At 39.7% G+C, this 72,089-nt stretch overlaps 1 protein-coding gene and 1 pseudogene across 1 annotated transcript; both read left to right on the top strand.

The window, feature by feature from the left end:
• Nucleotides 1-36,232: 36,232 nt before the first annotated feature.
• On the top strand, nucleotides 36,233-42,843 carry LOC147609316 (cytochrome P450 704B1-like). Its single transcript, XM_086787773.1, has 6 exons — nucleotides 36,233-36,802; nucleotides 37,672-37,887; nucleotides 38,730-39,029; nucleotides 40,399-40,773; nucleotides 41,784-41,987; nucleotides 42,155-42,843. Exons 1-6 carry the CDS (start codon nucleotides 36,386-36,388, stop codon nucleotides 42,329-42,331), a joined length of 1,689 nt encoding a protein of 562 aa, XP_086643899.1. The 5' UTR covers nucleotides 36,233-36,385; the 3' UTR covers nucleotides 42,332-42,843.
• A 22,997-nt stretch (nucleotides 42,844-65,840) lies between these two features.
• LOC147609315 (large ribosomal subunit protein uL15x pseudogene) lies at nucleotides 65,841-66,545 on the top strand (annotated as a pseudogene).
• Nucleotides 66,546-72,089: the final 5,544 nt, after the last annotated feature.

Genomic DNA, 72,089 nt, shown 5'->3' with positions numbered 1-72,089 from the left:
ACTACTAAAGTCATCTCCCCTCATTATATATGCAAAATTATCACCGTGATTATTTTAAGAATCATGCCCGTGATTCTTATCTTTGCATAATCACGCTGACTTGGCTATCTCAAATTCCATCAGAACCATCTCAAACATGTATTTCCCCATGTTCTTAATGCATATCAATCATCACAACCGTGATTTCTAATACTTGTAGAATCACGGAGGCTGATGTCCACTCAAATGTGCAACCACATAAGCATATGTCTTTCTTCATCATCCTAACAATCCTATAAGTCATTTTGCTTCAATGTCATGAAAATTTCACCACCGTGATTCTCAAAATCACACTTATGATTTATTCCTAAAGAAGAATACTCTTGAACTAGCCAATCATCTTTGTCTATTACAATCAAAGGAAGCATCTACTCAGCGAGTAAAATTTTACTCACCCACTAGTCAAAACCTTATATCATTGACACCTTTTAGGTACATCAATGGATGGGGGACTATGGTGGGTGTATGCCTGAGCCATGTGGTATGACCCATCACCTGGAATTCCTTTATCTACTATAATCAAAGGAAGCAGCTACTTAGTAAACTTTTATTCACCCACTGAACCTCATCATTGACACCTTCTAGGTACATCAATGGATGGGGGGAATATGGTGGATGTATGCTTGACCCATGGTATGACCCATCGCCTAGAATTCCTTAAATTTTAGCCTTGCCAAATAGCAAAGCCAATGATCTTGACCCTTTACAACAAATGGCACCATAACCTCACAAGTCGACAAAATTCTTTCAATCTTCTTCAAATGTTTTGACTTTGCAACAACTACAACACAAGTTTAAGGACTCACCCGTTTTTTCTTCATTATGTATCAGCTTTGACCATAGTCAAAGATCATCTAATTTTTCTTAATAGATAAAAAATAACATGGGAAGTAAAGCAAGTTAGGTCACTATAGAATCCTATCATAGTCTACTTGCTTGTGCTTGCTTGTCAATGAGCCTTCGGACATCCACCTCACTTCTTCCATTGCTAATATCCATAGAATCCCCATTAATCTCAATAAATATTGTAACCTTCAATGGGATTGCCAAAACAAATAAAATAATACAAAAACATTGAGCATAATCACACATAATAGCCCCTATCCCAATTATGATCCCATTTGGTATTAATATTTTCATTTACTAAGTAACTTCTTCATCCCTCTAGAGGATCATTTACTTATTAACACCAAGCATTCATCTACCCCTTGACAAAGTCTTTAATCCGATTAGGATGTTAACCCATTTTATGGTTAACAAAGTTGCCACACCCAATTATATGCCAGAGCATGAGTAATCTACACCAAATTTCAAGGATAGACACATCAGACTTATGTATAAACAAGCCATGAAGAAAACAAGTCCAAATCTCAAACTTCAACGAGCATACCCACCATAAAGGTTCAATGGATTATTCATGGCATTTCCTACTCCAAGAGCGTGTGTGGTAGTGAGCTAGGATGTGCTCCCTAGTATTGTAATGTATCAATGTATTTTGAGATGAAGTAATGTATAAGAAATGGGCCAAATAGAAGCTTTGAGTGCTTATGCTCGACCACAATTTAAGTGTGTGTGAGCTCTTATAGCCATGTGTATAAGGAAATTTCTCTCATAATGCAAAGACACTCTCCCATTATAATTTTGAGATTTTTCTCTTTCTAAACCTCTCTCTAATGTATTCTATTATTGAGTGTGTATGAATGATTTGAGGTGAGAGGAGGGAGTAGTGCCCGTAGAGTGCAATGCCAGACAATGTGACAATGCTTGTGGAAGAAGGCAAATGGTAAGCTATCCATGGTGGTGTTGAGCTTGGAGACCTCCAGGGTTATGGGCTCGGCCACCATCAAAATATCCCCAACACGTTGAGTTGAGTAGAGGAGAGTAGTACTCATAGTGCAACATAAGATGGTGTGACAACGCTAGCAAAAGAAGGCAACATGGCAGTGTTGAGCTTGGAGACCTCAAGGGTTATGAGCTTGGCCATCAAAAATATCCCCACGACATGTTGAGGTGAGTAAAGGAGAGTGGTTCCCTCAAAGCTATCTCTTAGCCTTAACAACACACACTCACACACACACTCTCTCTTAGTGCATGCACACACACACACACACACACACACACACACACACACACACACACACACACACACACACACGTGTGTGTGTATGTAGGCACACACATAAACATGCACATACACATGTACACACACACATGCACATGTGTGCATGCAAGAACACATGCATGTATGCACACACAGATGTGAACATGAGCATAGGCATGTATGCACACACACACGCACACACGCACACACAAACATGTACATGTACATGCACACACAAACACGTACATGTACTTGCACATGCACATGCACACACAAACATGTATATGCACACAAAAACATGTACATGTACATACACATGCACACACAAACATGTACATGCATGTGCACCCTCACACCCACACATACATGGACATGCACACACATCAACACGTGCGAGCGCACGCGCACACACACACACACACAAACAAACAAACACAGACACAAACACACACATGCACATTGATCTACCCATTGAACAAGGTACAAGAAAGAGAAAAAACACTATCGAGAAACTTATCCTAACCATTAAAATAGCTTTTATATCAATTTGGAAATCGAGAGGCAAGGAGGATAAAAGAATATAGACAATTACATTATTTAAAACATAGGGAAAAATCACTAATAAAAGATTAAAAATGAATCGTCATTGTTGATGACTACATTGCAAGTACATGGATCATTCTATTGTTGCAAATCACTCACAAATATGAGGCTCCAATACATCATCACCCTACAAGGGCATTTCCATGGATCATCTCCAAGTGACACCTAGTGTGCAACATACATACCACGTGCCCATGACATCATGAACACTGCATTATTTTGCTTAGATTAAGAATCGCTCATCTATTTTAACATATCATCACCATATTTACATTCACAACAATCTCACCACAAATAACCTTTGAATCAAGACCCTTCAGCCTTCACATACATGTATTTAAATTAAAGGACTATGCTTCCCTTAATCATAAAATGTGCATCACCACAAAGAAGCCTTACTCTTGGAATTTATTTCTCAATACAATGAGAAACAATTTTCAAGTTTACTATATCATGAGTAATATATGGATAATGCTACTCAACCTCTTTTTGCAAAAAATAAGATCTCGTGTAGTTAAATGATATAAAGGTCATTTGAATTATATTATTACTACTAAACATCAAACTTTGCATTGGGTGCATTTTGGAGCTGCATTGCCTTTGTCGTCCTTGCATGTAATTATCAATTTTGTGGAATACCATGGGTTCTATACAAGTAACAACATATGAAAACAAGAAATCAAGGCATCCCTTAGAGAATAATCCAAATTTGTGATCTTTTAATAACTATTGCTATAGGATAATATATGAAGTAAAAGATGTAAATGACTATGGGGGTTTAGAACAATGGACAAGGTGTATCTTTTCAAAGATATTATGCCATGTACATGTGGCAGTGTATATGATCTAGATATAATTATTTGGAGTATAGGTAGCATTAGGGGTGCTAAGTTTCTTAATTATTTCGGGTATAGGCAAAATTAGGTTTTTTATGAAATAATAAGCACACCATGTAAGTGTTTAATGATTTAGATAAATTATTTGGAGTATAGGTGGCAGCATTAGAAGTGCTAAGTGTTTAATGATTTAGATAAATTATTTGGAGTATAGGTAGCATTAGGAGTGCTAAGTTTTTAATGAAATTATAAGCATAACATGTAAGTGTTTAATCAACATTAGCATATGCTCTAAATATATGTTTTAAATAGTGTGTAAAAGTGTCTCCATATTTAAAATAATTCAATAAAGTGTCTTGCAAAATTCATCTTAAATGGAAGATATAGCATTAGTAGATAGGCTAACTTATACATCACATGTGACCAAAGGTCTCATTATGGAGAAACTTGTGTGATAATTGGCATAGCTATGGAGTTTGCATGTTTCAAAAATTAAAATTACACTTGATTGAAACATTCCCTCATAAGTTAAAAAAATGGCATAGGCACTATGGAGTTTTCATGTTTTAAAAATTAACATTACACTTGATTGAAACATTCCCTCATAAGTTTAAAAAAATGGATTACAATATTCTTATTTTATCATATTATTTATTTTTGACATTCAATTTGTGCTAGTAATTTACCACTTCATAAGGGGACATACAATGATTATTTGTTCATGCTTATCCCTTTATTTATGCCTTTCTAAGTCTCCTATGTGATTTGTGAAAAGTCCTTTTTTTAATCATGAGACATAAGGCCAAAGGTCTCATGTCTCCATGAAAAATTTGTATGGCTTTAATCCATAGTAAAAGTTTCCCTAAAGGTTATTTATGATTAGTTTTCACAACCTAAATAAAGATACTAAAGAAGTTAATGGTCTCTTTTCCTAGGTATATTTGTGATCAAAAGAGAAAAGGTGATATCCTTCATATAAAACTATGGGCCCAAAGCACTTGATACATTATGTAAAAAGTAGACACTTCAAATATATGTGTTCTTAGAACTCTTTATTCAATATAATACAAGTCAGTTGGTGACAATGAATGATCCCCTTAATCATTACATTCTTGTCATGTTCACTTTTTGTTTTTCCAAATACTATGAAAATATAGAAGTTTTTAGCTCTAAAAATCTTGTGTAAAATTTCCCTTTGTTCCAACACTTGCTACCTTATAAAGTCACATTTCTAAGGATTTCATTCCATTCAAGACCTATTTAGAATGATTGAACGAACTTTGCAAATATAAACCATGCCTATGTATATTTTGAAAAGTTTAATATACAAACAATCATGAATACAATTGCTTTAAAATGTTTTAAATCATGTGTATTTCTAGAGTATTATCATAGTACCAAGCATAAATTTATAATAAATTTTAAATATTTCTCATAACAACTTATGCCAAAAGGAATGTCTTTAATGATATTTTTAACCACATTGCAAGGTTGTGATAGCTTATGATTGTTATATAAATTAAAAAAAACCACATTTTCAGACCTTAGTCTTTATCTTACCCATTAAATAGTGTTTCTCTCATGAATTTAGCTATTTTACTAAGTTCAAGAAGCATGGAAGTTTTCCTTGATTAGATCCACAATCACTTTGTAAAGATATATAAAATCATGGATGCTTGATTACATACGTTAATTACACACGTTGCACAACTATCAATGGCTACTATGAGTTTTGTATACTTTTTTGAATGATTTTCATAAAAAATAATAAAGAGTACTTAATAATCATAATTCATGGGCAATACGTATCTTTTGAGAAAGGTATAATAATTAAAAAAGACAAATGTAAAATACAAATTTGGTAACAATGAGTAAGAGAATACTTCATAAATCTTTTAAAATATTGGACCTTCTACACCACTACCTACTAACCTAGATCTAAACTTATCCTAGCAACTCTAACCAAGATTTGATACCAAGTTGAAAATCTAGCTACTAGTGTAGATCTAAATCTATCCTAGCCACTAACCAAGATTTGATACCAAGTTTGAAATCTAGCTAGTAACCTACATCTAGATCTATCCTAACCACTAACCAAGATTTGATACCAAGTTGGAAATCTACCTTCTACGATTTGATACCAAGTTGGAAATCTACCTACTAACCTAGATCTAAATCTATCTAGCCACTAACCAAGATTTGATACCAAGTTGGAAATTTAGATATCTAGAAAGGATCAACAAATATGAACAAATGTATTATTTCAAAAGTTGGCAATAATTGAAGCTTATACATGAATAATGATTAAAACTTGAAACATAGGGCTCATTCCATTACAAATAGTTGAAAAACATGTGGCTCCAATATATTTCAAGTGAGCATCTCTATGCACTATCTCGAAGCATTATCTCTAAGTGCTAAAGTACCACCTAGCTTGCCACTTGCACACTCATCATGTGGCCACCCAAAGTGACACACCATGTGCCCATGACATTATTGACATTATATTATTTTTATTACATCAAGAATGTATCAAATTTTTCATCTTTATTGACCCAACTTACATTTATCAATCTCACTTTAAATAACCTTTATCTCAATTCCCTTTGAACTTTCACATACATGGATCCAAATTCAAGGACTGTGCTTTCCATAATAACACAATGTTTATCACCACAAATCTCAATATGTAAGAATTACTCTTGGATTGGTTTTTCAATGTAATAAGAAATGTTTTTAAGTTTTAAACAAAGATTCTATAAAAAAGGCCCATTTTTACCTTTTTTTGAAAAGTGGTCTCTACGCTCATGCCTACATCACTGCCCAAAAATGATAATATTTAAGGCACTTTGCATTTTTAACCCAAAAAATGAGATGGAAAAAATTGGTTTTGCTTACTTTTTGAGACTAACCAACTGAAAATATAACAATAAGTTTTAAAAATTATACCAAAATATAGACTCCATTTATCATTGTCATCTTCAATCCATAAAGGAAATTGATACAACTCCAAAAAGGAGCTATTTATTAGATATAACTCCAAAAAGGAAATTGATACAACTCCAAAAAGGAGCTATTTATTAGATATAACTCCAAAAAGGAGCTATTTATTAGAAATTGATACAACTCCAAAAAGGATCTATTTATTAGATATACAACTTATGAAATAGTGATGGTTCCTCATCACATCATTGCTACCTATCTTCCCTTGAGGAGGTAGATGAGGCCGCATCCTCTTCATCACAATCCACAAAGATATTTTTTCTTCTATGTGTACACTTGAAGCCAAGACTCTTTGGGTTTGCTACCATATTAGCACACCTGAGGATATGCTACCATATTAGCACACCTGAGGATATGCTACCAAGCTTAGAGTTGTTGAAGCAAGGGATCTTGTAAAATAATTGATTATAAACTCCACCTAATGTCTTAAAAAAATATATAAATTCAAAATCTTGCAAAATATTCTTGGAAGCTCACAATTTTTTTCCCCTTACAACTAGTATGAACCACATGGTGATGCTATGAAATTAGTCCACATTCAAAATTTGCACAAAGAGATGGATAATGTATACTTCAAAAGCTGGATCCAATGCAAAGATTGATGTTAGTTGTATAATTTTTAAACCTTCTTATAGATTAAACATTGTTGTGGGCAAAAGAGGTAACTGACGAGGTTTACCTAAAATGCTTCCCTCCCAAAATGTGTGAAAGCTCAAAATAGCTTTAAAACATACTTTTTGGAAACACATCTAGAATTCTATGTGTACATTAAAAATATATATATGAATTTTGACACTTTTTTTAAGATTGACAACACATGTGACCTCCATAGATTTATAAACTATTATTCTATAACATAAAAACAATTGGACTTTCAAATGACATAATAGGAGTCCACACAGCTTAAAGAAATATCAATAAAAATATATTTTATAAATATTATGAGTGAAAGATACTTTTTTAATAGACTTTCTTGGAACAAATTTTACCACTATACACAAATATGCACATTATTTGACACGTGATTAAAATTTTACCACTATACACAAATATGCACATTATTTGACAAGTGATTAAATTTTTTTTACCACTATACACAATTATGCACATTATTTGACAAGTGATTAAAAAAGACTAGAATACATAACATCATAAGATTAATTTAACATTTAAAAAATTAGAATAGATAACATCATAAGGTCCATAATTTATGAAAAAACCATACAAACATTCTTGAGTCTATTTCGAGACCCAAATAGCAAAGCCGATACATATAATATGAAATGAAAGTTCTTCTTAGAAAGATGACATAAAACTTCTTGAAGGTTTCCAGAGTAGTAAACTAAAGTATGTAAAGTAGTAGACTCATAATAAAGTAGATTTCCTAGTTACTACACGAAAAGAAAACACATTGGTGCATCTTGACTCATTGACATGTGATTTGACATGTCTTTGCTTAATGTCATCCTAATAGCCAACATGAGCATTTTAAAGGAACTTTTGAAACAAAAACTAGTAACATAATCTATCTTTGTTTTGACCCTACATCAAGTTTACTAGAAGATAAATCTAAAGTGTTCAAATAATAATGAAAAGAAGCTAAAAACATAAGGTCTTAAAATCATACCAAACAAGAGACTCCATACCATGTTTTTCTTTTCTGAGAGGTACATTTACTGATATAGCCTAGCTAGTGCTATGAAAGATCAAAAATCTCCACATATTCAATGTAGTTACCGCTTTAAACTTTTGTGACATCTTTTGAATTTCTTGATAGGTATATTCTCTCTCATCAGTTAAAGAACCACTCACATTAAAACCATATGGGATGTTGGAAGTAACAAGATTATAGCCTTTCTTTGGAATGATATTCGGAAGGTTATATACATCCCCATAAATCATTTTATAGAATGTTGATTTACTTTCCTTTCAGGAAGAAAAAATTCTTCCAGTTCATCTCCTTTGGTTGAAGCATTATTTCTTAGAAGGCTTCATGCTTTCTCTTGTCAACCCCCTTCAAGGTGCACAAGAAAGTTTTGTGGACACTTTGATTCCTCTTGACAGAGTGACCGTTTTTCTTTTCTAGTTAGAGGTTTTTGTTGTTAGAAAGTTAATATACAAGAATATAATATTAAGTGGTTGGTTTCCTAAAACATAACACCAATACTAACATACCATCACATTTATATCTTTAATACAAAAATAAAATAATCTTAAGCAATCTTTGAAGGACAAGAAAAAATCTTTCAAAATTCCCAGAGAGCTAGACTAGGGATACTGTGTATGTACACCCCATCCCAAGTGGTGTAGTTTAAATTTTTTTATCATAACCTCTTGTATCTTCATATAAATGTTATGGTTGTAAGCCACATGTAAAGACAATATAAATACTTCATTTACATCGAGAAGATAAAAATGTACAACTAAAAACTTTACTTACTTCTGTAGCTCCAAAGAAATTTCATCAACTAATAGCTTCTTTGAAATGACACACGATAAGACATAAACTAGTAATGTCTGATCCTTTACTCATTGTAAAACTACTGGCCATGGATTAAGCTTCGTGTCTTTTGCAAGGTCTTCAATTGAAGTATCCACCTTCTTACCCCATGACTTTTAGCCAAGCCACAAGAGTCATTTAACATTTTAGAGGTCTTCTACCCTTTCAAATCATTATTCTCCCACTTTAAAAAGATTCTATTCTAAAGATCCCAAATCTATGCAATACAAAAGGCAAGTTGAAATAGAGGATCATACTTTCTTATTCCATATGAGAGATCCTCTTTCTCCACAAGAATTCTAACCTCCAAAAAACATTACCATCTTAATATGGCATCAATATTTTGGTGTCGTGCCACATATTCCTCAAATTCATGGTAAAAAACTTGATTTTCTTAACCTAAGACATCTTTACCATTATCATGATCCCATGTAAGAAGTTATACCTCTTTAACGATGAGACGAGCATAGATTTTACACTCTATAGTACTATAGTAAGGAGTGTTTGGATTTTTCTTTAATAAATAAATCCCTCCTCCCAACAGAGTGTGAATCCCAAATGACATAGTAGTTACAATACTAACATTCTGCCATTTTGGAGCTGTTTTTATTGGGAGAATCTTGGGGGTCTACCAAAACAATAAATGGAACAATTGTGGCATGGGGATTCACCTTCATTTTCTTCTTAAGATTATTGACATATATTATGTGGGGTTCTCTAATCTCCATTGATCTTTTACTAGATGGTGTATCAACATGTGGTCGATGTATCTTTTCCATTGGCAAGTTTAAAATACTATACACAAGTTTTTGCTGTTTCATTATCTTCCTTATTTCATTTTACAGAGTTGAGAGTGCATCTATTCCAAGTTTACCACCAGGAGTGATGATAGTAGCAGGAATCTAAATCCTCATCTCTTAACAAATTGGTATTTTTATGAGATGTCCTCTCACCTTGAGAGCTTGTAGACATATAAGTCCTTTTAACTTCTCTCTATTTCCCTCTTTCCCCTGAGAGTTGTAAGTTGGAGCCTCTTGGGGGTGACCTCTAAGCTAGCAAAATTAGAGGATGCACTATTTGGTCAAGAAAGATTATAAGCTCACTAGCAAATTGCTATATTTTTCCAAGGTAAAAGCAAGCTGCACATGACCACAAAGACCCACTAGAATATTATTTTAGCTCACTAGAGACTCTCTAATCCAGACACAGTGTTTCCTATGCAAGTTCAGCCTCACAGGAACCATAAACCGTTAGCTATACCTAGTATCATTCGGGAAGAAAGTGAGGATAGGACATCAGGAAGTGGGCAAACACCCTTTTTGCTTGAAAGAATGTTTAGTGAGGGAATGCCTGACCCCATCGAAGAGGAAGTGATTCCATCTTCACCAGTCCCTAGTCAAGGGGCGATGTCTCGAAAAGCACCGTTGAATGTGTCTAAGCTAATGGATTTCATGTCCTCTGAAATCAGAACCACGATCATATCCAAATTATACGGAGATCCTGAGCTATTCTTAGCTCTTCGGGCATTTCTCAATGGAGAACTAAAGGCGGGGCTACCACAATTTGCAAATATGGATAGACCCGACATGCTTCAAGAGGAAGGGGAACATTGGGATCTACAACCCAACCTAGATGAAGACTCGGTGGTTGAAATACCTGTGAACAAGTTGGGACAGTACTTTGAAGGTGACGAATCTAATGCCACCCTCCCCATTACTACCAAGGGATTAACTCTAAAGGGAATTATTAATGGTGGTGCTGGAATGAGCATTGTGACTAAAAACTGTTGGGAATCCATGGGAAGACCTCACCTCGAAGTCACAAACATAGTGGTTAAGATGGCAAACGGAACTATTGCTAAACCTATTGGAATGTTAAGGGACCTTAAGATCAAGGTTCTGGGATACAAGGTAAAACATACCTTCATTGTAATGGATTTCTCCAAGCATCCTATGTCATATCAAATGATCTTAGGACGTCCTTTCATGAGGGAAGCGCAAATGGTGCATGACTGGTCGAAAAACCATGTCTACCTACAATTCCAGGACTCTGTCATTCGAGTTGATCTTGAGAATGGTCGTGCATATCCTTTAGGAAGCAAGGTTATCATTGATAATCGATCGGATACCACTATTCACTCCCCCCCATTAAGGTATTGCTATACATGCAAAAAAGAGACTGATGATGGGAAAGATTCTCCTTATATGGATGTCCTACTGGGTATGACTGAGTCGGATAATGTGGATTGGGTACACCTACCATAGACACATGGGGAATAGAGGCACAAGTTGGGTAACACCTGAGGGGCAAGATATGCCACCGTTAGTGCCAATAAACATGATAGGTGTTATGCACTTGACTCCTGATGGCGAGAAAGTGGCAAACTCCACTGACACTGAAAGCAGCGAAGACTCTGACGAATGCAACTCTGAGTATGAATCTCAAGAAGAAACTGACCCTGAGCCTGATGGGGGGGATGAATCAAAAATTCACCCAAATGTGGAAGCAAGGTGCTCAAGACCTAGGACAGTGACCTCCTACAGTTCATCCGAAAGTGAGGGGGACACAAGTGAAGATCGACCAAGTGAGTTCGCATCTGACAAAAATAAAAATTAAAAACTTGGTAAGAAGAAAATGAGACATAAGCGACAACGCTATCGAGCTAATGTACGAACTGCAATAAACAAGGAGAGATCCACTACAGAATGGCTTAGTTATGGAGCTATTGATGCTCATCGGAAGCTAGCGGATAATTGGTGACAATACCTCCAAAGTGTCATGTGGTGTATTCCGCAACCTCATGACGTCGCCCAATTAGAGATCGAAGAGAAGCCGAAACTAAGTCGTGCTGCAAGAAGGTGGCAAAACCAAGAGTTGGCTCAGCAACAAAAGGAGGCGGAATTGAAAGAAAAAATCCTGGCACAACAAGAACCAGTAGACTTACACCCCGCACCCGAGCATTTCAAATCATTCACCACAGGGGAACGTAAAGTGGTCTACACAAAAGCCCAATGAACGCCCACCAATGGGAGTAGCGATGTCTACGATGGCCCTGCGGTAGTTAAGGAGATAGACTTAGCAGATCCGGGTGAGGAGTCTAAACCAGTTTTTATTGCTCAAGACCTCACCCAGTCAGAGGAAGCTGCACTTAAGAAGCTTCTTAAAGAATTCAAGGACATATTTGCTTGGACATATCATGATATGAAGGGTGTTCCACCCTCGGTGGTGCAACACACGATTCCAATGATTAGCACTGCTAAACCAGTCCACCAATGAATCCTAAAAGTACGTAAAGATTGTACAAGAGGAAATTGAAAAGCTTGTAAAATGTGGATTCATATACCCTATTGAGCACTCAGAATGGGTTTCTCCGATAGTCATCGTACCAAAGAAGAATGGGAAACTCAGAGTGTGCGTTGATCTCAAAAAGGTTAATGCAGCCACCAGAAGGGATCATTACCCCTTGCCATATTCTAAACATGTGCTTGAAAGAGTGGCAGGAGGAGGCATATAGCTTTTTAGATAGGTACTCGGGTTACAATCAGATCACAATTGTAGTCGAGGACCAAGCTAAAACAGCATTTATCACGGAGTTTGGAGTGTTTGCCTTTCGCGTCATGGCTTTTGGCTTGACCAATGCACCTGCAACATTCTAACGATTGATAAACACGGCCTTTAAGGAATATCTAAGGGACTTCTGTGAAGCTTTCTTAGATGATCTTTGTGTTCATTCCGAGCACTTGATGCGTTTACGAAAAATATTTGAAAGGTGTAGATTATATCGCATCTCATTGAATCCTTTCAAATGCCAATTCTGGGTTAAACACGGAGTTATCTTAGGGCATATAGTGTCCAAAAATGGGATTTCCACTAACGAGAGTAAAATCAAGGTCATTCTGGAATTACCCCCACCACCAACTATAAGGGAGTCCAATGCTTTATGGGCCACGTTGGTTATTATCGAAGATTTATTCTATTCTTCGCCGAGATAGCTCGACCATTGTATAAGCTTCTCATCGAGTTTATTTGGACCGAAGAATGTGACCGTGCCTATGAGCTATTAAAGAAGGCCTTGGCGAGTGCTCCAATCTTGAGAATGCCTAACTGGGATTTACTCTTCCATGTGCATATTGATGCATCAAACTTTGCTACTGGGTGTGTGTTAACTCAACCTGGAGAACACAAGCTAGACTACCCCATTAGCTTTGCCAGTCTCGCCAGTTGAATGATGCTGAGATGAACTACACCACTACGGAGCGAGAAGGGTTGGCAATGATATATGCAGTAAGGAAATTTCATTATTACCTCCTTGCCACCAAGTTTGTTTTCTATGTGGATCATCAAGCATTGTTGTATCTGGTAAATAAACCATGCTCCACAGGAAGAATCACACGATGGCTATTGATTCTTCTTGAGTTTGATTTCATTGTTGTTGTGAGACCTAGCAAAAAACATGTTATGGCTGATCGTTTGTCTCGCATACCTAATGGTGAGGCTCCTACAGGGGTTGATGATGACTTACCTGACACTCCCCTGTTTCATGGTGGAGACAATGCCTGAATGGAGTGAGAAGATTGTTAACTTTTTGGTTAATGGCTTTCCACCCAAGGAGCTTCGTAAAGATCTAGCTCAAAAGCTGATCAAAGAATGCGAACCCTATTGCCTGATAGCCGGGACTCTTTATAAAAGAGGAAAGGATGACGTTCTTAGGTGTTGTGCCCGAGAGGATGAGTATCTATACATTTTGCAAGAGGCACATATGGGTGTAGCCGGTGGTCACTTCTCAGGAGACTTAACTGCGCGAAAGATCTTACAATCGGGGTATTGGTGGCCCACTATGTTCCAAGATGCATCACTCTTTGTGAAGGGTTGCGATGAATGCCAACGATACAAGAAACCCCAGAGGAAAGATCAGATGCCCCTACATCCAATCAAAGTAAACCAACCATTTGAAAAGTGGGGTTTAGACTTTGTAGGTCCAATTAGTCCAGCGGCCCAAAATACACAATCTCGCTATATTATTGTGGCCACTGACTATATGACTAAATGGCTGAAGCGAAAGCGACACGTAAGGCAGATGCAAGGACAACAGCCAAGTTCCTCTTTGAAAATATAATCACACGCTTTGGTTGTCCTTTTGAACTTGTGAGCGACAATGGTACGCATTTTATAAATGAAGTGATTAAGGAGCTCACAACAAATTTCATGATATCCCATCATAAATCTACCCCTTACTATCCGCAAGCGAATGGCCAAGCCGAGAGTACCAACAAGACCTTAATCTCTATTTTGACAAAGACAGTTGAAGCTCATCGCACGGATTGGGATCTAAAGCTTACAATAGCTTTATGGGCCTATCGTACTGCGTACAAAGTGGCTATTAATTTCACACCATTCAAAATGGTATATGGCCAAGAAGCAGTCATGCCATGGGAATTTGTCATTTCTAGTCTTCGTGTTGCTACTCAAGAGGGTTGGGATGGTAATCCTTTAGTAGAGCATCTATATATCCTTGAGCGGCTAAACGAAGAAAGACAATTGGCTGTATACAATGCCCTTGTGGAGAAGGATAGAAGGAAAAAATGGTTTGATCGCCACCTGAAGGACAAGGACATTAAGGTTGGGGATAAAGTCCTGATGTATGGAGTGCGTAACGAAAAGAAGAAGTTCAAATATGCTGATAAGGGACCGTATAGAGTATGTGAAATTACCCCGCAAGAAGGTACCATCCGAGTGGAGACTCTCGACGGAGTTAAAACCATTGGATTCCTTAATGGGAGTAAATTCAAAAGGTACTATGACCCCCTGAGCCAAGAGGAATTACATGCAATCCATCAAAAGAAGACAGCTAAAGAACAAGCTGAGCTTAAGAAGATACAAGCGAGAGTTGAAGCTAAAGAACATCAACAGCGTGCTAGGCGCCAACGAGAAGCCAACTTGGGAATTACGCAAGTATTTTTCAAGGAGGCAGATGAGGATTCACTGGAATCTGACCCGCCTCTAAGATACCCAATTGAGTTACAGAGTCCTTACGGCGGCGGGGAGGTGCTGTATAATGCATTATTTGATACAGGAGCTCAACATAATTTGTTATCATATGGCGTGTGGTGTCAACTTGGAAAACCACCTTTATCCAAGAGTGCTATCCAAGTTCAAGGAATCAACAAGAAGAAAACCCCTGTCTCAGGAATTCTGCACACTCCGGTTGCCTATGACAAGGGGACCGTAATTCAAAGCTTTTTGGTTATGCTTGCTGGTACCATGGAAGGCACTGTAAACTTAGGGCGCAAATGGATGATGGCCACCAAGTGCAATATCGATTGGGAAACCAGATGAGTCACAACGCAAGAACCAACACTAGGTCTGACCGCTCAAAATCCCGCTCCTAAGCCATCAACTCTGGACAAAATGCTAGATAATGAAAAATCACAAAGTCGAGTGAGCAAAACCATCTTTGATTGTTTGCCACCCCTCTAACGCTTCAATGCCAAGAGTGGAAACATGCAGGGTGGTCTCTAAAGCTCTGCTTACTATGCCAAAGAGTACATACAAATGGGTCCCAAAAGCTTCGTTAACAGCTACTTCCCCTGCTCAATCTCGTTCAGACACAAACCCTCGTAGGAGGAAAGAAGCTACGCACCCGAAAAAGGGCAATGTGACATCACGATGGATCCCTAAAAAATTATTTGTAGCCCAAGGGTATTACGAAGGGAATGACCAGATTTGGGTCCTTAAACATAAGCTGAATCCCTCTACATTACCTGTAAAACCTTGCAAACCAAATGTTGCCACCCCAACGACAATTCAAGACCGTGGTAAGGGAAAGGTAACAGAGTGCTCCGCACCACTTCTTCCAGAGTTAGTTTGGATTCCCAAACGATATCGATCATTACCACCTAGCTCAGGAAGGGGGGAGCCACATGAAGCTTCTAGCTCCTCATGCCAGGCACACGCTGATATAGAAGTTTCTACATGCTCTACACCTACTCTTGTCAACACCCAACAAGAGACCAATGAGTCTATGTCTCCCTTTGTAAAAGTATCGTCGAAAACCATTTCCTCCATTCGTCAATGGGAGCGTACACTAATATCTCTGCAATTGGATGTGGCCACAAGGGTCATAAAAAGCTATCTGCCCACATCACAACCTATGACCCGCTGGACAAATTGGTTCCAAGAGGCTGCAACATCATTGCAGAAAATATGATCTACCCAAGGAAAGGGGGAGCATGTACTCACGCTCAACATTCTATTGCTTCCTCCCTAACCTTCTCCCCTGACCATGTAATTGCCAAATTCAAGGGGATGTATATATATAGCTTCATACATAGAAAAGAAAAGAGAAAAACAAAAAATAGTAAAAAGAGCAAGAGCACAAAAAGAGGAGAAATATCTGTATACAATCAGGAACTAGATTGACCTGTCATAAACCTACTGATGCTATATCTGTGTTTGCAGATATGGCAAATGCAAGAGCATCGCACACTTCATCCACCTTTGGTGAGAGGTATCATCTGTACCTTTCTCAGATATTCCACATGTGCTATCCTGTAATTGAAACTGAATGGGATCATATAGATGTACTAGCCAGAGAGGAAAATGTTGAGGAATTAGAATGGCTAATCCGCCTATTGACCATGACTGACCCCTACTCCGTAGAGGACATATCCCCATTAGCCCAATGCTTTCCTTTTCCACAAGAAGATGACTATCCTCGCATGGTTACATTCTTGATGAGTTTATGTAGATGGGAAAATGAAAAGGAAATATCTGACAATGATGAATGGACGGATGAAACTCATGGCACTATTGAGGTTGACTTTATTTATTTGGATGATGCGGATAGAGGCTTAGCCTTAGGGCTAGAGCCAGGACTCTACAACATCCTCTTACTGTATCCTCAGTAGTAGTGTGGTGACTGCTAGGTAGGTTAGTGTTTTCAAGTTTTTTCTAGTTTGGATTCCTTAAACGAGTCTTTAATTTTTCACACTGATGTGCCTCTCGAGGTATAGTGCTTGTTAGTTGGTTGTACAGGTGGAAAAGTTTGAGGTGGGTTCGCTTTCAAGTCCTGAGATAGCCGCAATGCTCATACATAAATATCTCATCAAATTGTAGGCATTTTTCTCATCGAATCAAGGAGATCTCCAAAATACAGGTGTAATTCTTCCATACCCACTCTCTTTCATTTTTACTGTTCAATTAATTGCATGAACTATAATGCATGACCACATGGAAATTGTCAATGTACTACTTAGTTTTTGAAGTTGCCTGACGTGCTAGTGTAAATCATTAATGAGTTTAACCTTATTGGATATATTCTTGAGAATGCATGCAGTCTTTAGTTAACCTTGGAATACGATTGTCTTAGGTCTAGGGTCAAACCATCTTAATGTTTGACACCTGGCCATGTGTGTGTTGACCTCTAGGATATAGCTTTTACCCCTTTGTCGAAAGGATGCAAGACAAATTATAGTTCAGGAGCGAAGATCAAAAGAAATAAATTAAAAAAAAAAAGCCTACAATAAATGGCAATACAAGTCTATGATGTGCTTTAATGTTAGCCTATCGCCTTATTGATACTTGGCAGGCGAGGAGTATTCTACTCCCGACCGATGCCTTGGTTGGTAGGGGGTAGCCTTGCCTAAGGTGAACTAATAGATTCCTAGATAATGCCTTGTGTTAAACATGGTACCAGGATCGATGTTAGTTTTGCCTTAGGAAGGTCGCCATTGTGTGTAAAAATTATCACGTGCATAAAAAAATAAAGGCAAAAGGCTCCTGTAACTCTGATGTTTCTTGTGTCCCTAGGCTCGTAGTATTAACTTGTTCTTAGAGTAGATACAGTGTGGTCATCTGTTTATTTATTAAGCTTGGTTATTTTCCTTTGACACCTTGCTAAATCTTGATTTACTTTCAATAATTTTAAACTCCTGTTAATTTGCTACACTAGCTCATTCATGTGACCCCTTAAACTAAGTCTCATAGCAACATCCATTGTGGTCTAACATGCTTGAATTTATACACTTTATATCTTTTGAATTCCAGCATACTTTCACTCTACTTCCCTGTTTTGCAAACGGTCTACCACAACAACCCTATCGAGCTTACCATACCATAGCTTCCGAGGACGGAATCTACATCAGGAAGGAGGGCATGTTAACCTATGACGGACATTGAGACGTACTATGTTTTACGTCATTAATTTAAATATTCTGAGTCATGGGCTGGGCTTGTCGGCACCATATGTTAAGGATAAAGGGATTGGGTGATCGCCGATGAGAGGCACACCTTGAATATCAGCAGGGTAAGGGTTAGGATCGGCCGGCCATGTATGGATGCCCATATGTGAACGGCCAAGTCACCTATAAGCCAAATGTAACCCTAAAACTCTCATTCTCATGTGTTGAATACAAGAGTGCTCTTGCCTTATCCTCTTGGTTTCCTTCTCCTGCGTGTGTGTGAGAGAGAGAGAGAGAGTGAGAGAGCGATCGAGCACTGTGTAGCGGCACGACGGCAGCGAGGCGGTAGAGCAGCGACGGCGGCTCCTCCTTCACTGCTGCGATGCGAGAATCCTTCACGGCGGCGGTTAGAGTGGTGAGTGACACACCCTTGCATTCTGTTTGAGCTTGCTTTCCTGGTTGTATGCTTGCAGCCATTCATGGCTCGCATACGGTGTTTGGCAAGTCCCCAGCTACAACCTATGCGGCAAAAGCGCACATAAACTTACCAATAGATTTACTAGTAATACTAGAAGCAAACTCTAAATAAGTTTCTAATCAATTGCTAAATTACCAATCCTGAATCTAGACGTAAACTAATGTAACTATGAGAGCTTCAACTTGGCTCTGCTACCATGATCCAAGCTCCCATGGAGATGGTAATGACAAGAAAGGCTTAATCCTATACTAATTAACATGTGATTAGTACTAGGTTAAGCTAGGGTGGGTGACACCTAAGAACAATCATGATAAACCATGTAAAGCTTGCGGATCCAAGCTCCCATGGAGATGGTAATGACAAGAAAAGCTTAATCCTATACTAATTAACATGTGATTAGTGCTAGGTTAAGCTAGGGTGGGTGACACCTAAGAACAATCATGATAAATGAACTAAACTAATTAAGCTTTAGATTCAAGCACAATTAGGTCACAAGGTTAAGACGTACTTATAAAGAGGCTTGAGAGCTTTCTTGATTCTATTGATTGAAAATGACCCTTTTTATATGAGGAAGGTACAACAAAGCTTTGATAGCTCATGTGGGATAACTTGAGTAGGTGACTTGGCATTCTAGCATCACTTATTTCAACAATTATGTGAGCAAATTTGATGCACTGCATCAACTTCTCCACAAAAACTTGATGTTGTGCATTGAGTTTGTAGCAAAACTTGATGTACAACATCAAGTTTACATGGAGAAGTTGATGTAGTGCATCAAATTTGTGTAAGAAAAAACTATGCTTTTTTAAGCCTAAAACACTAGTTGCCTCATATAGCCACAACCACGCATGCTTTTTGGGCTTGCAATTACTAAATGACTACCAATTACACCTTGGTAGATAGGTGAAAAAAACCAATGAGGTTTTATTATATATATAACCTTTCAGACTCAATGCAATACATCATCTGTGCATACATTAAAAAAAAATTTGATGTAATGCATCAACTTTGCATACAAAAAAAGTCTTATTAAAGTTGATGCATTGCATCAACTTTGCCACACAAACTTGATGTTGTGTATCAACTTGATGTATAACATCAAGTTGCTATAGCAAAGTTGATGCAGTGCATTAACTTTGCATATGTAAACAAATTCTCTTAATGTTTATGTATTGCATCAACTTTTCTACACAAATGTGATGTTGTGCATGCACAACATTAAGTTTGTGCGGCAGAGTTGATGCAATGCATCAACTTTGCAAATATAAATAAAGTTTTTAAAAGTTGATGTATTGCATCAATTTTTGCCACAAATTTGATATTATGCATCAAGTTTCTATGGCAAAGTTGATGTAATAGGCTTTTCATACACATATAGGTTGTATGTTCAAAGTACCCTATACGTGGGAAATTCATGTCTTGCATCGTGAATAGAATTCGCTCAAGATGAGCTTGTAGTGTAGGAGGTTGACCTACTAACTCCCATAGTTCAAGGGTCATGAAACTATGTTCACATCATGGGTAAAGTTAGGCTTGAATTGTGTTGATATTTCCAATGGCTTTAAATATAGTATCAAATATTGGAAGATTTGTAATAAGGTCAAGTTCAAGCACTAGGGTTTCCAGCTCTATGGGTCTAGGTGGTGAAGAATACATTTGTGGCATAATATGGTAAAAATGAATGTAAATTTGGTTATCTTTTGATGATTTCTATGCGCTAGCTTCAAGGGATTATCATACTTTTTTTTCAATATTTGAAATCCATAAAATGCATCGAAAGATACCCAATGTAACTAAAGTAAATCACCATATAAGCTCACACTATTATTGTATTTTAGGTGTCAAAAACTTAACAACTAAAAAGAGATTCTAAGAAAGAAATTTAATTGAATTAATTATTAATGCAATAACTTTTTGTCATGAGAAATCTATCTCTCATCTCTTAAATACTATATGTAAGGTTTAGAAGAAATTTATAATGAGTCAAGACAATTTTTTTAAAAAAACATGTAGGAACCTACTTTGTAAATTCGTAACCTATTTGGATTATAATGCTGGATATCCCTCTACTTATGGTGATTTATCAATTATATTTAAGCATATTTTTATCATTTTAATAATTTTCTAAGGTTTTCCACATTTATGTAGATATGCTTTAGAAGAGAAATGCTAAAATATGATCCCCATTCATACGATATGAATTTTTTAGCAAACCCCTGAGAAGACATATTTATGTTCTTGCTGAGCTACCAAACTAGTGTATATGTGTGTTAAAAAAGGGTATGGAAAACCCTCAAAAGAATGCGCTATACTGTTGGCTTCTAAGTGCTCTTGATACTCATGTTTACCATTGATTTTACCATATTTAGGCCTTCTAAGCCCATTTTTCAAGTTTATCATAAAATTTTGTAATTTTTTGTAATATAATGGTGACTTGTGTATATGCCTGTTGTGTATGTGTGTGTGCGTGCATGTGTGTGGATAGGAAGCCAGGTCCTCCACACTCCATCAAAAGCTTCCCACGATCACCTTCTTTGACATCTCTGACTGCTGTCACCGCCGCCGGTGCTCTCTGACCGCTCTTCGCCTGCCATCACTGTCGGTGCTCTCTAACCGCTCCGACTGCCATCCCCACCATCATTGCCGCCGGTGCCCTCTGACGGCTCCAACCGTCGTCATTTCCAGTGCCCTCCTGTGGCTCCAACCGCCATCACTGGGCCGATGCCCTCTGACCGCTTCGACTGCCGTCACTCACTGTCGGTGTCCTTTAACATCTCTGACTGTGTGGTGCCATCACCACCACCGATGCCCTCCGACCGCCTCCGACCATCGTCACCATCGATGCCTTCTGACCGCTTCGAGTGCCATCATTGCTGGTGCCCTCTAACTGCCGTCACCGTCGATGCCCTCCGACTGGCTCTTACCGCCGATGCCCTCTGACCGCCATCACTGTTGATGCCCCTCTGACCGCCTTCGATCGCCGTCAGCACCAGTGCCCTGCGACATCCATCTCCAACGTGCATGGCCAATTCAGATGGCACTCATGGAGGCAACACCCCTCTCCCTTTCCTGAGGGATGGCGAGATCCTCTTGAGCACCATCTTCCTTTCCCAATGGAAGATCTTCCCTCTACACTACATGATGAGGGCTGAGACTTCAAGGAGGAGGACACCCAAGGAGGAGATAAGGGGATCACTCTCTCGATAGGAGGAGAGACACATACACACTATCTCGGACATACTCTCTCTCTTCTATCACATTCATGGTAGCACCTTGAGGTAGGTAGCACATTCTCTGTTGGAGAAGAGTCTCTCTTGTATCATTCTTTCAGCATTTGGATATACAATGTTACACTCTTGTGGTGTTTTGGCTATCTCTCTATGTGAGCGAGGTGAGTGAGTGGTCAGTGGTGTGTGTGGTGTGAGTGAGAGGCCTGTAGGAATGCTGCGGTGCTAGGTGGTGGTCGAAGAGAATGGTAGACAGTGTAGAGCATAGGTCTTGCATGTCTAGTCAGTGAGGTTGACTCATCCATGGCAGGTATACTTCCCTAAGAGGATCCATGATCCCTTTTCCCCAACCCTAGTGTTTGTGTCGGTAGTCCTCAAGTTCCCTGGTGAGGACTGGAGGAGTCATCCACAACTAAGACAAAATTTGGCGATCACGATGGGACTCACCTAGAGGTCAAGGATAGTCTCAAATTGTTTTTTCTTTTTCTTTTTGGTGATTTTTGTTCGTGGTGGTGAGAGGAGTGTTGTGTATGCCCCCGAAGACTAGAGCTTTTGGAGGTGATTCACCCCTTCATTCTCCTCTTCGAACTAGTCGTCGTAGCGTTCTTTCTTGTTCCCTTACTCTTCCCTTATCATCTTCCTCTCCTAACTCTATGGCAGCTCCAGGGGGGCCAGAGCCATTGGCTACTGTACTTAACCGCGTGCAAGTTAAACTACCAACCTTCAAAGGTGCCATCACTGAAGATACGAAATACCATGTGTGGCCGTTCCTCACTATGTGTGACTCAAGAGGTCTCAACTGAGATAATGTACGCTTGGTCTTGTTCCCGACAATGCTGGAAGAAAGTGCCAATCGGTGGTACAGTCAATTTCCCATCAACTACTTCTTGGATTGGGCGACCCTCAGGCTATAGTTTTCTTAGCTACCTTTTGGCCTGGGAGCTACTTCGACCTCATTACTCAAGAGCTCAACCAATTCTCCATGAAGGCAGGGGAGTCAGTGGCCCAACTTGTTACAAGAGCTAAAGTTTTGGTCACTCGGCCACCCCAAGATCCTGGAAACTACATGCTGCAACAATGGGTGCTTCGAGCACTCCCTACTCAAACGGCGATGAAGATGAGAGAGACCTTTTTCCACCCCAACGCACCCTGCAAGTCTTCCAAGACAGAGCTACACAACTGGAGAATGCTTGCCTCATGGTGAAGCGTAGTACCTCTTGGTCCCCACTTATCCCTGGCATGTCTTTAGCTCCTCCAACTGTTCCTCTAGCCTTGACGGTAGCTTTTACATCCGCTTCCATGGAAAAGCTTGCCCTGACGGTAGCTTTTACATCCGCTTCCATGGAAAAGCTAGCCCTGACGGTAGCTTTTACATCTGCTTCCATGGAAAAGCTAGCCCTGATGGTAGCTTTTACATCCGCTTCCATGGAAAAGCTAGCCAAGCTCAATAAGGAGCTTGAAGATTTTAAAACGTCGCAACAAGAGACCGTGGCAGCGCTCACGAAGGAGATTGAGCAGCTCAAGGTCAAAGATCCCAAGACGAGTCCATGGTGCCTGGTATGTAGCTCGCAAGGCCATCTTCCAAATGATTGTCCCACCAAGAAATATTGCTCATTTTTCTCAAAGGTGGGCCATGAGGACAAGGAGTGTTACTACCTCAAGGGACTTTGCCTTATGCAATAACAACTTAAGCAAGGTGCCACCCCACTTAATCCCTTCACCAAAGACCACATGGTGACCCCAACTAGTAGTGCTTCAACTTCTGCCCAAACCCCTAACCACCAACCAAACCCAACACCCTTCTTGAACCCTCAATTTGGAGTAGCTACCCCCCAATCCCAAGCTTATATTAACCATGTCACCCCTGGCCCCTCCTACTTAGCTGCCCCACATACCCTTCCCTCCCCCATGGCTACTTTTGTACAAACCCCTCCACTGCCCCAGGCCACATCATCTTGGGGAGCTCAAGTAGCCACAGTAGCATACACCAATACCCCTCATCTCGGAGAAACCCTAACATACAACCCCCTACCTAGGCAAATCCCATGTCAAGAAAGCACTCTCCCAACCTATCAGCCGTACATCCCACCCGTGCCGATCCCACAAACACCCCAAGTCTATCAAAACCCACCCCGGTGATCTATGCGGTAGCTTCTATAGTACCTTTGGCCACTAACTACACGTATGGGGCCCGACCTAACCAAAGATTCGTGCCATCCTCCCAAAAACTCCACCAAACCTCTCATATGCTACCGTTGTGGGGGGAGCGGCCACATGCAAGCTCAATGCAATGTACTAGATGGCTCGCCCCATGCCTCCATTTCCTGGAGAGCCGAGACCACTACACCCGTGATTGTCCTAGAACCCCACTGGTTAATATGGTGGACATAGTGATACCATCTCCCAAGGTTGACACTCCAATGGACGCAGTGATGCCATCTCCCAAGGCTGACACTCCAGTAGTGGCGGTCATCACTTGGTCCCAAGGTTCCCAAAGACACCAACTCCTCCCCCTAATGGTGCAGTCTACCCATCCATTGTGGAACAAGCTTATAAAGGAGGTCGTGGAGGAATTCGTTCAAACACCACCCATGGAGAAGGAAGTGGTGCCTACCTTGGTCATTCCCCTAGCCACCACACCTTCAAAAGCAGATATGAGGAGTCTACCCAACCCAAGGTTAGTAATTTAAGTTGGGAGGAAGTATTGGTAGGAGCAAAGGTGGAAGTCACCCTTCCTCAATTATGTGGTTTGAGCCAAGAAATAGGAGAGAAACCGCTAGGCTTGGTCTAGCATTGGATGGATTCGAAGGCAACTAGGGGTGAAGCCACATCTAATAGTAGTGGGCGATGACCTAGGAGGCAGCAGGCGCAAGGGTATGCCTCACTGCCCCGGAAGTGGCCGATCACCGAAGCCAGAGGATGACAGTCTCCGTGGGAGGAACTTAAATTGCAGGTGCCATTACAATGTATGGTGGTTCTGGTGTTAACATCATGCCTGAACCTACTAGGCAAGTCTTAGGTCTCCAAATTACCAAGCCAGCTCCCTTTGCCATCCAAGTGGTAGACCAAAGAGAAGTGATGCCCTTGGGACTAGTCAGGCATTTTCGATCTCTTTTGAGGGATTAGTATTTGAAACGAATTTTGTGGTGTTAGACCTCCCATCAGCTAGAAGGGCCTACAGCTTGCTCATCAAAAGGCCTTGGTTAAGGGCAGCTCAGGTGATCCATGATTGGGGCCGAGACAACTTGCATATCCCTAACTTGGGGGGGATGGCCCTTGGAAAAAGGCCCCGATGAGAGTGCAAGGGGCACTACCCTACATGACATGATTCCCATTCGGAAGGAAGGACCCAAGCAGTGACAAGGAAGAGTAGGAGGAATGGCAAGGATTCCCAGTGGATGAGGCCTGGGATCCATTCGTCTCAGAAGGAGAGGTGGCACAATGTCTATGGAATTGGTTAAATTCTTATGAGGGGTTCCAATGCAATACATGGTGGACACAGTGGAGTTGGACCCAGACCCCAATCAAGAGGTGTCTCAAGAAGAAGAGCTCTCGGAAGAAGCAACAGTACAGGATTGGACATAATCTTTGTTCACTCTAGCCTCCTCCTCTGCACCAGTATTCCAACATGAAGCAATAGAGGTCATAGGAACCAGAGTTTTCTCGACAACCCAGAAAGAAGGTCTCTCAAGAGGAGTCGTCTCTGAGACGCCTATAACCCCTCCTAGACACACTCGCCAAGGAGCAGCAGAGCACCTCAAGACTCGGGAGGAAGCCTTGCCGGTAGTAGAAGAGATACCCGTTGCTAGACAGAGGAACGCATTGGTGATTTCCCTCTAGACATCACCCCAGCCCATGACCCCTTATCTCTCCATCAAGGTGCAGTCGGCACCGCTCCTCTTCCACCCATCACTTACCACCACGAGGAGGTGAGAGAGCTGAACCTGGGTACAACAGAGGAGCCACGCCCCATCTTAGTGGTAGCTTGGGTCTGGGAGGACCCTTCCACTCATTAGAGAAGCACCAAGATGTGTTTGCATGGACCTACAAGGATCTCCCAGGGATAGACCCAACCATTTGCACTCAAAGAATTCCACTAAAAGAAGGTTGTCAGCCAGTAAGGAAGGGCATCCACCGCGTGCATCCAAAATATCCCGAAGTGGTGAAGATAGAGCTGGACAAGATGGAAGAGGCAGGTATCATTGTTCCCATTAAGCACTCCGAGTGGTTGTCACCAATAGTGGTGATTCCAAAAAAGAAGCCCAACAAGATCACGATATGTGTAGACTTCAGAGTCCTCAATCAATGCACAATCAAAGATGGGTTTCCCTTGCCATTCATAGAGTGGGTTTTTGAAGATGTGGGCGGCCAAGGGTGGCGATTTGAGTGGAACACCTGCCTCAACTCACTCTGGTGTTCATGAAGTGCCAGGTATCGAGGGTCTCCGTCTCTCAAAAAAAAATCCCCCCTTTGAGTTATTTTTTCCATTACACGTAAAAAAAATCAAAAGAAAAGGTTTCTCTCTCACACCTCATTGTCACCTCTCTCTCTCTCTCTCTCTCTCTCTCTCTCTCTCTCTCTCTCTCTCTCTCTCTCTCTTTCTCTGTGTCCCTCGACTCCCCACCCCCACTCACCAACCAATCCCCCCCCCTTTTTCTCACCGATTCAAGCAAAAAAAAACCCCTCCTAGTTTTCTTTTTCCTATTACAAGGCAAAAAATAAATAAAAATCTCCCCCCTAGTTGTTTTTTTCCTCTCCCAAAAAAAACCTCCCCCGCTTCGTTTTTCCATTACATAGAAGAAGAAGAAGAAAAAAACAACCCCAAAAAAAATGAAAAAAAATCTCTCTCTCTCTCTCTCTCTCTCTCTCTCTCTCACACACACACACACACACACACACACACACACACACACACACACACACACACACACACACACCGACCACCCCCTCTTTCCCTCCCTCACCCGACCGACCACCCTCTCCCTTCACTCCCCACTGACCAACCTCCCTCTCTCCCCAGTCTCACCACTCCTCCCCTGCTACCAATCAGCCCCCCGACCCCTCTCTCCCCTCAACCCCTTATAAAGGCCATGATCCACCCGAGTTCAAGTCCCACCGTTGGTAATATATGCCCTCGTGTTGCATTCTACTGACGTTAATACCCCTCTCTCAACCCTCCAGCTCTCTCTCTCCCTCCCTCACCTGCCCGCCCCCTACCAACCATGCACACACCCGCATCCTCTCTCTCTCTCTCTCTCACACACACTCACACACTTCCCCCCTCACCTCCACCCTCACCTCCACCCAGCCTGCCTCATCTCTCCCTCTCCCCATCGCTCAGTCCCATGGTGGCGGCCGAATTTGTCGTCCAATGGGTTGGCACTTGAGGCGACCAACTTCAACCTAAGCCTTAATGCCTGCTTAAGCAACGAACGGCACAGAGAGGGAGTGCTGCGAGCTTTTTCGACCGTGGGCTTCTATCTACCTTCACAATTCTATCATTACACTTGAACAAAAACATTTCATCACAATGCATTGTAATATTAATCTTCTTTCATGTTATTTATTTGAGTCATTCAAAGCATGTTACTAAGTCGCTTCATAAGGGCATAAATAAAAATTATACATGCTTTTTCTAAATTTTCCATCTAATTTGTGAAAATCCTTATTTTTGCCCTATGGCAAATAACCCCATGTCTCTAATGTAAAAATTTTATGATGACCATTGGTTAAACTAATAGTTTCTCTTCAAATGAATTATTATTGGTTTATAAATCCCAAATATAGGAAAATATAATGTATCATTTTCCTTGTTGTGTTTGTGATTAAAAAAGTAAAGCTCTATTGAAAAAGCATTTGCTTAATGCTCCACCACCCTCATGTTGTTATTGGATGTGCTCTATTTTGTAAGGCCCCCTATATGAGGAGTAGCTATTGCACCATGCACCCAAGCATCCAACAATTCCCAATTCAGACATTGGATGGTGATTAGGAGACAACTTATGTAGACTCGACACTCTACCAAGTAAGACGTATGCTTGTGCGGGTTATGTGACCATATTTATGAGTGCTAGACACATCAAATCAAGGACACATTGTTCTCAAGTTATGGGGACAATTTGAGGAGTTTCATATAATTTCAGATGTTTGTGAAAGCTACACTAATCCCTATTCGGATGGTCGGTTAGTCATTTAGACCAAGTCATGGGTTGGTTGACATGGCCTACCTTTGTTTAAGCTTACCCTGGGCAATATTTATAGACTAGTTTAGTACCCTTTGTTCATCATCAAGTTCATTATTTTCAAGCACCTCTTGTAAACAAAACATCCTCCGTCCAGAGTTTGTTTAGATTTTCATCAAAGCTCCTTACCCAAAGTATATAGGTGGGCACACAACCATCAGTTTTTTTGTAATCAAAGTTTGCTAGGAGTAATATTATTTACTCTCCACTTCTTTTTGTAATTCACTGCTTTATATTGTGACAATCCTACATTTGCTATTATGTTTTCTTATTACAAATTCACAATCTTGATATAAAACTAGGACCTGAAGCACTATTTCTCAAAACTCTTTCTTGAATAGAATATAATGAAGTTGGTAATTGTTAATGAATCATTTGTATCATCACATCCCTCTCATGTTAATTAATATTATGTATTCCAAATACTATGGAATAATGGAAGTTTTATAGCTCTAAAAATGTTAAATCCTCTCACGTTAATCAATATTATGTCTTCCAAACACTATGGAAGAATGGAAGTTTTCTAGCTCTAGAAATGTTAAATCCATTATCCTTTGTTTTTAACACACATGCTTGATACCTTCTAAAGAAATTGGTAATAGTTAAGGAATTTCATTCAAGACCATTGTTTAGAATGAAAGAACAAACTTGCAAATATATACCATGTCCATGCATATGTTATAAAGTTTAAGAGAACCATATGTAAATAGTTTATTCAAAACAATCACAAACATAAATTCTTTTAGATATGTTTAACGATGTATATTTATGAGTTATGTGTGTTTATCTAGAGTATCATAGTACCAATCAAGACGATAAATTTTCATCCATGCATGTATCTCTTATAGTGAATTTTCATAAAGGTCGTATATTTTTTTAAGGAATTTTCCATTTTGCAAGGTTGTGATATCTTATGATCAATATGTGGTTTGTTGAAAAGATTTATATGTTTTTAAACTTTTTTACACCTTAGCCTATGAACATCATCTGAGGCATTTTCTCTCATGGATCTAGCTATTTTACTAAGTTAAAGCCGACATGGAAGTTTACCTTTTTATTAGAACCATGCCCTAATTACAACCATGGATGCTTGATTACAAACATGGATGCCTAATTACAAATGTCACATAACTATTAATGAGATACAATAAAGATTGCATTTTGGACAAATTCTTGATAGCACTTTCTTACTCTTTTAAAATAAATTTAATGAAAATAAAACAAAGAATCAAATGACACTTAATAGGAAAATGTGGGATACTTATAAAGGATAATGAACTTTCAATGGTGTAAACCATAGATGCACTAAAAAATCAAAACATATTACCTCATGAAGCTATTAAAGTATTGGGCCCTATATAACAATAGCGACTAACCTATCCCATCCACTAACTAGCATTTGATACAAGTTTAGAATCTAGAGATATGAGCAAATATATTAAAGCCTTATTATCAATATTGATAACTTCAAGCATAGAGCTCATTCCATTGCAAATCACTCACAAAAAAGAGGCTCAATACATCATCATATAGGTCAAGCAAGCATCCCCATGCATCATTTCCAAGTGACACCTAGCTTGCACACCCATGGAACACTCCATGTCCCACTGACATCACAACAACGACTATGTGTATTTTTTCTTACATCAAGAAAATCTCACCTTTTTCACTTTTTAAAACCCAATTTACATTCACCAATCTTACCATAGATAACCTTTAAATCAAGGCTCTTTATACCTTCACTCATATGCACCTAAATTCAAGGACTATGCTCCCCCCCTCAATCAAAATGTGCATGCATCACCACAAATCTTAAGAGATAAACCACACTCTTCTCAATGAAATAATAATACTTTTCTTTTATAAATCATACGCAATGTAGATGAGGATATTCAACCACTTTTCACAAAATCCATTTTTTATTTTCCATGATTAACTTGTACAAAGATCTAGGGTGATTTTCCATGATTAACTTGTAATATTGTTGCTTCTAAACATCAAACCTTACATTAGGTGGTTTTGGGCTAAGCATTTGGTGTAAATGCATTAGGCAAAATCTGGACTCAAAACGGGCCCTCTAAGAAATGCCATGCCAGCTTTTTCTAGAAACAATGAGTTAACTCATCACCCTTTACAAATCTGGAAACTATTATTAATCTATTCTTCCATCTGAAAAACTTAAAAAAAATCTATTTCTATGGAAATTTTTGTAAATTAGATCATTTTTTTGAAATCTACTCTTCGAGATCTTTCCAATGGTATATAGCATGATGGGAAATTTTTCATATTTAAGAAGTTCCCAAATTGGTGATGATGTGAAAAATTTAAGAAGTTCCAATTGGTGATGACGTGACACATCTTTTTCACATCATCACCAATTAGGGAACTTCTTAAATATGAAAAATTTCCCATCATGCTATACATTACTGGAAACATCTCGAAGAGTAGATTCCTAATCTACAATCTCTGAAAAGGTTTTAGTTGATTTACAAAAAAATAATCATCAGCCTCTTTTTAAAAAAAGAAAGATGAAATGACATTTCTTAGAGGACCCTTTTTTAGTCCAAATTTTGCCTAATGATTAATTCCATGGTATTGCCATGGTTTTCATACTAGTAACAACATACGAGAAAGAGAAAGTGAAATAATGGTTTTTATCATGCCATGGACCTCTTATTACATGGTAGGTTTCAAAATTGTAAAAGTGGAACAAGAAAGTGAAGCAATGCTTATTATTATGCCATGTACCTCTTATTATTATGCCATGGACCCCTTATCATGATAGGTTCAAAATTTTAATTTTAATGGCTATTTTTGAAAGGTAATGAGTGGAGTTAACCATAAAAATGAATATGGTATTAGTAGAATGATCAAGGTTTATATTTCCAGAGATTGTGTCATGCATGTGTGGCAAGACAAGTGATGAATGAATATACCATCATATGTGCTGATTTTTAGTATATATATAGATTCAAGAGTGCTAAGTTATTATTCAAAAATATAACCACATACTATAATGGTTTAATAAAAATGAGCATATGTTCTAAATAATGCATGAACGTTTCAAAAACTTATCAATGAATTATCTTGCATTTTTATAATTAAACTTAAATGGTTGATATGTCATTTATTGGACCATTTTTTATGCACCACCTATGTAACGAATGGTATCATCATAAAGAACTTACATGATAAATTTCACAATTATGTAGTTTTATAATTTGAAAAACTATCATTACACTTGATGAAAGCATTCCCTCACACAATGATAAAGAACTTACATGATAAATGCCACAATTATGGAGTTTTATAATTTGAAAAACCATCATTACACTTGATTAAAACATTCCCTCACAATTAAAATAATGAAAATTTATGTCTCTCATGGCATGGCTTCATTTGTGAAGTCACCCTCCTCACTCGTGGCTCACACTAGAGCCTCACATAGTACTTCTTGATTGGAGACATTCAATTTATGTTAGTCACTTCATAAGGGGGTAAACATCAATTTTTGCTCATACACCCTTTTATCTATGCATTCATAAAAGCTCCTTCGGTGTGATTTGTGAAATTTAAATTTTTTAACTCACATAATTAGGACCAAACATCTTTTTCCTCCAAATTATGCAATATATATATATATATATATATATATATATATATATATATATATATATATATTGTAAATCCTAGGGAAATTGAATTACAATTTTTTCTCGGTATGCTTGCAAAATCAAATGAGAATACTCCTCTACTTGACACATCATCTAAAAAATTAGATTCCTAAATCACATAAGTTACTCCCACCTGAATATGGTTGGTGATAGTGAATGAGTTCCCCTTTTTATCATGTCCATTTCATATTAATCATTATTATTTTTTCCAAAGATTGTGGAAGAATAGAACTTTTCTAGCTCTAGAAGTGAGAATATACAATATATAGATTTACAATATATATAGCACAAACATTCTAGGAAAATTGAATTACAATTTTTTCTCGGTATGCTTGTAATCAAATGAGAATACTCCTCTACTTGACACATCATCTAAAAAATTAGATTCCTAAATCACATAAGTTACTCCCACTTGAATATGGTTGGTGATAGAATGCCCCTTTTTATCATGTCCATTTCATATTAATCATTATTATTTTTCCCAAAGATTGTGGAAGAATAGAATTTTTCTAGCTCTAGAAGTGCTATTCATATTTTTCTTTTTCTCAAAACACATGCTTTTTACCTTGTCATAGGTAAGGAATTTTTTTCATTGAAGACCATTACAACTATATAGAATGCCCAAGCACAATAAGAGATGATATCTAGATATATTCAATGACCATGCACAATAAATATGATATCTAGATATATTCAATGACCATGCACAATAGGTAAGGAAGTTTTTTCATTCAAGAACATTCTCTTTGCATGGAAGGGTGTGTAACATTTGTAGACAGCGTGAGGGCTATACCAAGTTTCATAATCTGTAAAGACTACAGAGGCTACAAATGTTTTTAAACCTTATCTTTGTATCCTTTTGTTATATCCACACACCATACAAAAGGAGAAAATATAGAGGTAAAATGATGCCTTCTTGAAAGAGGCAGAGGAAACAAAGGATAGATGATGTATATAGTGAAAGGTTAGCATAAAAAAATGATATCCTAGTCTAAAACTTCAATGCCATTCATATGAATGTTAGATACTCGTACAGTAAAACGCTATTGCATTAGGTCAAAATAAGAAGAATAAAAAGAGGAAGCCATGGTTGGAGTTCTTCTTCTTCTTTAGCTTGAGCAAGTTATGGTGAATATGACAAAGACATGACTTCGTATTGTTTTACTTAGCTAAATTTTAAATATTATGGAAGGATGTGCAATAATTATAGCTAGGAGAAGGGCTAATAAGCTGGGTACTTTACAAGTACTATATAGGCTAAGTAACATTACAAAAAAATTCCTTCATATGGACCATCACATCATACCTAAGGAGAAAATTAAAAAAATAATATACGCTCTATAAGGATGATGCCTTCTTGAAAAGTTTATAACATGATATTAACAATGAAGTGGTTAATCAAGTCTTGGTATATTACGATTTGAAAATTGGAGATTTGAAGTTAATGAAGCAAGAATTTCTCTTGAGATTTAGTCTTTAGAATCTCTTGCAAGACTTATTAAATACCTCACCTCCTAAAATTTCTTGCATGTTCATAGCTTGAAGAAGTTGGTGTGACATTCATGGCTTTTTTGCTTGATGCTCTTTAGGATAAGCTTGCAAGCAACATTCATGGGAATTGTTGGATATTTTAGGAAAATCTTGCTCTACAATTCCTTTACCTTCTCCTTCCCTTTCTAAGGAGGTGAAGAGAGAGGCTAGGCTCTACACTCACCTACTTTGTCACACTGCAATATCCACACCTATCCAAGGCCTAGTTGGTCTATTGGAGTGGTCACTAAAGTCTTATTTTATTTGGTTTTTTTCAAAGACCTTATAAAGGAGCAAGTGAGGGAGGCATGGATGAGGCCACATCAAAGAAGAGAATTAATGAAGATTATGCTAGCTTTGAGGAGGGAGTGAAATTAATATTTCCCTACCTATCTTTGTATAGATGTCGTATACCTTGATAGGTTTTCCTTGATTGACATACTGTATTTGAATATGAATGTCCATGTATACTTCACATACACATGTATACACGTGATGTTTTTTTGGCCTAGTCATTCTAACACATTTGTGGTATTTTAAATCACATAATTGTTTCTAGTTCCTAGTTTCTAAGTTAAATGTTTATATTGAGAGAGAGAGAGAGAGAGAGAGAGAGAGAGAGAGAGAGAGAGAGAGAGAGAGAGCACTATTTGGTGAGAACAAAAAAGTACACATAGCATTGCCAAGCACACAATAGTGACAAGAGCTCACTACATTTTATGCTAAAGTGATGCTTAGCAATAGGTCATACACAATACTCCAAGAAACACTAATGCAAGCAAGGATGACACACCAAAAGTGTTGCCTTAGCCCCTCAATGTTGTACATCTAGAATTGAGAAGTTTATGTAATATTTGTCCAAAATAATCATGAAAGCAAATGCTCTTAGATGTCTTTACCTACATACATTTATGAGCTATTTGTGTGTATCTAGGGTGTTATTGTGGTAATAAAAGCTTTTTTATGATAAATTTTAGTTGACGCTTGAAAATAGCATAGCTAATAGGATTTTACTATGTAAGATTGTCATAGTATATGATTCTTATGTAGATTGTAAAAAGTGTTATATTTTTGTAGCTTTTTAACACCACAAACTATAAGCAACTTAGCTATTTTGAATGATGTTTCTTTCATGGATCTAGAAATTTTACTAAGTTCGAGGGAAATGGAAGTTTTCTTTCATTATAACCACGTCCCTTTTGCAAAGATAAATACAATCATAGATGCTTGATTACACATGTTACACAACTATCATGAGATATAATAAACATTGAATTTTGGGAGAATCTCCACTCATAATTTCTTATTCTTTTGAACAAATCTCATTAAGTTTATTACAAAGGGTGAACTAATACTTAACAGACATAGATCTAAGTAAATACTTATCTTTTAATAAAGTTGGAATAATTTACGAGTCAAATGCCCCAAATGCATGCATAGTTGTGTAAACTATAGATGCAATAACAAAGAGAAAGAGAATACCTCATAAGACTTTTAGAATATAGGATCTTGTAAAAGAAGATACTACCTTTTAGTAGTAGGTCCAAATCAACAATTTGCCCTAAAGAAGATGCACACTCCCAAAAATATGGATAGCACTTTTTAAGTATTGTTTCACAAGAACAAATCATGTTTATGGTTTGAGAATGACTTAGCACTTCATTTTGATGGTTACATATGTCATTTACTATGTTTTGGAGTCGTGGTGGGATTTTAGTAAGTACATGTCACAAAGAGTTGCCATATTGACCTTGTCCAACTTAAGATACATGGTGCATGTGCATAGTTTCATATGCTTTATTGGATGGTGGGAAAAGAAAATGTTAGTTTGATTATAAAACTAAAAGTAAATGGAACTCTATGTGTTTCTTTTGGTGGATTATCTTGTTGCTTCTTGATTATGTAGGCACAATGTTTAGAATCATATTTGAGGTGGTGCAATACAAGATCCTAAGCCAACCTAAGGGAAGACGGGGATACAACAAGCATACGGTAGATTAAGGTAAGCCAAACTATGGAGATGTAAGAAGGAGGGGGGAGGTGTGTAGGGGGGGGGTGGCTGCTGGGGGTAAAGCATGTGGTAATGGATCAACGTCATGTGTGACGTTACTAGAGGCAAGAGGTCCTTGGCTCTCAAGGGCATATTGGGGCATGTGTAAACGCCCTAGTGACAAAGAAAAGGTGGGAATAGTGTGTAAATGTCCTAGAAGCTTCTAGTATCACAAAAAAATTTATTAAAAATAGCTGCTTATACTACAGGTCTTGACAATTTTGTCCACACACAATGGTCAGTGAGTGATCTCTTTTTTTGTGTTTGCATGCCCCACGCACGCGTGAGCATGCTTCTCTCTTAGAAAAAAGAGAAATGAAGATGTCGAACATTTCAACATAATTATAAAAAGCCATATTCATTATTGTGCCCAATCAACCTAACATCCAAATTCACTCTCAAAATCACTCTAATCATTTTAAATTACTAAAATTAGTCCTTTTAATGCAAGGTCTTTCTTTTTATACATGTTTAATTATGTTTATTTTTGCAATAATGCTCTAAATGGTAAACACCACAATTCAAGGGGACAAAAAAAAATCCCTCCTCCTTTTTTGCTTTGATTTTGTACTTATCTCTGTCTTGGAGTACTCTTACTGTCTCACTAAAGTCAATAGAGGAGACATGCAATGACAAAGATAGGTCTAGTCAAGCATGCCTGGCCAGCTTTTGGTTTCATATTGCCACGAGTTCCAACCCCCTTTGTTTTTAACACGTGCCCTACAATGCATGTGGGCACTATATAAAGATCCCAATTTCATGGCTCAATTAGTCCTATTATTTTATCCAATCACTTATCACGTGGGCTCTAATGCAAGCCCCAATTTTCTACTTGCATTAATCAACAATTTATACCGATGTATTTCTAAATCTTCACAGAATCCAGTCTCAATTTCATTGATTCTAGGCTTTAGATCATTGCAATGGAAGCATCTGATTCATGCATGTACTACTCTAGTGACATAATTAATCACTCTAGTTACTCAATTAATACTAGTGCAAATTCACCCAATGCATCGATGGTGTACTCTCACATAGCCGGATTGATTTGGGTTTTCAATGTGATGGCAATTGTGATGGCCCTGTCATGGTGGGTTTATGTGCACAATTGCAGGCAAATTATTCTTGGCAAGGGCAAGAATCCAAAGGCATGGCCAATAATGGGCTCTCACTATGAAGCTTCTCTTAATTTCCACCGTCTGCATGACTGGTGCCACTCTTTCTTCACCCCTCAACACCGCACTGTGGAGCTCAAATTCTTCTCAACTCGGATTTACCTCACTGTGGATCCCGCCAATGTGGAGCACATACTCAAGACCAACTTCCGTAACTATCCTAAGGTCGATTACCGCTAATCTGTCTAGTTTCCTTTGATTGCACCCTGTTTAATTGCGTGCAATCTCGTCGATTTACAATGGTTTTAATCATCCGCCCTAAATTTTGATAATATAATCAGTAGTTTAATTTAGTCGAGTTTCATTCAGCTGTTATAGTTTGATTGCAGTTTCTCTTCTAGCCTAAATTATACATTACGTCGCCAATTCAATGTAAGGTTCTGCAAGCATACTCCGAATTTTGATCAGTTAATCAAGTTATTGAGCACATCAATCATGTTTTCTTTAACTACTAACTCCAATTAATTCAAATGAAGCTGCTGTAAGGTTTAGTGAGGGGTTAAGGAGGTCTTCAACTAGATTAATATGTGGGTTAGGCTTATACATACATAATCATTGACCTAATTTGTCTTCCAAATTTATTCGAGTATAAGCTGGCTTAATTTCATTGAGCATGCTAATCATGTTTTCTTTAACTACTTACTTAAATTGATTCAAATGAAGCTGCTCGAAGGTTTAGTGAGGCGTTAAGAAAGAAGGTCTTGAGCAGATCAGTATGTGGTCTCAGTTAATTATACCTGGCACATAATTATTGACCAAATTTGGCTATTCCAGTTTTTTTTTAGTATTATAAGCTGGCTTAATTTGTTGTGCCCGTTTGAGAAAACGAAATTATTTCTAGTGGAAACACACTGATCATAAACTAAACGTCTTTTTTTAATTCTCCGTGGTTAAATCAGGTTAAATTTTGAAAGAGGAAATTAATAACGTATGATCAAAGTTAATTAAATTGCAATTATGTTGAAGCGCTCGATGAGTAAGTAGCTAGTAAGTGCAATTAATTCTTGTTTAGTTGGTGTTTGGATTTGATTCAGGGAGAGAAGACGAGACAGAAAATGCATGATATGTTGGGCGATGGCATTTTCAATGCAGACGGAGACATGTGGAAAAAGCAGCGTAGGATTGCAAATGCAGTATTTTGCGGCAAAACCCTAAAAGATTTCAGCTTGAAATCCTTCCGAGAGGATACCCTCCACCTGCTCGCCATCCTCGACTCTGCAGAAAAATCAAAACAACCCATCAACTTGCAAGTAATTATACGTTAATTTCCACCTTTAATCTCACTGATTAGCGCTAATTCTCCTGTCGTACTTCTCCGCATATCAAAGATTTTAGAAGATTTGCGATATCAGCGATTTGTAGCTAAACTAATCAATTACATGCTGTGATCAGTTATAAATAATCTCGTTTTTGTTTGAAGGAAAATGAATACTATTGTTTTTTTTTAAAAGAGTTATGAATAGATTAATTTGCAGATTTAAGGGAGACGAATACTAGTAACTTGTAAATATTTTTTTATCGCTTTACTAAAATTCGGCTGTAAAAAGAAAAAAATTTATGAATAACTTAATTTACAATTTTTTGTTATACTAAATTAAATTGACTTGAATTTTTTTTTTTGGAGAAGACTGTAAGATTAAAAATTGACTTGATACAAAAATCTAGTGCTTAATTGAACTGATATAGGAAACCCATTGCGAGTAACAAATCTTACCGAGGTAAATTTAACGACAGGAAATTGAATCGTAATTGCATTCATAATTTGCTAATGGCAAATCTTACTGAGCTAATTATAATGACCGGGAGTTATTGCTAATTAAATGAGCTAAACATAAATTGCTATCTTGATTAGTATAATTACAGCAATGGCAATTGCAAATTAGGTCATTTCAGAGCTAGATTTCACAAGCATTAGGTTAATGCATTGAGTTATTGCGATGACAAGTTCTAATCAGTGATCACTGAATGGAGAAGTCTGCAATTAATACTGCTTAGTACGAAGTTAATCGATTGAAGCACAGGAAGATTACTGCAAAATCAAGCGATAATTAAGTGAGCGAGTTAACATAATGATGATTTATGAACAATGCAGGAATTATTGATGGGTATGACGATGGATTCCATTAGCAGGGTGGGATTTGGGATCCACACAGGGAGCGGCATGTCCCCATCAGTACTGCCAGCCATTAATACTTTTACAAAAGCATTCGACACGGCTAATGCGATGATTAGCACGCGCTTTGTGAACGTGTGGTGGAAGCTCCACAAGTTTCTAAAAGTGGGCAGAGAGAGGACGTTGATGCAAGAGCTGCGCAAGCTCAACGCCTTCACCACACACATCATCGCTAAGAGACGAGCAGAAATCGACGGCCACTGCAACAACACGATTAGGGTATTTGCATTAATTATGATCACTGCACTTAATCACATCCATCCTTCTTCTTCCACTGTGTAATTTAATCATCTCTGATCTCCTTCAAGTGTGCTTAATCATTCAATTGAGCCATGAACTAGTCATTAGTGGAATTAATTATGCAACTGCTTTGTGCTCTGATTAATATCTTCCTTCCATTGTGCTTCATCCATTCACTAGTGCTTGAGCATTCAACAATTCAGGCATGCATCGCTTAAGTACGCTTAATACCATTACCTAGTTAACTTAATGAAATGCATCAGGCATTTACTTCACATAATCCAATGCGTTTTGATTTTTAAATCATTTCCTTTTAAAGTGTGTTAATGACCAACCGAGACACAATATATAATTGGGCTATGGATTTACAGTAATTGCACATAATCTGACTCATTGGCCTTGTGGTCTGATTAATCATTCATCAGGCCGCTGCATCACAATTAAGGTATGCATCAGTGCATATAATCCGATGCGTTAAGCTCGTCTAAATAGAGTTACTGCCCATCGACCTTCATAAATTAAGCTTGAAATTGTGCATGCTGGGACTTGCAGGGCTAATTAGATTAATTTAGTAAAAGCTTTAATTCTCCAATAATTGAATGCGCTCAATAATTATACAAAAAGTGAAGGATACTGGCTTAGTTTCTTGTAATTAAATTATGTTGGTGTAATTTAGTTTAATTATGATGTGATTAAGCTTTTCTGTATTGGCATGGTTTCACTATCAAGCAAAGATTGCATTTGTCAGTTTTGTTTTTCTTTTCCCCTATTTTTTTTTGTTTTTTTTTTTCTGTGAAGTCAAGCCTTGTCTTCTATCAAGTCAAGCTTCTGTTGTTTTCTTTCATCAAGTCAAGCTTTTGTTTGTATGTGGTCATGTTTTTCCCAGTAATTGGTGTGTAGTTGCTTTCCTCTACCAAGTCAAGCATCTGTTGTATATATATATTATAGTGTGTATTATATATTATAGTGTGTATAGTGTGTATATATATATTATATATTATAGTGTTTATATATATATATATATATTATAGTGTGTGTATATATATATAATATTTCAATGCAAAAGAATCTTACCCAGCTTGGTTTGATATACTATTTCAATCCAACAGTATATCAAAGCAAGCTGGGTGGGATTCTTTTGCATTGAAAAACAAGATCAAAATGCAACCAATGCTTGACTTATTATATATATATATTTGTATGTATGCATGCATGCATGCATGCATGTATGTATATCTTTCTCTCTCTCTCTCTCTCTCTCACTCAGAGACACGCGTCCACAGGCGCACAATCTGACCACCGCCTGTTGATCACGCGAGATTAATTTTGGAACTGATCGATTGAACAGGTAAAGGAAGACCTTCTGTCAAAGCTAATGGAGATTGATGGAGGTGGTGGTGGTAGCGGCGGCGGCGGCGACAAGGGACTAAGGGACGCCATCTTGAACTTTGTGCTAGCAGGGAGGGACACAACGGCGGTGACAATGTCATGGTTTATATACAACGTGTGTAGGAAGAGAGAGGTGGCGGAGGCGGTGTACAAAGAGGTGGCGGCGGCGGTGATGGGCGTGCATGGGGAGGAGGCGCCCACCAACTCAGCTGGTCGAGGGGCGCTAAGCTTTGAGGAGGTGGCGGATCGCCTGAGTTTTGAAGCGCTCGCCAACATGCATTACCTACACGCTGCCCTCACGGAGACCTTGCGCTTGCACCCTGCCGTCCCTAGGGTACTCTCCCTTTCTTTTTTTTCCCCTTTTTAAAAAAAAAACATTAATCATATATCTTATTATTATTATTATTATACATGATGCCCCCTTCTCAAAGCTTTCCTAATAACACATGTTCTTTCTTTCTTTTCTCTCTCTCTCTCTCTCTCTCTCTCTCTCTCTCTCTCTCACTTCACATCTCAAGCTCCTTTTTGTTTCAACTGAAAATTAATTTTGCCTCGTTCTGTTTCAACTCAACATAATATTTATGATCAGCTTACACACGACCGACATAGCCTCTCCACATATACCTCCCCATCCCAAACTTCAAAAGTTATGATGCTTTCATCACACAAATAGCCTCTACACATATGCCTCCCTATTATAAAGTTAAAAATTTGATGCTTGCACTCCACCCCTCTCGGCTTGGACAGACAATGTTGCCCATCAGTTAGAAAGTTTCACTTTCTATACTCTCTTTTAAATTAAAGCAGCAGTAGCACTCGTGCTTCGATATTCTCTTTCTAAATTCGAGGATGGGGGTTCTAATCCTTGTTGTAGAGAGTGCTTAGGCCACCCATAGAGAGGCTTTCATGATGGGGGTTCTCATTAGTGTAGAGAAATATAAACACATATTCCCATTTGTGATCTACCTAGCTACTAAGACGTCCACCTTATCCATAACCCAAAAAATTACCTAAGATCACTATCATTTCAAACATTAAAAAGCCCCTAAACAAAGGCCCACCAAAAATTCAAAGCTTATTAATTTTTAAACAAGTTAGAAATAATAAATTGAACCAAATTATAGGGCCCTTTTAATAGTGTTGCCTTAAAAACAATGACATATACATGTAGTTCATCATGTTTGTTTGCGTGAGAAACAATATTTCTTTAGCTCAAAAAGTATGCTTTCACAATTTTCAACCTTTGTAATAGCTAAATATGTTTGATTGCAAATACAAGAACAAAGCTATTATAATACTCTAGACTAGTTACACTATATGCTAACTTTGCTATTTATTTTTTAGGATACCAAAGTTGCAATCCATGATGATGTTCTCCCTGACGAAACTGTCATCAAGGCAGGGGATCATGTGGCATTTGTTCCATATTCCATGGGACGAATGGAATTCTTATGGGGGAGTGATGCCCTTGAATTCAAGCCCGAACGTTGGTTGAAGGTTGATGGTTCATTTAATCCAGCATCACCGTTTAAGTTTACCGCATTTCAGGTAATGGAAAACCACAATCGCACTCTAGAACAAAACTTTTCAAGATTATTCCATAATTAATTGCATTTTTAGTATTCATCCATGCTCCATGATCATTCATGCTTGTTTTTATTTCTTCCCTTGGTTGAAAAAGTAATTTATGTTAATAGTTTGGATGCACATTGTAGGCTGGCCCAAGGATGTGTTTGGGAAAGGATTGGGCATACTTGCAAATGAAGATGACAATGGCACTACTCTTGTTTTTCTTCGAGTTTAGACTTGTACCCAATCATGTAGTAAAATATCGAATCATGATGGTTTTGGCAATGGCCAATGGTCTCCAAGTAACTGTACATAGGCGATAGACTCTCTAGTTCTCATGACATGGAGCTAGTTGTGACCCCACTAAGAGATGATGAGGTTAACTTTTCCACCCAACATGCTTAAAATTCAAACTATAACCATTCACTCTTAGAAGTTGAACACATGACCATCTCTTAGTGACCCCACATGCTCAATTCAAACTATCCCATTCACTCTTAGAAGTTGAGCACATGACTATCTTTCGAATCAGTGGTAGTCATTATAGAGATGGTCAATTCCTTAGACTTTAGAATTTTCTCATCACCAATTGGCTTCCACGATTCTCTTACATGGATTTGTATAATACAAACTAGTCAGGAAGAGAGAAAATTAGTAGGTGGGTCAATGAAATATCCCCAAATTTTCATTGATTTCGCAACCTTAGGTGAAAAAGGAGACAATAAAGAAAGTTCAGATAACTTTCAAGACAACTAGCTAGTATCTAGGACCCCAAAGTCATTGTAATTTCTATTTCCTTCTCAAGGAGAATAAAAATTTATTGCCTCATTTTCAAGGAATTGATTTTAACTACTTCGACATCAATTATTTAACCTATGGAAATTTAAAAGTTTCTTTTCATGCCTTTTTATTTAACCTATGCAAATTTAAAGGTTTATTTTTAAGCCTTTTTTGGGGGGGTTCCGATGTTAAGAAATATGCTTCTTCTTTGTGAGTTACATTTTAGAGTGATTGGTGATAGTGCTAAGTTTAGTGATTGGTGATAATGCTAAGTTTTGTAGCTTTATTAATTCCTATGAAAGTTAAGTAGGTTCTTCTAATTAAAATTTAATGGAGATGTAGTAAAATAATTTTAATGTGGAGGTACTATCTACATGATCTTATTATAAATATTCTTTTTCCTTTTTCAAAAGGTATATAGAAAGGTAGTTACAAGAGGATGTTCCATCTTTGTGCACATGCTAAGACTAGGATTATCTGTTATAGAACCTTAAAAAAATACATCTATTGAAAGTAGTGTAATAATACACATAATAGTGGAAGCAGGATCAAGATAATATAAAAAGCACTGAATTGCAGAAAGAGGAGAGTAAATAATATTACTACTAGCAAACTTTGATTACAAACTGATGGCAGTTCTGCTCACCCATGTGCTCTGGGTAGGGAGATTTGATGGCGATTTAGACCGACTCCGGATGGATAATGTCTTGTTTACGAGAGTGCTTGAACTCAATGAACTCGATGATTAACTAACGCTGCCAAACTAGTCTATATAAAGTGGAGAGTAAACAATATTGTTACTTGGCAAACTTTGATTACAACTGATGGTTTTCTGTCCACCCATGTGCTTGAGTAAGGAGCTTTGATGGCGATCTCGATAGACTCTTGACAAAGGATGTCTTGCTTACAAGAGTGCTTGAAGAGAATAAACTCAATGATTAACTAATCATGTCAAACTAGTCTATATATAGTACCCATCGGCAACCTAGGTTCAAAATGACTAACTAACCAATTATATCATCCATTTGGGAGCATTCTATACTACAACTAAGTTAGCACAGCTCTCCCATGACCATCTGGACCCTCAAACAAGGCCCCACAACCTGATATCAATGTGTCCTTGGTTTGTTGTCCAACAACTAATGTGGTCACATAGACTACATAAGTCCTAACCATCTAGCCATATTTGGCCACTATCGAGTGTCTAAATTAAGAATTGTCGGGTATCTGGGTGCTCACCTACAACTGCTACTCTTTATATAAGGGGCCTTATAAAATAGAGCACATATGTAACCCATAGTACTAACACGATGGTAAAGCATTGTGCAAATGCTTTTTCAACACCCCTCCTCAATGTCCACCCAGAGGTGAACTACCTTGTTGGTCCAATGCCGAGTTGATGAAAGATGTCACTTGAGCAAATCTCTCCCTAGAGCCTTTGTGAAAATGTTTGCACAATTCTCTGTTAGTAGGCATAATAGACAAGCTCCTCCTGTCCATCCATAATAAGTTCATGCATATAATGATATTGTATCTCAATGTTCTTCATGATGCGAGCATGAAACATCAGGTTCTTAGCAATTACCATGCAACTTTGATTATCATATAGCAACACTATCACTCCCTTTTGAGCCACACCCATGTCTCCTAAAATTCTTCTCAACCAAACTACATATGAAGCAAAGCGTGCTGCCTTGTACTCAATCTCCATAGAAGAAAGTGCCACTACTATAGGCTACTTCTTGTTGATCCATGATGTAATTCCACACCCAATAAGAAAGAAGTAACCAGAAACAAATATCTTGCCGATCCATGATGTAATTCCATATCTAATAAGACAGAACTAACCAGAAATAGATTTCTTACTATCACAATCTCCTTCCCAATTTGAGTCACTAAATCTAATCAGGAATTGACCGATTTATAAAAGATGCCATACCCAATGGTACCTTTGATGTATGTTACCACACACATCCCTACCTTCCAGTGGTTCTCTCAGGGATGATTTGCGAACTTGCTAAGGACACCAACTACAAAGCTGATGGCAGTGAAGATTTCGTCTGAATCTTGCCATACCTCAATCCCCAAATAGAAATGTATAAGCCTAAGATCTGTCATGTCAAACTTTGAACTCCACATCTTCTGTGTATACCGAGCCTTCTCTTCATGGTTCCCCATCATAATGAGGTCATCCACATAAAGGACAATGATAACGTATATGCCTTGCTCATAGAAAATATATGAATTTAAATGTAACGAGCTTTTAGAAAGATAAATACTTATAATGAAAGCATATATCCATTGGTACCATGCTCGAGGGGCCCGAGGGGCCTATTTCAGCCCTGTAGAATGCCTTCCAAAGTCTGCATGCTTTTGTTTTATGAGTCTATCATTCTTAACTCGGGAACACTATGCTGAGTACTGGTCATTTGCTATGATCAAATCTTTGGTGGGTTTAAGGAAGTGTGGTTTGATGCACTAGAGCAAGTTTGAAAATGGATTCAAGCATGTTTTTGCTCACGTCTCATGTGTTCACGTTTATATCTCGACTTATGTTTGTAGGCTCACACATGCTCACGTGTATAGGTTCACATATGTAGGATCATGTCTGCATGCTCACACATGTCTAGGTTCACATATATAAGTTCACGCCTCTAGACTCAAAGGTTTATATTAAAGGTCTTTAGTGCTTCTGGAGTAGGTCTAAAAATGGTTTTAGGCACGCTTTTTTTCTTGGCTAGGCTTACATCTATTGGCTCACATCTCACATGTCCAAGTTCATGCCTCTAGACTCACGTATGCAGGCTCACATATCCATATTTATGCTTGCATGCTAACGTGTCTAGGTTCACATATATAGGTTCATGCCTCTAGCCTCCCGTCTATAAGCTCATGTATGTAGGATCACATATGTAGGTTCATGCCTCTAGAATCACGTCTACAGGCTCACATATGTTGGTTCACGCTTGTATGCTCACGTATCTAGGTTCACATATGGAGGTTCACAACTCTAGTCTTTTGTCTGTAGGCTCACATATGTAGGATCACATTGCATGTTAATGTGTGTCTAGGTTCACGTCTCTAGGCTTACGTCTATAGGCTCATGTGTCCAAGTTCACATCTTTTTTGTATGAACTAGGCTCACATACTTTCCTTTTATGAAATAAGCCTACTTGAGGCATGGACTCTGAGGGCCTGTGCCTATGATAGGTTTGGTGTGCACTTATTGCATAATAATTTCCCATAGTTACAAGGATAAGAATTCCCTAGTAATTCAAAGGGCAATAACTTTCCTTGGAATTTGTAGCTAGTACTGATTGTATGATGGAAAAATCCTCATACATAAGTAGGTATGTCCTCATAAATCTTCAAAGGACATGACTAGGTAGCTAGTACTGATTATATGATGGGAAAATCCTCAAAGGACATGAGTAGGCATGTCCTTACAAGTCTTCAAGGTAGTAATAATTAGTCACTTGTAAGGACATGAGTAGGCATGTCCTTACAAGTCTTCAAGGTAGTAATAATTAGTTAATACAATGTTAGATATACCTACCTCTAGACTCAAGCTTGTAGGTTCACGTTTATAGCCTCATGCCTCTAGACTCACATCTCATGTCTGAGGTCTTTAAGCGCATGCCTCTAGCGTTCATGTCTTCGAGTTCATGTTTGCAGGCTCATGCTCTAGAGACTCACGTCTCATAGACTAATCTCTGCAGGGTCATGCCTCTAGAACCACGTCTGTAGGCTCAAGTATGTCTCTAGGCTCACGTCTGATGTGTCCAAAATCACATCTTTTTGCGTAGAACTATGTCACGTCCCTAATTGAGAGCTAGTTTAGCTTGTTTTTTGGAGTTTTTTGAGACTTTTAGGACTAGATGGGAGGTGATTAAGGATCCCAATCCTAGCTAATGGTGGTTATGCAAGTGTTTAAGTGTTTCTTAATTGTTTTTTTTTAAATTTTGCATGCTTCTAATCTTTCAATTCCAACAATGCATGATTAACAATCCTAGCTAACCTGAGAGCCAGTTTAGCTTGGTTTTTGGAGTTTTTTGACTTGTTGGAAGGTGATTGGGTGTTTGCAAGATGAGGTTATCTAGTTTCATTTAGTGGGTGCCCTTGGCTTTAGCCTGAAAACATGCATTTTTTCAAGAAGAATAGCCAATCTCTCCTAGTTAGCCAAGGAGTTTTACTTCAAGGTCTTCTAATGAAACATCATATGCAAAGTTGGGCACCTAAAACTATAATCTGATGGAGTATCCAATAATTACAAATCCCCCTTTTTTTGGAAACCAAAATTGTATATAGGCCCAGTCGGAGGTTTAGAGCGGTACACTGAATGTGAGTAAATTACCTATAAATTTTACATTATTACTCATATGATGTTTCCACTTTGCATATTACAAATTAAAATAACATAGAGCTTAACTTGATTTATCGAGTAATTTTTGATGTGTTCTACTATTTTCTATATTATTTAAAAGGTATTAGAATTATTAAAAAGCATACTATTTTATCCTCCCACCACATCTACCATTTAAAATGCTCAATTTGTATGGATCTAGTGATGATTAGATTGGGAAAGATTAGTAGAATGTGGGTCTAAGGTAAAATTATAAATCTAATGGTTGGATTTTTATAGATTTACTTTGGAAAATTTGTTATGACTGTTAGAGGCCCGTTATATCAATTGTAATTTAATTCCAGAAAATCAAATATTGAATCTTTCAATATAAAAACTCTAGGGATCAATATACTTGTTGCCATGAATTTTGAAATTTTTTTTTGGCTTAATTTGAGTATGGGAAGGTCCATTTTCAATCCTCCCAAGTGAAAATTCCCATATTGTGTCCACTCTCCCCTTTTCAAGTCTAAAACCAATCCTAGTTAGGTTTGGAAATCTAGGCTTGGTAAACTTCAAAGCCTAAATATCATTCCATGTGTGAGGCTTGGGTAGGCACAAATCTTATATATGCATGCCACTTTATGTCCACATCAACTTCAAGAGGATCCACATAAGCAGCTTGCCACCTCACCTTGCCACCTCCACCCTCCATGTCAACATGGTCAACCTAGTTGACTCCCCACCTCATTATCCTAGTCATCATTAATGCCACATCTTCTTTCCACCTTTGCATGCCACCTCGCACTTGGTGACATGGCATGCCACATCAGCCATAATAGTGCCACGTGTCATACACGCATGTGACACGTGGCACCTCCTTCCCACCTCCCCATTTTTTTCAAAAATATATTTTTGAAAAAGTTAACTTAGTAATTTAGAGAAATAAAATATAGAATTTTAAATAATAAAATATATATAACTTATTAATATAAAAGAATTTAAAATCACTAATTTTAAAGGATTATATTTTAGAATTAGATAAATAATATTATTTTTAAAGTTCATGTTATTTAATTTAAAAATTTAATTTTTAAAATTTAATATTTCTTGAAAATATTTTATGTGTAGGATAAACCCTCGGGGGGGGTCACTATATGTAAATCCTCTATATCACGTGCAATCAAGGCCTATTTAAAAAGTCCCTTATCTGTGAATTTTTTAGTGAATATAATGTATCCTTTCCTATTCAAATCTGTAATTTTTTTTTAAAATACAATAAATAAATCTCCTCTGTAAATATATTTCTGTAAGTTTTAAATATTTAAAATATCCTTCTATTGAACCCACGTGATACTTACATATTTATACAAGTGACCCCCCTGAGGATAAACCTTTGAATAAAAATACATTATAAAAGAAAATGTAGTTATATAATTATAAAACAAAAGATATATTTAAAGATATATTTATATATCTAGTAATGATAAATATTTAGACTTGTTAATAAATATTATTAATAATATTAATTTTTAAGTGGATAATAGTTTATCTTAATTATCTAATCAATCTTAGATAGGAAATCCAATGAGATTTGAAGTGGATAACCTATTTTTCCTATATAATCGCACATCTCTAGTACTATCCCACACTTATCTCTAGTACTATCCCATCATTGAGCCTTTATAATTTTTACTCTCTTAGCTTCCTTGAGAATGGCTTCTCAAAGTCGTAGGAGTTGGAAACGTGATAGGACTAGACTCCCCCCCCGTCCACCGAGTTCAAGAGGAGAAGAGGAAAAGGGTAGCTCGTGAGAGAAAGAGAGAGTGGAGAGCACGTCAACGAGCAACACCTTCCATTTGGCGATGATCCAAGCCTTGCTCCTCCTCTTCCACTTCCTCTCCCTCCGCCCTCTTCCCCCCCACTACCCCTTAGTTTAGATAATCCACATGAACCCGCCCTTCCTGAGCCCCCTTCTCTTCCACAAGAACCCCCCCTCCTTTGGGCGCCCATAGTGTGGATAGGAAAGAACTATCAAAGTCAGGGGCGCATCGTCGTGCCCATGCAATCTTCCATTCCTATTTCAAAGACCTCACACCATCATCACAGGCATGCGTGCTTGATGTTTTGATCGATCTACCAAACATGGCCAATTGCAGGGTGCTTTCTGGAGGTCGAAGAGAGAGAAGAGCTTGCATGGCGGTGCTACAAAGTGTTCGTCGTTCCTATACAGGTAACAAGAAGAACTCTGCGGACGCTTTGGCTGCTCGATGGGCTATTGTGGCATAAGTTGCTCCCAAATGAAGGGTAAGGTGAGTGCCACATCTCGCACATCCTTTCCATAATAGCACCACACTTAGAGTTGGGTCTATTAGACGACAAAGTTTAGATGCCAATGAGGTTGGTGCTTTGTGGGCGAGTAGTGGTTGTGTAGCTAGGCATGATCACCTACTAGATGAAACCACTAGAATCTTGATAAAAAGTTTTTGGGAGGATAATTGTCATGCCTCGCCAGTTTTCAAAGAAAGCTTTGAAGAGAGTGACAAGAGGAGTGTTCATTGAGCACGGCGCTTGCTTTCTTGAAATGACCCAAACAGAGTTGTATTCTTCATCTACATATGGTAGATCTTGATGCAAGTGACCAAGAGAGTGCCATGGCAACGTTATGAGATGATTTCACACACCAGCTCTAGAGTGGTGGGCAGTCCAGGAAGTTGCAACTCTCGTGGACAAACATACACCACGTTGTCACTTCATAGCCACATTTAGGGAGCAGATCTATCCCTATATACAGCGTAGTCTCTGTGCCAAGTGGCAGGATCGTCAGTTCCGAGAATGCCTGGCAGAGTTTCCTATTGGTATGGTTGTCTCTGTGGTTGATTTTGTAGAGAACTACACCTTCACACCTTTTCAGGAGATACAATCTAAGTATTACTTCTCGCAGGTAATGGTTATATTTCATAGTATTTGTTTCGTGTTTGAGCTATATTACTTATTTGATTTTTTGTGTCCTAATCGTCTCTCTTGCTTACCTCACCAGGTTGCTATTATGGTCCACATTAGCTATCGACATGCAGAGGCCCATGTAGATGGGATAGTGAGTACTCCCGAGGTTCGTGTCATTATTCGAGAGTATCATTTCTATATCAGTGATGATCGTTCATATGATGCACATTTTGTGCAACACTATTTTTGTCTCCATGACGATTTTTTACAAGATTGTGGGATCACACGTGGCTAGCGCGCGATGGGTTTGGTCGGATGGTTGTGGCGCACAATTCAAGTCATCACAATAATTCTATTGGCTCTACATGTAGTACTTATGGTTCTCTTATATTTGCAATTAAACTCCAACAATCTGTACTAGATTATCCGACATATTGCTCAATGCAAATACACCTTCCGTACACTTCCAAATCTGTAAACGAGCCTTCCTCAGCTCAACCACACTCCAATGAGTGTTCCAGATATCCAAAGCAGTCAACAAATTTCAATTTTGATGTAGAAAATCAACCTGTATGCATCCAAAATGAACTGGCTCACACAATCCAAGATACCCTATTTTGATGCGCTTTCCAAGGCTCCAAATTACAATGTGCAATCAAGTATGGGTAACTTGCATTGACACCTAAACAACCTCAATGTTGAATATCAACACCATCCGACATGTGTACATATTAATTATGTCAAACCCCCTTCTCTGTTTTGAGAAAAACCAAAAAAACCAGTAGTAATTTTGCTCTAATTTCTTCAATCCTTGTCCAAATTGAGCAACCAGGCATTCAACATCTTAAAGAAAACAATAACTAAGACTTTTTTTAATGGATTTATAGGTGGCATGTGCAGTTTAGTATCCTAGTGATTTGGTCATTCTTTGAGGCTGGTCACGGGAAGGGAGAGCATGATGGTGCAAGCGCGTGTGTGAAACGTGCCTTGAGGCGTCATCAACTGTAGCAGGATGCTGAGCGGTTCAGAGATGCAGGCCACGTGGTCGAGTGGTGCTCCCAACATTTGTGTGGGAGTGCAGCATCATCATATCCTAAACATGATGCTCGGATTGTCATGAGATTTTTTTGGCATGTGGATGGTGGCATGATTGACCGTAGAGCCTCCCATGATTCTGACACAGTACCTGGCACCTCGGGCTTACATTCCATCAGGAGCACGTGCATGACGGCCCCCACGATTTACACATGACGGTTTGCATGCTTTTGTGGAGCATGTATGGATGGCGATTGGTCACATTGTGCCTCGAGAGGATGGGCAGATGCATGGATACAGACAGTCCTCTCCCCGAGCACCCTTCACATCCAGTGTTGTCCAATGAGCACACATGTCCTGTGTTATGTCCTGTGTTCATGGCTAGCTATGATGACCTGACAGATTTGCTACATGACGAGGGTGATGTATTTGCTGTTATTGGCGGTGAGGGCAATAGCGAGGGAGTAGACTACTGTCTGATGAGTTGCACTAGGCCAAAGTGCATCCTTGACCAGGATACAGTGAATGATCATGGGTTTTCTTTTGACGCCCATAGCATGATTGTGGTAGGCCGGTTCTACCAATGGATTTAGCTTCATCGGGGGAGTCTTGAGTTCCAGCAAACGGAGGTGGGAGTTAGAGGCATTTCAGTTCTCCCATCTAGTGGTTGGTACCAGGCTCACTCTTGATCGAGTACAGAGCCGAAAACATAGTTCTCGCCCTCGTTTTTGGCTTTGAGTGGATGACCATGAGAGCATTCTAGAGAGCAATTGAGAGCTAGAGAGGGTGTTGCTGACTAGATCTCTATCTTGATAGTGACTAAACTCAGACTAGCTGGGTTAGCTCACTTACATTGTACTTAGATTTATTGGGAATGACTAACCTCGGAATAGCTGGGGTAGCTCATTTTCATTATGCCTTGATCTTTTGAGTAAGTGGCTAAAAACCCAGAGTGGCTGGGTTAGCTCACATTCTGATGTTTTTTATTATTATGAGTTTTTCATTATTGAGGGTCATTACATTTTAGTTGATGTTCATGGTTTTTTGATTTTTTAACACTTCGGTTATCATATTGTTTGGTGAAAATTTCCATGTCATCATATCCAAAAATGCTCCCTTGGGAAGCAAACTTTGCAAGCATGTGGGGGGGACCCACCCTCACATGCTCGCAAAGTTTGGTCCCCATCGGAGCATGTTTGGGTATGATGGTATGTGGAAGAGTGGGATTTTCCATGGCCTCTTAAGCACGAGGAGACTTGAAAAATCTGCACTGGGCGCTAATTTTACTAACCCAAACGTGCTCTGATGGGGACCAAACTTTGCAAGCATGTGGAGGTGGGTCCCCCCCACATGTTTGCAAATATTGGTCCCCATCGGAGCATGTTTGGGTATGATGGTATGGGGAAGAGCGGGATTTTCCATGGCCTCTTAAGCACCAAGAGACTTGAAAGATTCGCACACACTGGGCGCTAATTACTAGATGGGGACCAAACTTTGCAAGCAAGTGAGGGTGGGTTCCCCCCGCATGCTTGTAAAGTTTGGTGCCCATCGGAGCATGTTTGGGTACGATGGTATAGAGAAGACCAGGATTTTCCATGGCCTCTTAAGCACCAAGAGACTTGAAAAATCCGCATTGGGCGCGCTAATTGCTAACCCAAACATGCTTCAATGGTGACCAAAATTTGCAAGCATGTGGGGGTGGGACCTCCCCACATGCTTGCAAAGTTTGGTCCCCATTGGAGCATGTTTGGGTACGATGGTATGGGGAAGAGCGGGATTTTCCATGGCCTCTTAAGCACCAAGAGACTTGAAAAATCCGCACTGGTGGGCGCTAATTGCTAACCCAAAAATGCTGCGATGGTGACCAAACTTTGCAAGCATATGGGGGTGGGTGCTCCCCACATGCTTGCAAAGTTTGGTCCCCATCGGAGCATGTTTGGGTACGATGGTATGGGGAAGAGCGGGATTTTCCATGGCCTTTTAAGCACCAAGAGACTTGAAAAATCCACACTTAGAGCTAATTACTGTCCCTGCATGCTTTCAAAGTTTGGTCCCCCTCGGAGCATGTTTGGGTACGATGGTATGGGGAAGACCCGGATTTTCCATGGCCTCTTAAGCACCAAGAAACTTGAAAAATCCACCTTGGGCGCTAATTACTAACCCAAGCATGCTCCGATGGGTGGGGACCAAACTTTGCAAGCATGTGGGGGTGGGTTCCCCCCACATGCTTGCAAATTTTGGTCTCCATCAGAGCATGTTTGGGTATGATGGCATGGGAAAAGCGGGATTTTCCATGGCCTCTTAAGCACTATGAGACTTGAAAAATCCGCACTGGGCACTAATTGCTACCCCTGGCATGCTCTGATGGGTACCAAACTTTGCAAGAATGTGGGGATGGGTCCCCTCGACATACTTGCAAAGTTTGGTTCCCATCGGAGCATGTTTGGGTACGATGGTATGTGGAAGAGCGGGATTTTCCATGGTCTCTACCAAGAGACTTGAAAAATCCGCATTGGGCGCTAATTGCTAACTTAAACATGCTCCGATGGTGACCAAACTTTGCAAGCATGGGGGGATTGGCCCTCCCCACATGCTTGCAAAGTTTGGTCTCCATCGGAGCATATTTGGGTACGATGGTATAGGGAAGAGCGGATTTTTCCATGGCCTCTTAAGCACCAAGAGACTTGAAAAATCCACACTGGGTGCTATAGCTGCTAACCCAAATATACTCCGATGGTGACCAAACTTTGCAAGAATGTGGGGGGGTCCCCTCCACATGCTTGCAAAGTTTGGTCACCATTAGAGCATGTTTAGGTATGATGGTATGGGGAAGACCAAGATTTTCCATGGCCTCTTAAGCACCAAGAGACTTGAAAAATCCACACTGGGCACTAATTGGTAACCCAAACATGCTCGGATGGTGACCAAACTTTGCAAGCATGTGGGGGTAGGTTCCCCCCACATGATTGCAAAATTTGGTCCCCACATCGGAGCATGTTTGGGTACACTGGTATGGGGAAGAGCGGGATTTTCCATGGCCTCTTGAGCACCAAGAGACTTGAAAAATCCGCCCTGGGAGCTAATTACTAACCTAAGCATACTCCGATGAGGACCAAACTTTGTAAGCATGTGGGTCCCCCCACATGCTTGCAAAGTTTGGTCCCCATTGGAGCATGTTTGGGTACGATGATATGGGGAAGACCCCGATTTTCTATGGTCTCTTAAGCACCAAGAGACTTGAAAAATCCAGCCTGGGCGCTAATTACTAACCCAAGCATGCTCTGATGGGGACCAAACTTTGCAAGCATGTGGCGGTGGGTCCCTTCCACATGCTTGTAAAGTTTGGTTCCCATGGGAGTATGTTTGGGTATGATGGCATGGGGAAGAGCGGGATTTTCCATGGCCTCTTAAGCACTAAGAGACTTGAAAAATCTGCACTAGGCGCCAATTGCTACCCCAATCGTGCTCCGATATGGGGACCATACTTTGCAAGCATGTGGGGATGGGTCCCCCTGACATGCTTGCAAAGTTTGGTCCCCATCGGAGCATGTTTGGGTACGATGGTATGTGGAAGAGTGGGATTTTCCATGGCCTCTTAAGCACCAAGAGACTTGAAAAATCCGCACTGGGTGCTAATTGCTAATCCAAACATACTTCGATGGTGACCAAACTTTGAAAGCATGTGGGGGTGGGTCCCCCACATGCTTGCAAAATTTGGTCTTTATCGGAGCATGTTTGGTATGATGGTATGGTGAAAAGCGAAATTTTCCATGGCCTCTTAAGCACCAAGAGACTTGAAAAATCGGCACTGGGTGCTAGTTGCTAACCCAAACATGCTTTGATGATGACCAAACTTTGTAAGCATGTGGGGGTGGGTCCCCCCTTGCAAAGTTTGGTCACCCCCATTAGTGCATGTTTGGGTACGATGGTATGGGGAAGACTAGAATTTTCCATGGCCTCAAGCACTAAGAGACTTGAAAAATCCACATTGGACGCTATTTGCTAACCCAAACATGCTCCGATGGTGACCAAACTTTGCAAGCATATGGAGGTTCCCCCCCAACATGCTTGCAAAGTTTGGTCCCCATTGAAGCATGTTTGGGTATGATGGCATGGGGAAGTGCGGGATTTTTCATGGCCTCTTAAGCACCAAGAGACTTGAGAAATTCGCACTGGGTGCAAATTGCTAACCTAAACATGCTCTAATGGTGACCAAACTTTGCAAGCATGTGGAGGTGGGTCCCCTCCACATGCTTGCAAAGTTTGGTCCCCATCGGAGCATGTTTGGGTATGACGGTATGGAGAAGAGCGGGATTTTCCATGGCGTCTTAAGCACGAACAAGAGACTTGAAAAATCAGCACTGGGCACTAATTACTAACCCAAACATGGTTCGATGGGGACCAAACTTTGCAAGTATGCGGGGGTGGGTCCCGCCCACATGCTTGGAAATTTTGGTCCCCATTGGAGCATGTTTGGGTACGATGGTATGGGGAAGACCCGGATTTTCCATGGCCTCAAGCACCAAGAGACTTTAGAAATACACCCTGGGCACTAATTACTAACCCAAGCATGCTCCGATGGGGACCAAACTTTGCAAGCATGTGGGGGTGGGTCCCCCCCATATGCTTGCAAAGTTTGGTCCCCATCGGAGCATGTTTGGGTATGATGGCATGGGAAAGAGTGGGATTTTCCATGGCCTCTTAAGCACTAAGAGACTTGAAAAATCTACATTGCGCGCTAATTGCTAACCCAAGCATGCTCTGATGGGGACCAAACTTTGCAAGCATGTGGGGGGGACCCCCACATGCTTGCAAAGTTTGGTCCCCATCGGAGCATGTTTGGTTATGATGGTATGGTGATTTTTAACGAACAATATGATAGCCAAAGTGTTAAAAAAATAAAAAAACCATGAACATCAACTAAAATGTAATGATCTTGTGAATAATGAAAAAGCTCATAATGATATAAATATCAACTAAGTACATCAGAATGTGAGCTAACCCAGCTACTCTGGGTTTAGCCACTAACTCAATAGATCAAAGCATAATGAAAATGAGCTATCCTAGCTAGTCTCTGAGGCTAGTCACTGCCAATAAATCTAAGTACAATGTAAGTGAGTTAACCTAGCTAGTCTTCACTATCAACGGCAACCCAATTAAAATCGTCATCTCTCACTGGTGGTCGACGTGCGCGTCGAGGCTACTGTGCACGTCGAGGAGGCTGTGCCGGCTGCGAGGGTCATCGAATATCTGTGGCGGGGAGGTCAAAGGCAGGATCATAAGCTGGTGTTGGTGTAATATCGGGAGCTCACGAGTCCCATAAGCTGCTACAACCCTCTCCCTTTCTCTATGTCGTGCTACTGCAAGACGTCTCTGTCTGTAAACCCAACATCTATAATCTGTAATGGTACGTGCCTGCCACTCTGCACGTGTACGCTTCTCTACTGTAAGGACGTGTTGCTTATGAGAAGCAGCACTGCTGCTAGCACCATCACCCGAGGTGCCACTAGGACCAGCACCACCCACATGCTCGTATACTGTGATCTGGCTCTCGTGAAGGACTCTTTGGTATGCATCAAACTCGTGTGCACTCCACTCAATCTCTGGAGGCACCTCAGGCTCCTAATCTCTGTCATTGGCGGCGGCGACGAGTCCTAAGTCAGTAGTAGCTGAGGTGAAATCAAGAGGCCTGCTAGTCCTAGCATCTACTCGAGCGAAGCCTAGGTGAAGATTGTCAATGCTCAAAACTCTGTATGTCTCTAGGTCGACGCGTGCTCGGTAGTAAGAAAGGCACATGCCAAGAAGCGTACTAGCTCCTGGGTGATGCAAGACAAATGGAAAAAATATCCACATCCCAAAGCATATCCACCAGTACTGTCAATGTCCTCGAGACATAGAGCGCAGCAAGCATCACGTAGGAACGGTGGAGCATCTTGAGGTAGAGGTCATCGAAAAACCTTTGTAAGTAACAGGCCGTGCATACAGAGGCAAGTAAGGCATTGTCACGTTTGAGACTCGTTTGAGAATCTGTAGAACTCACGAACACGCAGCATCAACTGCTCTGCCCTATGTTGTTCAATCCGCTCCATAGTCATGTGCTGCTCCGCCTCAGCTGTAAAACTCTCTACCTCAGTCCGAGAGCCTACCCAAAAAGTAAAGCATACAAATAATTGATTAGTCTCTCTCATTAGGTATTACTTAAAGAAATTTATAACTTTAGACCTTAATTATAACTCTTTTACGTACAAGAGAAACCTACCTGCTGGATGTCACTCTCTCGCATGCCGTGCTTGCACTAGTTGCCTCTACCGTCCGCAATGCAGCTTTAAGGCACTCAACCTCCGCTCTCGCCTCTATCAACTCCTGAGTGAGTCTCTCAGTGGTAGGTGTGGGACCCTACGTGACACAATCAACCATGCCGCTCATTTTAAAAATATAGAAAAGTACATGTAAACAAATGACTGAAAAAACTTAAGAAGTAATAAATGTGTAAATACCTCGGCATCTGTCTCATCACTATCGATCGTTCAGAACAAGCGCACCACGTGCTGGATGCCCTCCATGGTACTACGTACGTCGATGCCAACCTGGGTGCCAAGAGCCTCGACTGTCGACATAGGCACAAACGTTGGATCTATAGTAGCTACACGAAGGGCTGGTGGAGGCCGCCTACCCTGGTCCTGGGGACGGCCTCGGCCCAGCATCACCATCAGGAGTAACTCTTTTACGTACAAGAGAAACCTACCTACTGCTGGATGTCAGACTCTCTCGCATGCCGTGCCTACAGCTGCCTCTGCCGTCTGCAATGCAGCTCTAAGGTGGTCAATCTCCACTCTCACCTCTATCAACTCCTGAGTGAGTCTCTCAGTGGTAGGTGTGGGACCCTACATGACACAATCAACCATGTCACTCATTTGAAAAATAAAGAAAAGTACATATAAACATGTAAACAAATGACTATGAAAAAACTTAAGAAGTAATAAATGTGTAAATACCTCGTATCTGTCATCGGTATCGATCGTTCAGAACAAGCGCACCACGTGCTGGATGCTCTCCATGGTACTCCGTACGTTGATGCCAACCTGGGTGCCAAGAGCCTCGAATGTCGACATAGGCACAAACACTGGATCTGTAGGCAGCTACACGAAGGACTGGTGGAGGCCGCCTACCCTGGTCCTGGAGATGACCTTGGCCAGCACCGCCACCAGGCCGATGGCTAGTGTAATCCACCTCCTCCCCTAAGACAAACTCCGCATATAATTGCTTTAGGAAGTATATGGGAATCTAGCGGTTGTTCGGCATTCTCCCATATGCGGTAACATATCCACTATAGATATGTGCCGCCATACAAGGATGCGAACACCGCGAAATAGTAAGGGGCTTGCCCGCCCCATGCCTCATCCCACGACTATTGAGGAAAAGATCTAAGTAGGCTCCATCCGTAATCAGACCAAGATCACAGACTTGAGGTTCAGGCCATGTGACACAGGAGCAGTGCGATGGCGGGCTATCCACTCATCTACATAAACAATATCGTGAAGGCTACGAAGGGACGATGGCATTGCCTCCAAGTCTCACACAATATTTAATGTGGACGGTGTGTCTAGCAGTCCTATCGATAGTCGCTAACTTAGGGTCTATCTCCGGCGATGACGTTCACAATAGACGAGTGGCCCTCCTCGTGGCCCTCCTCGCGTGACTCCATGCTAAAACCTAAGCCTAACACAAATGGCAGGTCAATGTGAAAGGCCAAGAAAGGTCCAATGCTTAGTGCCAAGTAGCACTAATGAAGCTATAAAACAATGCTAATGAAGCTATAAAACAATGCTAATGAGCCCACTAATGCTAATCCAAATCAAGAGAGTAGGGAGAGTGAAAACAACGTGTGACAAATGAGGCGAAAAAAAACTTTTCGATTTTATAACCTCAATTGAGGTTCGGTAACATGCATTTTAGGATTTGCAAGATGTACGCTCCGGATGTACATGCGATTTTAGGGTTAGTGAGACAAACGACCAAGATACGCATTTGATTTTAGGGTTGGTGAAGGATCGACGGGGCTGCGATTTGAATTAAGTATCTCGTTCGAGGTACATGGACGGCTTAGATTTTGGATCACTATCCCGATCGAGGTATATTTGCGGTCAAGATTCATTTCATACCTCGATCGAGATATTTAAACGGCTAGGATTGCATCTTCAAATGTGCGCTTGTGTAGATGTATCTCGTTTGAGGTTTTTGAACGGCTTAGATTTTATCTTGTTATCTCGAATGAGATATGTGGACGGATGAGATTACATCTCTATATCTCTAAACGAGATATTTCAATGGTCGAGATTATATTTCAATATCTCATTCGAGATATGTGGATGGTGGAGATGGCCTCATTGAATATGTTGAATGTACATCTGAGCGAGATGTCCAGGGGGATCCACCGTGGCATTGACGTGGATCCGAGTGGCATGCATATCTCGATCGAGATATTGTGGTGGGCGGTGACCTGTACTGGTGACATGGATGATGACTTGAAACCCGGACCTACTGGCGTGGCGATAGTTGGTATCTCGTTCGAGATATGTCGCTTTAGGCTTGGGAGGCACGTGTCGTGTTTTAATTGATGGCGATATCACGATCGAGGTACTCTGCCCCCGAGTTGCGTCGATGTCTCAATTTAGAGAGAGTGAATGAAAGCGAGTACCCTCATCTTGCAACCACCTGATTAAAGATCCTTATCCTAGTTAATGGTGGTTATGCAAGTGTTTAATCTTTTTTTTAATTGGTTTTGCATTCTTCTAAGCTTTTAATTCCAATAATGCATGAAAATTTATGATTTAATTGCATGAACAAAAATTAACCATCCCACTCTAATCCACACCTAATGGAGCTTAATGCTTATATTTTTAGAGTGAATTTCACTCCTAACCATAATTGCTAAGCTATTCCTTGGTTTAATGTGGGCTTCAAAATCATACAAACTAGGGTTTTTCCCTTCCAAGATATGAAAAATAGAATGCCCTAATGCAAATAAACTTCAAATCAAACCCAAAAACAACAACCTAACACATCCAAGACTCCAAAACCATATTTTAGAGTGTGACCTCCTAATAAACACCGGTAGCTTTGGAATGGATAGATGAACAGAGCTAAGCCCTAGGCTATGCTCAAGTCCAGAGCTTCCCTTAGTGTCATTAGGCCTTGCCTTAGAGCTAAAATTCCAACTTTCCTATGTGGGTGCACTAGCTTGTCTATCTTGCATCCTTACTCTGTTTGTCAAATTGGAATGCTTCTTACCGATGGGGTGAAGGGAGAGCTCTCTTCATCTAGATGGAGGTAAATAGAGACGATCCTTACCATGGTATGAAGAGGAAGCTAATGTAAGCAAAAACCTACAATCTAGAAAGCATGCAAGATTCAAGAAAGCAAGAGTAGAGAAGAAGGGGAGCTCACAAGTACGCTATTGCAAGGGAATAATTGTTTATTTTTTTATTGTCAAAAATGAGTTATATACAAGTGACTAGTTTTTACATGGGGCCAGCCAACTTAAAAATGGTATAGCCTCTATTACTAGTCTTAAGTAACTATGTACAAAAAATCCTCAAACTTTCTCTATTTGACATTAAGCTCAAGGTAAGGCCACTTTATATATTCCAGTGTTGTCTAATAAAGGATAAGTGCCCGCTCAAGTAGATAAGATAGCAAAGTTCCTTATGGTAGGTCATGTGGGTGAAACCATGGAAGCCTATAGAGTGGTTAACACCATTATTTAACTTCTTTCCTTCACCATATCCCCATCTTGTCTCTTTCAGAGGGACATAGTTTGATTGTGCCATAATTTCTCCTGTTTTGCAACATCTAGTTTCTCTGGTTAAACATGGAGTGCTCTATCATTAAAGATGTTATCATGATCAAAGGATGTCTACACATCTAGGGTATACCATGAAACCGGAAAAGTAAGGCAGCTAAGCCTATGTAAAAGAGCTAAAACTAGCAATGGGAACCCTTATATCACTTACCTTTGGGCGGCCTAGTGAGAAAAGGCTTACAAAATATAAAAACCAAATCCTCATGTAATTCTTCTAAGACTTCTTGTTCTTGTTCATGCAATAGAATTGAGTGTTCTCTCCACTCTCCTTCTCTTCCTTGTAACTCTTTGTGGGTGCATGTGGGAATGCCATTACGTAAGGTTTGGGATCTCACGGTCTCTTTCATCTCCTTCCTCTCTTTTCTTGTGAGTCTAGGCATTGCAATGTGTGGTTGGAGCTTTCAACAACAACCATATTTGTCATGGCTACTCTAGATGCACTACCTACAAAGCTTCAAGCCTTGTTGGCATGAAAATGAGTGGGGGAGGACTACTTGAGAAGTAGCCTTCCACACACAAATGGTGAAACTCCTCAATGAGCTTGGCATTTGGATCGGGGGGTTCACCTCTAAGAAATTTTATGTATCACATGTGTTCAAGGGGTATTTTAAAAACCCCCTCACACTTACATACTTTTATAAATAAAATGACCCCTTTTTCTTCATAAACTTATGGTTTTTTTAAAAAAATTGGTTTAAAAACCCCTCCTGTAAATATAATTTTGTAACTTTTTTGAATTAATATACCCCTCTTGATGAACTCATGTGCTATACTTACATATTTTTAGGTGAACCTCCCAAGGCATTTGGTAAGTCCTTGAGGACCCTCACACACAAGGCTAAACTATCACTTATGCCAAAAGTCTTGGCTCTGTCATCTACCCACAAGCCTATATGTGTCATGAGCCATAAGTGACAAGCCCTCTTTCTTGGGATTTCTCTATTTCGAATGATATGAAATTGATTGTGCCATTAGTTTTGATCCTCCAGAACATCCACTTGGCATTAAGGTTGATAACGATCCATGGAAGGTCAGCAAGGGAGTTGGACTAGGTAGTTTTTCTTTTTGCTAATCCATCTTAAGGCTTTTAAGCAAATGGGGCTTGAAATCTATGTGGCTCCATAGAATCCCACAAGTTGATTCTGGATTGAATCAAATCCTTGTTGGATCTAGAAAGATTTAATTTGCCTTGAATTTCTAGCCATTGTAATCACATGTTATTCTAATGGTCCCATAGGGTTCTTTAATAAATAAGTATGTTATTCGGTCCCATGGGGTTTTCGAGGTGTAGCCGCTCCCTTTCTATTCAATAAATAAGCATGTTATTATAATGGTATCATGGGGTTCTTCACGACGTGACCACTCCCTTTGTCACACACACACACGCACGCACGCACGCACACACACACATGAGAGATTGACATAATTTACAAAGGGGTAATTCACAACCTTTCATATGAAAACATATATGTTTTCTAGTTAAGTGCTCCCACTATTGAAAAACTACTTTTTCTAGTTAAGTGGAGTAGAGTTGAAGAGGATTCAATTACAAAAACTACTTTTAATGGTGTTACTACCATGTTCTTTAATTAAAGGTGTTACTATATCACGTTACAATTTGTTTTGCACACTAGTGCTTTTAACTCCACAACCACCACCCATATTTTCATGTGCTATGTTTTCACTCATGGTGGGCAAGTTACAAATTTGTGAAAGGGTGTCATGGCACTTGTAATATTATTGTAAACAATAACTATGCTTGAACAAATTGACTTGCAATCATCATTTTCATGCCACTTGTAATGTTATTATTGTAAACAATAATAACATTACAAAAAGATAACATTATTATCATTGCAAACGACTATTGTAAACAATAATAATAATAACATTAGTATTATTGTAATGCTATTATTGTGATGACTACAATCGTCATCTCACAAGAAGACAAAGTTGTAAAATAAATGCTAGTTTAACACATCTCAACTAGATCCCAAATTATTAAAGCATAAATTTACAAAAAGGCATCCACTCATGAATCCCTTCAATCTTGACTAGCATCCTTTGATTGAGTCTTTCCCCTGGAGTCCCACAATGTGTCCTCCTAAAAGCTGGACCAAAATACAATCAAAATTTTGTCTTACCTTGAAATAATGGTTGACATTTTTTTGTTATAAAGTAGAATTTTGAAGGAAAATTTGACTAAAAACATTTATTTGTTGGACGAAAAGGAATTTTTCTAACTCTTACCAACCATTTTTGAAGGAAAAACTAAGTAGAAACATTTCTTTGTTGGATGAAAAAGGTCCTTTCCTAGCTCTAGCCAACTATTTAGGGAACTTTTGTGCCATAACAAATCTCTTGATTAGCATGGATGATGGTGTTATAGACATATCTTCTATCATCCACCACCTTAGGATTAGATGAGTTTAGCATGGTCACTAAACCATCTTCACACACACACACACACAAAGAATCTACATATCCATGAAAAATTGACAATTATCTTTCATAGTGTTTCACACAAAAACTTGCACAATCATAGTGGAAGTACCTTTTGTAGTATTTTACACAAAAATTTGCCCAACTTTCACATTAGCCAACTAAAAAAACGTGTCTAGTTAGGCATCAAATGCACGGTCAAGGTTGTCTTTTGATAGGTGACCCTACCCTTTAAAATTGACCAAAACATTGGCACGTTTTTAGGACTTATGATGCTTTTTTTAAGGACTTATGATGCTTTTTTTAGTGGGCTTCTCAATTTTTGGAATGGGCAAGACCGTCATTAAAAAAACATGCCGTTATGCATTTACGAAAAATAAAGACTTTGTTGTCTTCTTACATAATTAAAGAGAACAATGTGCCTAACATCAATTTCAACAATGTGCTTACATGACACGAAGTCTTTAAGCACAAGATAACAATTCACAAGCAAGCGCATTTCCTTTGTGAACATTGACAATGTAGTGTCGCTATTGCATTTCCTTTGTGCACATGGATAACGAGGCAACATGCACTATAATTGCATTTGAGACAAGAAGTGTGTGTCCATTGTTGGGGGCTGCGTGCATGTGTGTATACAAACACATGTGTCATATCATGGGAATTCGCTTAACTCTTCAAGCCAATGATAAGATTTAAGTATGGGTCAAAGAAAAGACAAAAGTAGTTGAATGCAAAAGTCTTGGAGGAATTTGATGAAGAAAAGACATTGCTTTTACACCTACAACCTCAACCCATACAAAAAATATCCCTTAATTGTGAGTGTAATGCCACTGAATTGTGAGAGTGAAGAAAAGACAAAAGTAGTTGAATGCAAAAGTCTTGGAGGAATTTGATGAAGAAAAGACATTGCTTTTACACCTACAACCTCAACCCTTACAAAAAATATCCCTTAATTGTGAGTGTAATGCCACTGAATTGTGAAGCATGCAATGCCACTGAAGGCATATCATGGGAATCTGCTCAACTCTTCAAGCCAACAATAAGATTAAGGATGGGTGAAAGAAAAGATAAAAACAATTGAATGCAAAAGTAGATGAATAAAAGACAGCTTTTATACAACCTCAACCCCTATAAAAAATAGCCTAAAAAATACACTTACCCTAAACTAAGGCTCCATTCCTTTTATTGAATATTCACCTTAAAAGCTTTTAGGTTATGCTTTACCATTTAATGATAACCTCCCAAACTATTACCTTCCAAAACCACTAAGCTAACAAAATATTCCATTTATTGCAATCTCACAATCCTTTGATTAGTCAAACACTCGAAACACATTGAATCCACCACCAACAATTGGGACCTTGTGAAACTATCAACCAATAGGATGAAGATGATGGAGAAAGCCACGTAGCACCACATGGCTTCTCTCCATTTCTCCACTAGTATTAGATATTTACATACATAAATACTTGTGCACACACATGTGCATGTGCATGCCCACACATGCGCGTGTCGTACACACACACACACACACACACACACATGTGATAGAAATTATCATTAGCTTTGATCAATTAAACCCAAATAGTAACTAATCCTAGCCAGCATATCATGAGCCCTAAACCTACTATGCATTGAAACTACATCATATTATTTGCTTCTTGAGACATTTTGCTTGTAATAATGTTTGCTATCTTTACACCTACCTCAAACTATCTTTATGTGTCCACAACATCCATATGATAACAAATCTTGTTCTCCACATGTTCCCATGTGTGTGTGAAGACCTAGAATCATTGTAATGAGGGTTTTATGTCACCCTAGCTCTTTCACTACCTCTAAATGGTGTGTGTGTGTGTGTAGAAAAGCAAGAAGTTTATGCTCGAGTAGTACCCTTTACCCTTACTGAAGGAACAAACTTGTTTGCCCAATCTTTGCTCATGCCCATGTGTTTGTGAAGAGCCGTTTGTGGCAAGCCTTTATTCCACATTGTGACCACAACCATGACCAAAATGATTGTGGAAAGGTTTGGTGTGTCCACATTGTTATTTGAGAATAATCTTGTCCTACTTGTGTGTGTCCATGTGTGTAAAGACCCAAAATACCATTGCCCATGTGTCCCCATGTCACTATGCCAAGACTCAAAATCATTTGTTGATCACTTCTTACAGTGTGTCCATGGTTCAATGCATGGTGGCCGTTCCAGTTATTCACACCATGGTTCAATGCGTGGAGGCCGTTCTTCCAGTTATTCACACCATCAGTCAGGACCAATCTTGTCTGCCCAAAACCTGCGCCCATCAATCAAGACCAATCTTGTCCGCACTCCACACCTGTCCACACTGCACACCTGTGCCCATGTGTGAAGCCTCCTTAGTTCAATGTGTGGAGGCCGTTCCAGTTATTCACACCATCAGTCAGGACCAATCTTGTCCGCCCAAAACCATCAATCAGGACCGCACTCCGGACCTGTGCCAATGTGTGTGAAGACCCAATTCATACAAATTAGGGTTCTAGCAGGAGGAGGGTTGCTGCAGGATGACGACAAGGTTGAAGAAGAACAGGAAAAAGAGGGGTCATGTGAGTGCGGGCCATGGGAGGATAGGCAAGCACAGGAAGCACCCAGGAGGGCGAGGCAATGCAGGACCATCACCACATCCTGTTCGACAAGTTCCACCCGGGCTACTTCGGCAAGGTGGGCATCGTCAATGTGGTCTCCCTCTTGCCGGAAACGGTAAAATCTGCAGCAGAGGGCAAGGCCCCGTTGCTTGATGTCACTCAGTATGGCTTCTTCAAGGTCCTTGGCAAAGGCGACCCCCCTCCCTCTGCCCTCGTCGTCAAGGCCAAGTGCTTCTCCAAGCTCGCAGAGAAGAAGATCAAAGATGCCGGTGGCGCAGTCGTCCTCACTGCATGAGTTCATCTCCGGAGGTTGGATTAGGTTTTTGATTAAGCAAGGTATTTAATCAGGATTTAGCAGTAAATTACGAGGCATGAGGATTTTAAGATTGCGATGTAGTTTAATCCTCATTCAACTACTGGAAAAGCAAGCAGACAGACATGCGTATTAGGGATCTGGTGCCTCTTCTGTGGCTCTTCTTTTATGGATATTCTGATCACATTGTCAGAAGAGCCTGTGTTGATGACTATATGCGTCCTTAGTTTTGCATTTAGGCATGCTTCATCCCTCAAGGCTGATTTCTTGCTGTAGATTGTTTCTTACTAGATGACACATTGGTGCGTTTGAACATGAGATCATGGGATGCATGGATGTTTTCATGTGTGACATTGGATGCATTGTAAAAATTGGTCATGATGGAGTTCAAGAAGAAAATGTTTGGGGGGGGGGGGGTGTTGTCTAAAAAAGTGCAGATCTATCTATCCTAAGGATAGCCGTTGGTGGACTTGGGTCGAGGTTCTAGAACCTGCATTGTAGTTGCTTCAACTGGGTGTTTTGATAATGAGAACTGTGCACAAAGGATGGTAGATGCTTGACATTACACACATTTAATGGGCTCAAGGAGGAGAAAAGCCACACGTGATTGCATGCTATCTAACTACGCAAAGATTTGTTGCAAGGTGCACAAATTGAAGACCCACCCGGATGAGCATGGTGTAAGGGCAGACCATAGTTGTGAATATTATGGTTGCAACTTACACACGGGCATGGTGTAAGGGTAAGCCATAGTTTTAGATCCTAATCGAATGCCCAATTGATGCCGCATGATCCACATGCAGAGACATTAGCTATGTGCTTATTAGGTGTAGTGGGGAGGTTGTTAATTAGGGCATGATGTAAGGATAAGCCATAGTTTTAGATCCTAATCAAATACCCAATTGATGCCACATGATCCACATGCAAAGACATTAGCTATGTGCTTGTTAGGTGTAGTGGGGAGGTTGCTAATTAGGGCATAGTAGAAAGTGTGTGAATAGGTCACTAAGTAGGGGCAAGATTTGTGTTTCTTATTTAGTGCTCTGTATAGCACCACTCTTCTCCGCATCATCATCAAGTGAATGAATGCATTCATTTATGTTTTATTACAAATTATCATACTGTTTTGATGCCTTCAACAACATAAGCGGGGTAATTGTTCATCTTGGAATGTGATGCCGTGAACCAATCAACAATGAGTGATGAGAGTATCAGGATTCTCGAAGCCTAGGAGTAATTGGGTGATGACACTTGGTAAATTGGTTGTTACAATGGCACTTTCACCTTGTACTTGGTAAAAGCTATAGATAAGATGCTTTCTAACATTTAAACCGTCTCTAGTCATTTGTATCTTTGAGAAAAGGATAATCCTTTTGAGTCTTCTCGTGTATTACCATATAGCTTAGTACTTAGTAACTCTTGCAAGCATGTTGAATACAAATGCAAGTTGTGTTATCTGTCTGCTCAGGCTCGTGAATGTGTGTAATCTGCACCCTTCACATCCAGTGTTGTCCAATGAGCACACAGGTCCTGTGATCATGGCTAGCTATGATGACCTGACAGAGCTACACGAGGGTGATGTATTTGATGCTATTGGTGGTGAGGTTAATAGCGAGGGAGTAGACTACTATCTGATAGGTCAAAGTGCATCCTTGACCAGGATACAGTGGATGATCATGGGTTTTCTTTTGACGTCCATAGCATGATTGTGGCGGATCGGTTATACCAACAGATTTGACTTTATCGGGGGAATCTTGAGTTCCAGCAGTGGAAGTGGAGTTAGAGGCATTTCAGTTCTCTCATCTAGTGGTTGGTACATCAGGCTCACTCTTGATCGAGTACACAGTCGAAAACATAGTTCTTGTCCTCGTTTTTTGCTTCGAGTGGATGACCATCAGAGCATTCTAGAGCAATTGAGAGCTAGAGAGGGTGTGACTAACCTCAGAAAAGCTCGGGTAGCTCATTTTCATTATGCCTTGATCTTTTGAGTTAGTGGCTAAACCCAGAGTGACCGGGTTAGCTCACATTTTGATGTACTTAGTTGATGTTTTTTATTATTATGAGTTTTTTCATTATTGAGGATCATTACATTTTAGTTGATGTTAATGATTTTTTGATTTTTTAAACACTTCGATTATCACATTGTTTGTTGAAAATCCTCATGTTATCATATTCAAACATGCTCTCTTGGAAAGCAAACTTTGCAAGGATGTGGGGGGACCCACCCTCACATGCTCGCAAAGTTTGGTCCCCATCGGAGCATGTTTGGGTACGATGGTATAAGGAAGAGCGGGATTTTTCATGGTTGCTTAAGCATGAAGAGACTTGAAAAATGTGCACTGGGCGCTAATTACTAACCCAAACATGCTCCGATGGGAATCAAACTTTGCAAGCACCTCTCCCTCACATGCTTGCAAAGTTTGGTTCTCATCGGAGCATGTTTGGGTATGATGGTATGGGGAAGAGCGAGATTTTTTATGGCCTATTAAGCATCAAGAGACTTAAAAAATTCGCACTGGGGCGTTAATTACTAACCTAAACATGCTCCGATGGGGGGACTAAACTTTGCAAGCAAGTGAGGGTGGGTTTCTCCCGTATGCTTGTAAAGTTTCGTCCTTATTATTGGAGCATGTTTGGGTACGATGGTATGGGAAGATCAAGATTTTTCATGGCCTCTTAAGCGTCAAGAGACTTGAGAAATTCGCACTAGGCGTTAATTGCTAACCCAAACATGCTTCGATGGGGTGACCAAACTTTGCAAGCATGTGAGGGTAGGTCCCCTCCACATGCTTGCAAAGTTTGGTCCCCATCGGAGCATGTTTGGGTACGACGGTATGGGGAAGAACATAATTTTTCATGGTCTCTTAAGTACCAAGAGACTTGAAAAATTCGCATTGGGCTGTAATTGCTAACCCAAACATGCTCCGATGGTGACCAAACTTTGCTCCCCATCGGAGCATGTTTGGGAACGATGGTATGAGGAAGAGTGGGATTTTTCATGACCTCTTAAGCACCAAGAGACTTGAAAAATTCGCACTCGTGTATGCTTGCAAAGTTTGGTCCGCATTGGAGCATGTTTGGATACGATGGTATAGGGAAGATCCGGATTTTCCACGGCCTCTTAAGCACCAAGAGTCTTGAAAAATCTGTCTTGGACGCGAATTACAAACCCAAGCATGCACCGATTATAGGGACCAAACTTTGCAAGCATGTGGAGCTGGGTTTCCTCCACATGCTTGCAAATTTTGGTCTCCATCGGAGCAAGCTTGGGTATAATGACATGGGGAAGAGTGGGGTTTTTCATGGCCTCTTGAGCACTAAGAGACTTGAAAAATCCACACTGGGCGCTAATTGCTATCCCATGTATGCTCCGATGGGGACCAAACTTTGTAAACATGTGGGGATGGGTCTCCCCGATATGCTTGCAATGTTTGGTCCTCATTGGAGCATGTTTGGGTATGATGGTATGTGGAAGAGTGAGATTTTTCATGGCCTCTTAAGCACTAAGAGACTTGAAAAATCCGCATTGGGCGCTAATTGCTATCCCATGTATGCTCCGATGGGGACCAAACTTTGCAAACATGTGGGGATGGGTCTCCCCGACATGCTTGCAAAGTTTGGTTCCCATCGGAGCATGTTTGGGTACGATGGTATGCAGAAGAGTGGGATTTTTCATGGCCTCTTAAGCACAAAGAGACTTGAAAAATTCGCACTGGGTGCTAATTGCTAACCCAAATATGCTCCGATGGTGACCAAACTTTGCAAGCATGTGGGAGTGGGTCCCCTTCCACATGCTTGCAAAGTTTGGTTTCCATTGAAGCATATTTGGGTACGATGGTATATGGGGAAGAGCTGATTTTTCCATGGCCTCTTAAGCACCAAGAGACTTGAAAAATCCCCATTGGGTGCTAGTTGTTAACCCAAACATACTCCGATAGTGACCAAACTCTGCAAGCATGTGGGGGTGGGTCCCCTCCATATGCTTGCAAAGTTTGGTCACCATTAGAGCATGTTTAGGTATGATGGTATGGTGAAGACCAAGATTTTCGATGGTCTCTTAAGCACCAAGAGACTTGAAAAATCCACACTGGGCGTTAATTGGTAACCCAAACATGCTCCGATGGTGACCAAACTTCCTACCCTCACATGCATGTAAAATTTGGTCTCTATCGGAGCATGTTTGGGTACAATGGTATGGGGAACATGGGAACATGCTTGTAAAATTTGGTCTCTATTGGAGCATGTTTGGGTACAATGGTATGGAGAAGAGCGGGATTTTTCAAGGTCTCTTAAGCACCAAGAGACTTGAGAAATCCACACTGGGTGCTAATTGCTAATCCAAACATGCTCTAATGGTAATCAAACTTTGCAAGCATGTGGAGGTGGATCTCCCCAATATGCTTGCAAAGTTTGATCTTCATCAGAGCATGTTTGGGTACGATGGTATGGAGAAGAGCGAGATTTCCATGGCCTCTTAAGCACCAAGAGACCTGAAAAATTTACACTTGGCGCTAATTACTAACCCAAACATGGTTCGATGGTGGGGACCAAACTTTGCAAGCATGCGGGGGTGATCCATCTCTCACATGCTTGCAAAGTTTGGTCCCCATTGGAGCATGTTTGGGTACGATGGTATGGGGAACACCTGGATTTTCCATGGCCTCTTAAGCACCAAGAGACTTGAAAAATCTGCCCTGGGCGCTAATTACTAACCTAAGCATACTCCGATGGGGACCAAACTTTGCAAGCATATGGGTCCCCTCGTCGTAGGCTTGCAAAGTTTGGTCCCCATTGAAGCATGTTTGGGTACGATGGTATGGAGAAGACCTGTATTTTCCATGGTCTCTTAAGCACCAAGAGACGTGAAAAATCCGCCTTGGGCATTAATTACTAACCCAAGCATGCTCTGATATGGGGACCAAACTTTGCAAGCATGTGACCCACCTCCACATGCTTGCAAAGTTTGGTCCCCATCGGAGCATGTTTAGGTATGATGGTATGGGGAAGAGTGGGATTTTCCATGGCCTCTTAAGCACTAAGAGACTTGAAAAATTCGCACTAGGTGCCAATTGCTACCCCAAGCATGCTCCGATGGGGACCATACTTTGCAAGTATGTGGGGATGGGTCTCCCCGACATGCTTGCAAAGTTTGCTCACCATCGGAGCATGTTTGGGTACGATGGTATATGGAAGAGCGGGATTTTCCATGGTCTTTTAAGCACCAAGAGACTTGAAAAATTTGCACTCCACGTTAATTACTAACCTAGAAATGCTCTGATTGGTGATCAAATTTTGTAAGCATGTGGGGGTGGGTCCCCCCATGTGACCCACTCCCACATGTTTGCAAAGTCTGGCCTCCATCAGAGCATGTTTGGTACGATGGTATGGAGAAGAGCGGATTTTTCCATGGCCTCTTCAGCATCAAGAGACTTAAAAAATCCGCACTGGGTGCTAGTTGCTAACCCAAACATGCTCCGATGGTGACCAAACTTTGTAAGCATGTGGGAGTGGGTCCCCCCCTCCACATTCTTGCAAAGTTTGGTCACCATTAGAGCATGTTTAAGTACGATGGTATGGGGAAGACTAGGATTTTCCATGGCCTTTTAAGCACCAAGAGACTTAAAAAATTCACATTGGGCGCTAATTGCTAACCCAAACATGCTCTGATGGTGACCAAACTTTGCAAGCATGTGGGGGTAGGTCCCTCCCATATGCTTGCAAAGTTTGGTCCCCATCGGA

The sequence above is a fragment of the Cibotium barometz genome, chromosome 51 (assembly GCF_041138505.1).
Source record: "Cibotium barometz isolate CiBa-2024 chromosome 51, ASM4113850v1, whole genome shotgun sequence".
Taxonomy (NCBI): Eukaryota; Viridiplantae; Streptophyta; class Polypodiopsida; order Cyatheales; family Cibotiaceae; genus Cibotium; species Cibotium barometz.
Note: the sequence above shows the minus strand (reverse complement) of the source record. Positions and strands in the feature narration are given on the sequence as shown.

Bases quoted from the DNA above. Each gene is read 5' to 3' on its own strand.
- LOC147609316 (XM_086787773.1), top strand. From the start codon at position 36,386: ATGGAAGCATCTGATTCATGCATGTACTACTCTAGTGACATAATTAAT. The intron at 37,888-38,729 runs GTAATTATACGT...TGAACAATGCAG, and splicing joins AACAACCCATCAACTTGCAA to GAATTATTGATGGGTATGAC. The intron at 41,988-42,154 runs GTAATGGAAAAC...TGCACATTGTAG, and splicing joins TTAAGTTTACCGCATTTCAG to GCTGGCCCAAGGATGTGTTT.